At 27.8% G+C, this 72,089-nt stretch overlaps 2 protein-coding genes across 2 annotated transcripts; both read left to right on the forward strand.

Annotated features, from left to right (window-relative positions):
• Nucleotides 1-1,731: 1,731 nt before the first annotated feature.
• LOC129975885 (myosin regulatory light polypeptide 9-like) lies at nucleotides 1,732-19,887 on the forward strand. Its single transcript, XM_056089156.1, has 7 exons — nucleotides 1,732-1,888; nucleotides 8,241-8,342; nucleotides 8,594-8,669; nucleotides 9,319-9,420; nucleotides 13,629-13,707; nucleotides 18,259-18,307; nucleotides 19,420-19,887. Exons 1-7 carry the CDS (start codon nucleotides 1,886-1,888, stop codon nucleotides 19,519-19,521), a joined length of 513 nt encoding a protein of 170 aa, XP_055945131.1. The 5' UTR covers nucleotides 1,732-1,885; the 3' UTR covers nucleotides 19,522-19,887.
• Nucleotides 19,888-27,896: 8,009 nt separating this feature from the next.
• Nucleotides 27,897-51,662, forward strand: LOC129972853 (TBC1 domain family member 14-like). Its single transcript, XM_056087153.1, has 12 exons — nucleotides 27,897-28,181; nucleotides 29,965-30,827; nucleotides 32,961-33,110; nucleotides 34,393-34,475; nucleotides 34,569-34,686; nucleotides 36,845-37,032; nucleotides 37,700-37,785; nucleotides 37,885-37,956; nucleotides 39,145-39,273; nucleotides 44,858-44,967; nucleotides 48,220-48,323; nucleotides 49,630-51,662. Exons 2-12 carry the CDS (start codon nucleotides 29,995-29,997, stop codon nucleotides 49,821-49,823), a joined length of 2,067 nt encoding a protein of 688 aa, XP_055943128.1. The 5' UTR covers nucleotides 27,897-28,181; nucleotides 29,965-29,994; the 3' UTR covers nucleotides 49,824-51,662.
• Nucleotides 51,663-72,089: the final 20,427 nt, after the last annotated feature.

Below are 72,089 nucleotides of genomic sequence, written 5' to 3' on the forward strand. Positions count from 1 at the left end.
TAATGGCAGAAAAGAAGAGTTATAATGTTGTTTACTTATAAATGATTAGCAGCTTTAGACGACCAACTGGTGCTCCAAATATTTATGATATTTTCAATTAAATCTTTTATTCATAGCTTAATGTCCATGATTCCTCCAAGAAAATAAAAGCAATAAATTTGAGCATCAAATTGTGACAGACATGGAACAAAGTTATTTCAATAGACTTACATCCGTTCTGTTCCTTATACGCATGAACCATCCTCATAAAGTCAAATCCCAAGACATCATAATATTATTAATAACGTAACATTCAGAATAATCTATCTTCTAACCTTCACGGTACTGTAACTTCACTTTCTTGCTTTTCAAGTGAACTAACAACACTCATATTAAACAGAATCTATTTTTCTCAGGCTTACAACAATAGATGAAAATCATGAGATTAAGCAGCTTTGAAAGAACAATGGAAATGACTTCAACACCAGTTCAACAAAGAAATCTATTGTTAAAAATTATACAAAAAATATTTTTTTTAAGTATCATTCAGAGAAATTTTGCATAAAAGTTAAACTGGAGACAATTTTTTTTTAATTCTTAAAAAGTGGGAAATATAGTTTCATGCAATAATGCCCTCTGTAGTTATCGTCAAAAAAATTAATTAATACATTTTCTAATTAAAACTACAAAAAAAGCTCCAAGTCATAAGTTTTCATAGTCTAAAGTTTACTTGTGCCAAATTTGGCAGCGCTACGTCAAATGATCATTCCTGATTGAAACGCACACATCTTCATCTTTATTATTATTAGCCATAGAAATATAATTCTGCAAAAAGTTGAACAAAACATAGTTCAAAACAAAAATCAAAAAACATCTAGGAGACTGTAAAAATTGCAAAATATATTTCTAACGATAAGTAAAAAATACTTTATATTTTTATAATATTGTGAATGGAAGCTAATAGGGTTACATAAGTTAATATCTGTCTACAATTCCTATTAATATACTACACGTTTATTAATATTATGAAAGTATTACAAATATGAATTATTTAATTTAGAGCATTCGATAAATCAAAGGGAATAATACAATGTACTTCAAGGAATTTACTTAAAAGTAGTTTAATGTTAATGTAAATATTTAAAAGCATCCTATCTGGGCTGTTTTAGTAACCATAGCACTAAATCTAAATCATAAAATTTTCTCAATAATCAATAAAGCATATTAAATTTGTAAGTTTAAGACGATAAATAAAAGAATAATTTATAAAATCTTTGAAATCTTTTAAAAGGATTAGAATGGACTTAGATATGTTGAGTCTAAAATAGAATTCATTATTGCATTTGGTAGAATCAATTTTTTTTCTTTTAACTTTCAGCATTGAATAAAATGTATAATGTTAAGACATTGGCAATGATTAAGAACAAGAATATAACATTTTACCAAACCATATAGTAGATTCTTCAGAACATCGGGAGAGAGTTGCCTTCTTGCAGTCTTGAATTCCCTTAACCACATCAACAAGTGTGTTTCTTTCAGTAGTTCCAGAAAAATTCAACTAGTTCAGTTCTCACCTTCCACCAGAATGTTTACAGGAAGGAACTAAGCGACTGAGAATGCATGAAGGATGACCAAGAAAGTTTGGTTTTTCTTTCGGACTCCATATTTGGCCGCTGCAGCATCCATACCCAGACGAATGTTTTCTTTGCATTTTATTTTGGTATGCCTGAAGGCGAGGGAGAGAGAAATATGGTCATGAGAAATGAAGAAACGATGACGGCTGGCACAGAATTGCGAAAGGTTGAGTCCGGGGCGAGCATCCACTCGGTGAAGAGGTTTTTTCCTGGGTGGTGGTGAACTATCGAACGTTTTGGTGAGAACTCCCTGATCCAAGTCTTCATTCAAAATGGTAAGTTAGAAGTTGAATTGCTGTCCTCTTAGTACATCTGAATTCAATTTGTGAGTTGCAGTTAAAAGATAGTTTTGTTCAAAGAAAGGAATACTTCTTTTAAAAAATAGCCAAAATTTTATGGTTCATCTGGAAAAAGTCAAACTTTTTTTAAATTCGTTATGAATAAGGGTGATGATAATATGATTATTAATAAAATGCTCCAAAAAAGGATGCAGAACTGAATGGATATTTATTAAAAAGGATAATAATAAAAATCTACATTTTTACTGAAAAAATTATGAAAAGCTTTATACAATATTCAATGTCAAGATCTAGTATAAAAATTTAGAATAGATTCAAAACTATTATTAAACATTATTATTAATCGTATTTTTACAATTAATTGACTTTAAATTGAAAATTTATTTCTGTGTTTAAATTACATTTTAATTAATTTAATTTAGAATTTTTGTTTGAAAGATTGATTATTGATTGAAGTACATTTTTGAATTATAATTTTAAAAAAATAATTTATTAATAGCTGAAAATATTAAGGACATGTATTAACAATCTTTGAAGAAAAGGAATAGCTAACAGGAAAGGAATAAGTTCTTGATATGTTAAACAATTCTAAAAATTACCTAGATATTAAATAAATCATACCTATAATCTTTACCAAAAGAATATTCTGAGGATTTTTTTACCCAATTTTTTTTCTTTATTTGGAATAAACAATATTTCACTGTCTGCATAGCATCCAAATTCTAAATATTCAAATGTTCTATATCACCCACAAATTAATATATGGAATAGATTAGATAATTAATAAAATTAGATAGTGTCCATATTAGCAAAAGTAAAAAATTACGAAATATATGCAATATCTGCCATTATTCCATTGATTTCGGCAGGATATCGATTCTACTTATTTAATATTATATCATTATCAATTACTTTTAACCTATATTTAGACTACTTTTAACCTCGTTTAGCTAGATAGGAACATAAGTAGTAAATAACTGACTTCCCTAAGAATTCAAACATATCGTTAATAAAACCCATTTATGGACTAAAATGACAATTTATAGTGACCTTTTATCAATTAGACACTGTAATAAAATCGATAGGGGCGTTTGTTCTGATATCTTTTGTTTCGCCAAAAGATAATATTTAAATTTCGCTATATTTATCAGAAAAAAAGAATTGTGACTGAAGAAAGAAATAAAAGATACATAAAGATAATTTGAAGTGCTTAAAACAAATATTTAATTTTAGCTATTCATTTCAATCGAACTTTTCAGGTAAACTAGAACTTCAATCTTATCAAGAAAGTTTAACAAAGGTACAGAACACGCCTCTCATTGTTACTTGACTCAAAATATTTACTTTTCTATCAGCCGAGTACACACGAGTGGGATTCACTGCTACATTTTTTTTAACTACGCTGAATCAAATCTTTGTTATCTGCTTCCCCGTGTTTTCTCACGTGATCCAGTGCGTTTATGTTTCATGAACTTGTGTCGGTTGGTTATACATAACATCCTTCAGCTGCGTTTATTGTTGAGTTCGCGTGAAAATCGATACGTTATTTATTTCAATTAAAAACCAACGTGTAAAAAGCAATCGTGACAAATAAGATAAGCATTTAAGGTTTATAAAAAAGTATCGATTTAAGAATTTAATAGTATTATTGTTTCTTATAATTCACAGTAAAGCTATTTTGAGAGAAAGGTCTCATAATTTTTAATCGATCGAGTGACCAAGGTTATGTAATTATATCTCAAAATGTATACATCTCACCAGTGGTCGGACATTTTATCTCCTGCGGGTGCTCTGATTCACTGTAGATCTGCTTATCTTCCGTAGAATAGGTCTGGAGCACGCAATTTTGCCACGAGGCACCGGAGTCAACTGTTAAAAAATTGTAGCTGTCAATGGAATTATTAATTTATTTGTGGCTTTTCAATGATATTTACAATGGAATTGTGAATGTACGATCATACTTTAAGACTGCGTTTCAATTTACCCTGGCATCAATTCTGGCATCAATGTGAATTACTTTTACCGCTGAAAATATTGTTTTTCTCTGTTCTTATGAATAATTTTTTTTCACTTCAAAATGTATTTATATTTAATATACAATTTTTTTTTTACTATTTTAAATATATTTTGTCTGTATAGTTAAATAATATACACAAAATTTTATATAAAAATAAAGTTTATATTTTAGTACATTTATATTTTGTACTTAAAAAAAGACATATCTGCTTCATTTTTACATTTGTATTAAATTTAGTATTCCTCCTTCAACTGCAAGTCGGCGGTTACTAAGTTTCGCCACTGAAATCAATATCACCTAACCTGAAGGTCGGAACGGTTTCCTAACTATACAAAAATAGAATTTCGCCTTCAAACAGTGTTCCATTTAATGCAAATTTTGCAACGACTTTGGCAACACAAAAGGCAATGATTAATTGACTTGTTAGTCGCTTATCGTTGAAACATCGTTAGTCGCTTATCGCCGGTGTTAGTCGTTAGCAAGTTGAAAGTTTTTCTTCATATTTTCAGGGTAAATGAAAAAAAAAAATTCATACAGTTCATACAGTTTCTCAAAAAAAAATTTCTATACAGTCAGCCAAATTTCTGCTTAACAATTTTCTTTAAAATATGTATTTAATCTAAAAGCTTACCAATGACCCTAAATAACTTCACAACTTGACAATAATATCCGAGTTTTAACTGCCGGGTAAAAAACGATATAATCGGTATTTTTTTTTTTTCATTACATTGGTATAAAAGGGAAACATATAAATCCGCCTTAAATTAACTTTTTATTGTTATTAATTGGCTCTAAGAAATAACAATCTAGATAAATAATTTATTAATTCATGCATTTGATGTTGTTTATTGAAAATAATAATTGTATTTCAGTAGAAAAAAAAAATCAATTTTATGTATGATCCATTAAAAAAGACAACTGTGGTCTAGCGCCTAGTGTCCGGTTTCAGAACCGGAAAGTATCCATGTCGAGAACAGTTTGGTAGAAGATTCGCCATGTAAAGGGTATTAATTAGTTCAGGTTAAATCAGCCGAAGATTAAATGTCACTCACACTCCTACTGGTATGGCGTAGAATGTTTGAAGTAGGGAGTGTCGGCTCATGTGTCGTTCTCTTCATCATAATTCAGATGTACGAGAGTCTTCTTAAAGTAGCTCTTATTTATTTTCTAAAACAAAGCTAACAAAACCATTATTTTGTCTGCTTTATAATACTATCGTTTTAAAATTCATTTTAAAAAATTTAATAATTAATTAGAAAAATAAATTACGTATTACATTTTTGACTTTATTTAGCATTAGAAGTATTTTAATAAAGAAATTTTAAATAAATGTCTAAGGACTTTTTTATTTTAAGAAAAAAAAATTCTGAATTAATCTTAAAAATTTCTTTCCCAAATTTCTCATTTTTAGAAATAATACCTAGAAAAAATATTAAAAATAACGTGTAATGTAGAGCTAAATTGTTCTAATTTCTGATTTTATTATCCAATAATTGATAGCAAGAAATGAATTTTCAGGTAAAGAAAATATTGGAGTAATTCACGTGCCATTTTAATGTTTTTTTAATTCATATTCTATGAAATTTTCTGTACATTATAAGAAATTATTAAGTCCTGCTATTTTCCAAATAACTTTCATTTGATAACATGGATCCATTACGTTGTGCTCTAAATATGTCATCCAAAATTGTGGCTTCAACGGTAATCGAAATTGATACGGATGAACTGAATGCCACCTGTTCCTGTTCCTATCGAAACATGATCATCAAAAACTATCAAAACTGGAACAAAAAAAAAGTTGTCTAGAGAAGAAATTTATATTTGGCAATTTAAGACTCAAGCCTTCTTATTGATGCACACTCTCTGAGCATGCATGATTTAAAATATATGGGGGCTTATCTTTTAAAATAAAACAATAAATAAATGTAACTTTACCTTAAGTATTACTGAAATATCTTTGAATTCCGCAATGATAAAGAAACAATAAACCAAATTGTTTCGTCCTAGCAACAGTGGAGAAAGCAAAAATTATCAAAAAAAAATCTAATGGAAGAAGACTACTTTCTTAAGTGCATCATTTCATGAAAATTTTATAAAACACATAAAGCTACGCTTATCTTTGAGATCTCTAATAAAGTTTTCATAGTTTAAGAAAAAAATTTAAAATTTCTTACAAAAAAAATATTTTGGTTTAAAAAATGTTTTGGTCAATAATGAAAGATCCACTACGAATGATCAATAAGTTTAAATATATAAAGATAATGAACTTTTTTAAAACATGTATAATATATTATATACATACAAGAACAAAATTCTCTGAATGAATCATAGTTGCGATATTGTAATGTACATACGCAAAATGTAAATGCCTTGATGATTTTTAGGCATTTCAAATAATAAAAATGCTCATAAAATCAAAAATTTATAAATGAAAATATGGAAAACTTTTGAAATTCAAATTTAACTAGCGAAACTTATTTTGTATGTTTCTTATTTATGATCCCTTTGCAATTTTGGAACTTATCCAAAATCTCTACTAATGAACTTCTTTATGGTTTTTCATTTCACACTATTAATATGCATATATTAATACCCCGTTCTCATAGAAAAAATATTCTAATAATTTCCGGCTGTGTTTAAGTATAAATGCTCCTCTGACATTGTAATTCTTCATCATCGTCACATTCTTCTCAGCTTAAATTCGGTTTTTTTTGGTCTAACTACCTTTTATGTCATTGATGTAAACGGACAGTTTCAGTTAATATTCAATGATTTTTACAAAAAAATGGCAAGTTCTTTTCTATTACTAGTTTCATACCTCTGATTTTCATCTACTTTGCGCTCAAGTACATTTCATTACATCTTATTTTGCTTTGTTTATATCTTAAAATATATCTATCCACATGCTATATTCGCATTATCACAAAATAATGTCATTGTTTTTTTTTAATTCATAATAATAGAAAATAAATTATCATTTCTTACATGGCTTATAATATTGCTCAGTATTGCTTAATACTGCTCAAAATTGTATCAACTAAACATGCGATCCCAAAACAAGCAGAAATAGACACGCAATAGACCACAGCTCGAAACCAAGCAGCGAATGTTAAGTAAAAACATGTCGATAAATACTCAAATATTCTAATTTAAATATTGAATTAGTATTTGGATGTGAATTTTTAGATTTGTAGAAGAAAAGTTGCATTTATATTATACTAGTCGCATCAGGTGACCAACTGTTCCGTCAACATTTTTGGTTGAATTCTACTTCAGACAAATCACTTTTTATAACTCTATGTACATGATTCCGTCACATTGTCTGATATCCAAGCCGTGTTATTTCAACTATATAAGTTAAGTTCTGTATAACATGTACATGAACTTTTCTAATAGAGAGAGTTCTATTAAAAACGTGAATTTCCGGTCCATCTATCTTCTAAATTTTATGACAGTGAGACTTCAATTTTTTATTTGTCTTGTAAACTATTCATATATTAAACAGAATCTTTTTTTCTTTAACTTTTAACAATAAAAAAAATCGCGTGATTAAGTATTTAATGAAGAATGAAAATGATTTGAATTTATGGCCAACAATATAATATATGCAAAATTATACAAAAAAAAATATTTTTAAAAAATTGCTAAAATTTAGGAAAAATTCGCATGATTATTGAAATGTATAATTAAAAAGACTATCTTTTAAATTTTGTAACGGTATAAAATTTATTTTTGAGCAATAATATTTTTGGAAAAACGTCAAATTCAGCTTAATTTTTAATTTAATAAAATTCAAATTAAAAGTTAAAAAATCGTTCTGAAACGCAGATTCTCATTCTCTAAGGTAAACATTGCTAAATTAGGCAATTGTAAGTCAAACGGTCTGGCCTGAAGAGAGCCTACGTACACATTCATATTTATGACTAGCTTATATAGTTTGAATTGTCTGACCAGTAAATTACAATCCTATGTTCTGATACGATATACTATCGAAACAGAAATTATTCGCTGCATACGTAATATAAATATATTAAATATAATAATATTAAATATATTAAATATAATAATATTAAATATTAAAAAAATTATATTAAACAAACTTGAAAATTGGCGAAATAATTTAATTCATTCCTTTTTTTGAACGCATAAATTCTTTTAATTCAAAAATATTTCTAATAAGAATTTTATTCTTAAAGCTGAAATGGAAGCCAATAGAAGCTTAATTATCTCTCATGTATACAGTCTTCTTTATTTTGATTTGAATTAGATATAAAAACATTTATTATTTTGCCTGGTTTCTTATAATTTTAGTCGAAGAAGACAAAGAGCGACTCCCAGAAGAAGACTGCCCGACGCGCGACGTCCAATGTCTTCGCTATGTTTGAACAAAATCAAATAGCGGAGTTCAAAGAGGTGAGTTCATTTTGTTGAGATGCAAAAATAAAGGTGAAATCTTATATTCACAAACTGCAGTGTTTATATCATTTGTTTCCTAGAAAAGCGTATAATCTCACTAATGAGGCTAATTGAGATTTGCTATTTTCCCATTTCGAGATCTTAATGATGCTTTATTATTTTTTATCTTTTAACGATCATACGATAGTTGATAATTTTATGTCTGTATTTTTTTCATATCGTTGATGTTTTTATTATTTATTTGAAAGGCTTTTCAACTCATCGACTCCAATAAAGATGGCCTAATAGACAAGAACGATTTAAGAGCAACGTTCGATTCACTAGGTAAGAAAATTATATTTTGTCTTGTGATAAAACCTATAGTAATTATCTCTACTGCACAGAAAAAAACTATCCATCTGCGCATTACAGGAAATTTCTGTTTCAAAAACCGAATATCCATCTTGTGTAAAATAAAATAATAAATTTTTTGGTTCCTTAGTTTGACCATTAATTGAAAACATTTAATCCTTTAATTTTACTTGGAAATATTTAATGCATTCGTTATAAGTTACTTTTACTTTGAACATTTATAATTTCATAAAATAATTGAGTTTTCTATATTAAAATTTGACTTCAAAGTCATTATTTTAAAAATATCACTTTTGACTGATTTATCAGCATATAAAATTTAGAGATGTTTTTATTATTTTTACTCTCCTGTCTATAAAGTGATAATTCATTTTAATAATGTGATTGTATAAAAATAATGGACATTTTCATCATTTTTAAAACTAAAATACTGATACAAGTTTCTTTAATATCGATATTTCTTATTTTGTTTTCCAGTTGAAAGTCAAAAAATACCTTACTTCCAAGAAAACAATTCTTTAAATTATATGATCTCTACAGATTTTATCTGTTGGACTTGATTTTTTTTAAAAATATTTATCTATTTTTATTTTAATATTTATATTTTTCTTTCATCTCACAGGAAAAATCGTGAGCGAAAATGATCTGAACAGCATGCTTTCTGAAGCCCCTGGTCCAATTAATTTCACCATGTTTCTCACCATCTTCGGTGAAAGGATAGCAGGTAAATTAATGATGAAATTATTTAAGTTTTATTCTTTCTAAATATCTGTATAACATCTAAGTGACTAATTAATTTTGTGCTAGTAATCTAATCAGTCTTAACAATGTTCTTTTGGACGTAACATGAAAATTTGCAGGGGATTGAAGAAAATCTTGAACTAAAAATTTCTTCACCTGCAGTTATTGTCGGGAAAAATAGCATTGCAAAAATAATTACAAAGAATGCCATTATATGCAACGGCGAATTGAAGTATTTTATTGACAATTTAATATTATTAAGAATTTAAGTATTAATTTGACAACTTAGTTTCATATTTAAACTCATTTTTTTAATTTAACAACATATGATTGATTTATTTTAGGTAAATTATTTATTTTAATAATTTTGTGAAAAATTAAAGGTTTTATTTTTTATGAGTTACTGACTACATGCCATCCATGTTTGTACGCACCATTATTTGAACATACACTCGATGTTTATAAATACAGCAATAGTTAAACAAACGTAACGAATCAGATAAGATTATGCTGTCGAGCATATTTGAGCAGGTTTCTAATAATTTATAATTCATAGAATCTATACTTTTTTTAAATTTATTAATTTTGCAATTAATTTAATAAAAATTTTCATTGACTTGCTTGCAACCCACTTCGGCCTAGTGGTTCTAAACAGGTGTGAATCTATAAACTATAATTAAGTTCAAGATTTAACCCTTCTTGTGTGTGTGATTTCAATTTCAGTATTTATAGATAAAGAGAGCATTTGAAGCTGTCTTGTAATACCACTACCGCCCTGCTGCAAGGCATAAAACTAAATAGGGAGATTTCAAATGTTTCTAAAATAAAATTCCAATTCTGATGTACCGAATAGTATATCAACTGAATTTCTAATTCAGAAAAAAAAAAGAAAAAGAAAAGATCAGTTAAAATTATTTATGAATCAAAATTTAACAGCATTTTAAAATATCTAATTTTCATACCAGAATTACGTAAAATTAATTTTAAATAATTAATATAGTTTTTGATAATTATTAGAGTTACAATATAAAAAAGCTCGAGACCCAAAATTTATAACTAATATTCATCGGTGTTCTCATAACCACACCATTAGAATACGTAAATGAAATTCAAAACAAATGCGTTATTTTTAATTAAACAGCACAAAAAAAAATCAAGATATAAACGGCATAAATTGTTTCATTCTGACAATAAGAAAATTAGTATATATTATCTGATTCTATGTTTAAAATTTCATTTATTTATTCTGGAGTTAAAACTTTCTTAAGCAACTACGTTTCAAAAATTGATACGTTTAAAAAAGAAAGGAATTTTTATTCATATCAAAAATACATAGTTTGCGTACAAAAGGGAAATTATTGAATGCCTACACATCAGCTGACGCAGAAGAAATATCTATTGTATAATAGAGTGCAAGATCTTTGCTGTCATTTCCGCCTCACCGCTTCCTTCCTAACAGGTGCACATGTCCGTAGTGGCTAATTTTACTACGCCCGTGTATAGCAAAGGAAACTAACGGCAGTGGTCTCCCTTAAACTTTCTCTTATACTTTTTAATAAACTTATCATGCTAGAGAACGCCTTACATGGCATTGGCATTCAATAATTACGAAATATTAACTTTTGGCTTGAATTTAGCATTTTTACTGAATCTATAACATCATACTTGGCGAGATATTTGGCGATTAATCACTGGCATGCGCTAATAGCATCCAAAAAGCGAATTTGTGTTTTAGACCCATTTTGTTTTCCTCAACCGATTGAAACAGAAATTTGATTTTTAAAAAAACTTCACTTGTAGTCACAAAATGCCATACAAAATTTGATATATTTATGTCCTTGCGTTTTTGAATTATCGCGTTTTTGCATGCTTCTGAAAGTACAGACTGGCAGTATCAGATTTGGCTCAAAATTTGTTATGTGTCTAAGCTATAAATGCTGTGTACCTTGTCTTGGCTGGTTCGTGAGTGCTTTGAATAAATAGGCAAATAGAAAACTTAACAACAAATTTATTGCAGATTCGTTCTAGTTACTCTGCTCAGTAACTCCTTCTTCAAGAGCCAACATTCGAATGACATCACTCTTTTAATGACACTCGCGCTAGTTGTCTAGCGCCATCTATGAACGTTTATTTCCTAACGCTTCAAAATCCAATCACTACATACCTAATTTTATCTATCTAATTGTCTTTATTTTGTGGTTATCGTGTTAACTTATATTCAAACAGACGGACTTCCTCTGAACAGATTTTACACAAAATTTGACAGAAATCTACAAATTAATGTGAAGATCGTGTTCTGAATTTCAACAGTCTAGCTCAAAGCGTTTTTGAGTTATCTTTGTCACAGACATTTTCCAAAAATAGGTTTTTCGAACTGTCTGAAGCGTGAGGATTTATCAAAATTTGGAGATCGGATTTTTTTATGGTTACTATACTTTCTCTATACAACATATACGAGAAAGTTAAAAAAAATTATTTTGCAGACCGTTTATTAGAATGGAAATTTATTGTTTAAGTAAATTCGAACCTCTAGTCCGAAATATCGCAGGTTCAAACTGTCTTAGGCTTGATTCGTCTCTTCCCTCCCCTCCCTCTCTCTTTCTCTTCCATTTTGAAAATTTTAATTGAAATTTTATCACAAAAGAATCTACCTTTATAAATTTTTAAAATTTACTTAGAGATAATATAACAAAAAAAAGTATTTAAATTTGCAGCAATGCACATGCGTTACTAAAATAAAAAAAAAATGCATTATTGCAAAATATTTCTAAAAATAAGCCTAAAATTTTATCCATATTAGAGAAAAATTTGTACTGAAAATAAAATTAGTTATTTCCGAAAAGCAAATTTTGGTATTTTCAAAAGGTATAACAATGATTCTTTGAATAATTCTAGTTTTGAACTTTGTTATTCCAGAGTTTCTGAAGAAAAAGGCAAATCTTTCAACTGATTTTTTAATTAAAACATATAATAATTTTTTTTTTGAAATCATCTCATTCTTTTTTGGAGAGCATCTATTATCAAAGAAGTCATTCCGCTTTAGTTTGGTAGCTCTATATCACTTGACATCCCTCAATTGTTCAATTTCGATTTAATTTTAAAATCACGAACGGGAGGAAAAGGGATATGACGACACAACAGAGTATAATAGAAAGAGCAGTTAGGTTTGCCATGTGACAGAAAAGTCACATGAATAGTTTCTATTAAGGTAGGTGTCTACGTTAAATTTTTTTTTTTTTTTTGCAAAATAATGATTTTTTTAAAGCTTAATATTAATGTTTGAAAATATTTCTTTATAAAACCATTAGAATTTTGTTTCTAAGTCTATTTGGGGGGGGGGACTTTATTCTCATTTTTATAATCGCATTTACATACGCTTTAGTGCTATTTCTTTTGAAATTACAATCTTTGACAAAATTTTCTTATGAAAAATCTCACAAATTAAAATCTAATACATATTTTTTCTTCAAATTTTGTATAATAATTTTTCAATAAGTTACGCAGTACCTAAACCACGGAACAAGCAAATTTTTCATTTCAAAATATTTTATAGTTGTTTTAGCGCTTCACAATTTGAAAAAAAAATTGAAAGTTGCATGTTTTTATCAGTCAATCTTCAATATTTAAAGAATGGATAGAAATACGGCTTATTTTTTTAAGTTTAAGAACTAGATAATATATTTCTGCAAAATTTTAAATTGCAACTATCTGCAAAACTTAATTTTAAACTGCTAATTATCTGCACGATTTTCAACAAATCATTTAAAAAAACCTCTAAACTAGACGATTTTTGCATTATATCTCTTTTTAGCTAAAAAATGTCCTTTTACCGATTTTTAAATAACTTTTCCCGTTTAACAGGTATAATTTCGTTTCATAGATGTTTTTCCAACCTTTTTAATGGAAATATTTAAAAATATAATTATTTTCGAACGATTTTTTCAAAATATTCATCCCGAACGTAGTCAAATACCTTAATGCCCTTTCCCCCTTTTTCTTTTACCAAAATGATACCATGAAAAAGTATATTTTTGTTTTAAAATGTTACATAAAAACAACTATTGATTACTTTTTAAAATTAAAAAAACATTACCAATTCAGCCTGAATTTATATTTTGTGGGTATATGATTACTCTAAATATTGTAAATAACAATGAATTCTTATTCTTTTTTTTTCTTTGCATGTTATAGGCACTGACCAAGAAGAAGTCATCAAGAAAGCATTCGACACATTCGACCCTGATGGCGCCGGCAAAATTAATGAAAAGAAGTACGTATTGAATAGCCCGAGTCGCGATGGTAATCTCTGAGTCACGGGAAGTGAATCATTCCTTTTATCAGAATTTCAAAAGAACGCAGAAAAACTTTCAATAACAATCTGTACGGAGAATTCTGGCTCGAAAGCAGCTGCGACGACATCGGATGTCTTGCGTTCGCGAAATGTATTTGTCGCTTATAAACTAGAAGTTTTACATTGATACTTCATCTTGTAAATGATTCATCTGAGTTTATTTACCTTTCACACCAATGACTTCAACCTGATACTTCGATGTGTCATTTGCAATAATTGTTTGTTTAAACTCGATTACACAGCTTGAAAATGCATTTGTTAAAACGGTTCCCTCACCCTTGCACGGTTCGTTTATTTTTGACAATCGAAATGTGAACTCAGCACTGTTTAACGAATGCAGAAATCCTAGCAACATCTCAGTGACTGAGCTAAACAATCAAACTGAATGAGATAGTCATTAAATTAAAACTCGATTGTGCAGAGAAGCTATGTATTGTCTGCGCAGCATCTTATGTGAAAGTATAGCTACAAGAAGGCAGTAAAATGTTAAATGTTCAAAGTCCAACATTAAGTGTATGACAAGGAGACCAGTGTCCTCGAAAAAGAAACTAGTGTTATTATAACGAAAAGTGTTATCTCCTTTCTTACACATAAAATTGTGGATTTTATATAAGGCCGTAAACATCAGGAGTACTCAGATTTTTATTTTAAGATTCTCGCAAGTAAGTATTCTGTTACGTGATATAATGAAAAAATAACCATGTAAACATTTTAAATGCCTTATTTTCGATCAATTGAAGCTAAAATTTGTCACAGGATTACAATTACAAAATCACGTACCAGATTTCATTTATCTAAATCATTGCGTTTTTACCAACTGATTATCTCCTTATTACCAAATTTTATTCGTTTAGCTATAAACGTTTTGTAATTGTACAGTCAGGCAGACAAACATTCTCTAAATACAATACGTTCAAAATTTGATAAAAATCTACAATTTTGATATAAAGACAACAGACCAAATTTTATCTGTCTAGCTCAAAGCATTTTTTGAGTTACCGTGCTCACAAATGCGCAGACATAATAAAAAAATATATATGTTTTTCGGGCTCGAGGAGTACTGAAAAGTGGACATACATCAAAATCTCGAGTTCGAATTTTGTGACGATTACAATACTTTCTCTTTGTATACTGTGTACATAAGAAAAAAAAGAAGAAAATACTTTTTAAAAAAATTAGAGAAAATATATTTTTATGTCCAAACATGCAAGCTTAATTTGGTTTACCATTTCTTCAAACCCTTAAGCTGCCATAAGCCGTTTATTCTGAATTATTAGAGGGGAATAGTAACTTACACGGATTAATGTTCGATTCAGAAGCTATATGAGGGCTATTTCGGTACGGTCAGATGACGCAAATGATATTTGATGAGCCGACAATTCTCCTCTCTCCCTCTTCCGAATTCGACGCAATTGTAAGGGATAGAATAGATCTCATGCAATTGTCTTATCTAATTTTGGATCTCTGAACTTCTGATAATACTGTCGTCTGCAATATTCTTCAACATTAATGATGAAACAATAATTAATATAGCTAATATAATTTACATTTTATGAAAACTTATCAATTTGCATTAAATTAAATTTATTATGGTTAAGATAATATTTACAGTTTTTTTCCTCCAACATAAATATGTTTTAAAGATACATTCATATCTGTATGAACATTTTTTCTTGCATTTTTGCAATAAATTTAAGTTTATTTTAAAAGATTTTCGTCAAAAATGATTTGGTAGGTGAAAATAATTAGCAACTGTGAAATGAAATTAGAAATGTTATTTAGATAAACATAGCTTTAAGCTATCTTATCTTCGTAAATATAACTTTGAAAGATAAATTGTAATCTAAAATTATTTTTTACTTTCTGGTATACGTTGTATAGAGAAAATATAGTAATCGTCAAAAAAATTCGAACTCGAGATTTTGACGAATCTCCATGTTTAGACCTCCCTGAGTTCAAAAAAAAAAAAAAAAAAAAAAAAAAAAACCAACTATTGGAGCTAGATAGTTGAAATTTGGTGTACAGTCTTCACATCAAATTTGCATATTTCTACCAAATTTTGAGTAAAATCTGTTCAGAGGTATCCCGGCTGTTCGAATATAAGTTAGCACGACAAATTAAAACGAAGAGAGCTAGATAGATAAGATTCGGTGCACAGATTTAGCATCCGCAGAGCAGACACCTGTCAAATTTTAAGCCAAATACAACCAAGGGTTGACTGCCTGTACTTTCAAGGTACTGCCTGTACTGCCTGTACTTGAAATAGGTAAACGCGGTAATTCTAAAGGCAATGACTTAAACATATAAAATTTGGTATGATAATTTATAACTACAAGTGCAGTTTTGTGTCAAATTTTTATTTCAATCGATTGAGGAAAACAAAATCAGTCTAAAACACAAATTCGATTTTTGAATACAATTAATGCATGTCAGGAATTAATCGACTAAAATTCGTCATGAACCACATGGGAAATAATGTAAAAATGTTAAATTCTCGCCAAAAGTTGATATTTAAAACTATTGTACGTCAGTACCATGCAAGGCGTTCTCAGGCACGATAAACTTATTAGAGAGTATGAGAGAAAGTTTTGGGAAGACCATTCATGCTGGTTTAAAAACTGAAATAACGATATATTATAACTTACATACGTATAGTCCTAAGGAAAATTCCAAGTGGAAAAGGACGAAAACTCATCCGTCTTTTCATTTACAGTAATAAGAATCATTTCTATTAAGATCTCTTGTATTACATTGTACTAGAAATTACCTAACACAATTTATTCCTCAAAAAAAAGTCTTAAACACATGGTTCTCTTAATAAATCTCTGAAATGAAGTTTAAAAGATGAAACTCTATTTTTTAATCTTTCTTAGTATACCAGAATTCTAAAGTATTTGCCAAACTTTTTATGCTCTATAACTTATTACATCGTTTTTATAGCGAGTATCTCTCATCATTTGTCTTCATAATACGAGTTTCCGTTCGATATTAAGGCGCCAAATTCATTATCATAGTCGCTGACACTGCAATTTCTGGTATTTCTTAATGAGATCACTGGAAAAACCGCATTCAGTGAATATAGCGGGTATGATTCATTCGTGATGATGAGGCATATAAAAATTCGATGCTTTCATGCTGCTTCTATTTCAAGAAGCACGAAATAAAATGCGAATAAATAAACACGGAAGCAATAACACGAATCCAATAACGCCGTTATCTTTTCTTGAGATGTCACAAGTATACAGATAAAAACGCTGTATTTTTATAACCAATATCAATAAACTGTGACATTTGTTTTTAAATACTGATTGCTATATTATATTTCAGTTATTTTATCATGGAATCAGTTATTTTTGGTACTGGATGCAATATTTAATATTAGCAAAAACATATTTATTTGTTATTGTAAGAATATGCAGTTGATTATCGCATTGCAACTTGCATTGCTCATCTAAAAATTATAAAAGTTGCTATAATAAAATATTGATGTTTTCTGTATACTTTTGAATAGAATACTAACACTGGATTATGATGCAATGCTCAGCTTTTAAGTCATATTCATTTTAAATAATAATAATAATAAAAGATGGCATAAAATAGCTTCAATCTCTTTCTCTCTTTACATATAAAATGTGCATGTTATAAAATTATGTCTTTAATTTTTAATAAATTATTGAAGTAAAGCTAAGTAATCGTATTTCATTGAATTTAATTATCTATATTAAACCAATATCTGTTCAGTGATTTTAATAAAATGTTAAAAATTAAAATCGATAATAATTTACACTGCATTAACAATATAGATTTTCAATCATACATATGTACCGAATGTCATGTTTCAAGAATTATTCCATTTCTTAATTATTATTAAAAACATAAGAAACATTCTATTTAAATGAACAAATGGTCAATTCATATTTATATGAGTGCTGAAATTTGAAGATGCAAGAATTTCTCATAATTTGTAAGTTATCAAAAAAAAATTATACTTTAAAAAAAAGAGATGAACTTTCAGTATCTACAAATCTATGACGATCAATCAAATCGGCAATCAGCTATCAAAATTTCTATGGCGATTTCGTTTTATCTCATCACGATGATTTTTTTAAACATTTTTGAGCACTTGAATGATTTTGAGTGTATCTTATTTTTAATATTACCTCTAATATAGATTTTATACGCCAACAGTATGTACCAGTAAAAAATTGGAACTTGCGCCAAAAAATTCAAGCAGGCTCAAACTCAAAGGCAAATTAAAAGTTGTAATTGACAGAATTGATTTCCGAAGCAAATTAGTGTTGAAATCACATATTATATAACTCAACTCATTATAATTAGTTTTAAGAAATTTAAATTTTCTTAAAACGATAAGTTCATGTCTTAAGCTGTCATATTTTTATTTTTACTTTCTGTTCTTTATATAAAATGCTGTGATTTTTATTTTCATATTTAAATATAATTTTTTTTTAGATTAAGGAAAGCACTCATCACGTGGGGTGAAAAACTTACAAATTCTGAGGTAATAAGCTTTTCCTCATAGCTTAAATAAACACCATCTTTTCTTGTAATAACTCTGTTTTCTCATATCGGGGGCGACTTTGTTTTCAATACTCATTTTTTTAATGCTTCGTTTCAGTAAAAAATGTGTTTATATTAATGGCAGTTTAATCATTTCCATTTTAATCTAAAGCTGAAATTCTACAGGAGCGGACAAAATTTAGAGAATAATACGATGAATAGAACTGTTTAAGGCCTCCATATTAGTAGGAGTGAATTATGCATCTGTCAAAATTTGAAACTTACTTTGCCAAATAAGCTATTAAGTTACATAAAATATTTAATTAAAAGTTTTAGCGTTCATTAATACTAACTAACCGGTTGGTCGTCAAATGCGTCTAGTATAATAATAATAATACAGCCGCAAATATGAACTCAAAATTTTCATTTGACGATTGATATAACTTCATCTTTTTAAAAACTAATTTTATCGGTTACATACTTTATCTGAATGATATTCTACGAAAAGATATTCCGCTAGGAAAACAGAAACAAGAAAATAAAGACAACAGAAAGAGAAAATAAAGAAAATGCAACATTCAAAAGATGAATATTCAAGACTTCAATGAATCGTGATTAGAATTTCCTATCAAGTAACATAACGGTCTGATTGAATAATACCGCTTTTAATCTGCTGTGTATCTGTTAAATGATAAATTAGCGCAGATCCACTGATATGTAGTTTGTCTCGTCGTTTTTTTTCCCCCTTCTAAAATTCGTTGTAGAATTACTGTGTTTGACATAAATCAATTTCCAAATTTTAATTCAAAATTTGCCCAATTAACCATAAATGTCCAACTTTTAATTAAAAAATTCAAAATTCAAAAATTGTGAAAATTTTGTTGAATATTAAATATTTGATTTAAAATTAAAAGTTTATGCTATTAGCATAAATTAACATACAAATAATAAACTTAAATTAAAATCCGTTAAAATTACCCGTTACATTTGATAGCTTAGTGATAATTTTTATATTTAAAATTTGATTTTCTTCTAACTTCTTTTTGGGTATAAATTGCAGCTAAATATTTATTAATTTATTAAATAATAATTGCTGTCTTATTATTTATATAGGTAGATGAAGCATTTAAAGAAGCACCTATTGATAGAGAGGGTATGATAGACATAAACTCATATGTCAAGGTCATCTGTGGTACAGCTACTGAAGAGGAATAAGGTCCATCCCTCGCAGAAATATTTAGAATTCTGTAAAGAAGAAAATCAAGTTATTTTATTCATTCTTTAATTAGTACAAAAGGTTATGTTCACAATAAGAACTTTCTATCGAGCTTCGACAGTTTTGTTATTTTTCTTCGTGAGATTCAAAGAAAACGATTGGTTTTAAAGAATTCTCATTTTTCAGAAGTTTATTTTTAACAACTACTTATATAATTATAATTTCCGTCCTCTTATGAAAACTGTTATTTTATATATCTGCTTAAAGCACTTATTATTTATTATTATAACAACAGTGGTAAATTTAAGGCATTATTTTTGTTTAGACCCATTTACCCTAAATTAAAAATCAGTGGTCTTGAAAATGATGAATATTATGTAATAAAGTTTATTGGAAAAAATTTGTATTTTATTTATTATGCACCGAATTATGTTAATATACTTACACTTTCTCAAAGTAAATTTTAAAATACATAATAAAAAATATTTCCTTTAAAACTAATTGACAATATTTGCCATCTACATGAAGTAATTTGGCTAAGAAATAGGTGATAAATATTTTGAGAAAATATTAAATTCAGATTTACTCGAATTTTAGTGAAATTGATTCTTTTTAGTGGATTCATTTTTTTCCTCTTCATTCTCTACTTAAATAAAATTTTCTATGTTACTTTTTTTTTCAAATTTAGTCTACATTTAATCCCCCATATCCCCCTTTAATATTTCATAAAACGACATAAACATTCAATATAACAAAACCTGCGCATCAAGAATTCGAACAAAAACGGTTAATATAGCGCGAATTCCATCTTCTATCTATTAATATTTTTACTCAATTGCGGGGATAAAAGGATACAACTTGATTTCAACGGCGACTGCGATAAACCGCCAAATAATGCCAAATAAACAGCCAAAAGTAGCCAAACTAAGAACAACCGTACAAACTTTCATAAACTATTCCTACTAAATGCGAGTAATTCTAGGTTGGCCTTATTCTTGGCGTCGCTTTAATAGCGGCTGTGGTAAGGATAAAGTTTTTCTACTTTTAGCACTTCAGCATTATTTTAATTTCTGATCTACTCCTCTGTTGGCCAACTATTCTTCAACAAAATTTATAGCATTTAGTTACGGTTCGTCCAAATTGGTAAAGAAATGATCATAAATATACAAAAGAATTTAAAATGGTGCCAATAACTTCTACGCTTCGATTTACTCATTATCAGAGAGAAATTTGTATTCTTAGCTCAAGATAAAAGAAAGCGAAATACAGTAGACACCCGATTATCCGCGGATCGGATTATCCACGCCTGCCGCACAAAGTTTTTTTTTTTTTTTTTTTTGCTTCCAAGCAAAGAGAAAAGGCTTCCAAAGCAAGAAGCAAACACAAATGACTGATTTCTTCAAAAAGGTGTAGTTTTACAGTTATGCTTTTGTAATTACATAATACATTACACTATTAAAACAGTACATATGTATTAATTTTTCTGTGTATCCTTGACGCCTCTTGTAAGAACAAAGCACTTTCCTGTTTTCATTAACAAAATGCATTTTGGGTTAGTTTTGAGTGATATACTAAAATATTAAGCTTAGTTAAACATTTCCTGCTGTTTATTTTACATTTTATTGTACATAAAACGATTTTTCAAAGTTGGAATGACTGTTTTCTCTTTTTCTATACCAGTTTTTAGCTTTTTTCGGATTATCCGCGATTTTTGTTATCCGCGGCGGCCGCGCCACCCAATTCCGCGGATAATCGGGAGTGTACAGTATATATATATATATTTTCCGACACAATATACAGTCAATTTTAATCTATTTTGTGTTTTTATTATGGTTTTACCAATAGACTTTTTGAATTTTGATTTTTTTCACTTTTTTCTACTGAATAATTCGTCCATTTTAAATGTTAATTAAGAATTATTTTTCGATTGCACTAATGAAAAAAGTAATTAATAACAGCTTAACACATTCAGAAATATGAGGCAGAATTTTCTAAATAGATTTTAATACACATATACAGGACTTGAGATTTTTTTCTGAAAATTGATACTTAAAACTAATACTTATGAATAGCACTTATTACTTATTAATACTTATTATAAAAGTAGCTAATACTTATTTTATTAATACTACTTATCTGCTGTTGTTATTCGAAATATTTTCCTACATTTTTTTATAAGTGTTTTTGTTTCACTTGGATTCCGTAAAATTATAAGCTTACCTTTTCCTTTATCTTCTCAATTAGTTTCATTTAGATTCATTATAATAGCAATAAATAACTTTCTATTTGAATATCCTTGAAATTAATGTAATTTCAATCAAACAGTTGCTTGTCACTGAATTTTACAAGAATTAATAAATAGATTTGTGCCTCTAATAAAAGAGAATGTATGTATATCTATGTGTATATATGACATTTGGATTCTACAGGCCAGACCTATTGGTACACAGCAGCAAACTTTAGCACAAATGAGCTTCCGATGGTTAAAATATGCATCTCAAAGCCAAATTTTGGAATTTTAATAAATTAAAAATTAAGCAAAATGCTGGCGTCTTTCAATGATATTCCTTAAATTATTATTTCACAAAAACGAGTTTTACATCATTTCGAAATTTAAAGTACACAGCTGCAAAATTTGGCACAAATAAACTTTCGATGGTTAAAATGTGCATCTCAAAGTAAAATTTTGGAATTTTAATTAATGAAAATTAAGCAAGATATTGGCCTCTTTCGATGATTATTCTTTAAATTATTATTACATAAAAACTTATTTTTAGATCATTTCGAAATTCAAGAATTTATCATTTTGACAGTAGCAGTTTCATAGTAATTCAAATTTTCAATGAATTTTACCATTTTTTATTTTCTTTGTACTAAGTATAAAGAAAATATAATAATCGTCAAAAAATTCTAACTCGAGATTTTGTTGGAGACTCGAGAGAAGTCTTCACGTTTTAGACTTCTCTGAGTTCAAAAAACACATTTAAAAAATGTTCTGTCTATGACAAAAATAACTCAAAAATGCTTTGAGCTACACTGATGAAATTTGGTATAGGCCTTTCTACCAAATCTGAAGGTTTTTATCAAATTTTGTTCAAAATCCGTTCAGAGGAAGTTTGTCTGCCCTTTTGTTCGAATATAGGTTAATATGATAATTACAAAACGAAGAGATAAAATTCGGTACACAAATTTAACATTTATAGTGTAAATACTAGTCAAAATTTGAGCCAAATTCTACAAGTGGTTAATCGTCTGTCATTCTGTTCTTTCAGAAACAACTAAACGCGATAAATCCAAAACGCAGTGACATAAATATATCAAATTTGATGTGGGATTTTGAAACTACAGATGTAGTTTTGAGTCAAATTTTTGTTAAGGAAAAAAATTGCGACTATGTTATAAATATATTTTTTAATATTAAAATTACTTTTACAATACGACTAAAAAGAAAATTTAAAAATAAATAAATAAATAGGCTCATAAATTGACTTAAAAGTTTATCAATGTATGGGAGTTTCGAACCAGAGATTCAAATTTCAACGATTCCAGGGATGAGGAAATTATCTTCAAAAACACATAAAAACGAATTTTACAATAATTCTTTCAAGCTCTTGATGTTATAAGGATATTTTATAATATATATATTGTTACAAAAATTTTTCTACTACAAATACCGTTAATCAATCCCAATAACGTAACGCATTTAATCGCTATAATTCAGCAGCTTTCTTGCTGTCTGATCCTCCAGTTTCTCTATGTGTCGACGACTCCGACTACTCTCACACACCACTTCTGCCGATACACACAACTTCTCTGCAGCTTCAGAGTGCCCGTCTTTTTTTGTTCCGGGAGGCGGGGCTAGAATCTTCTGACCAATCAGGGCGTCTCTGGATGTATCTCCGTTCCTACTGGATGGATCGTGAAACTTCTCGAACTTTCCAGTATGATCCATTTTGTCGCCAAATGGCCGCCAAGCTCTCAGGTCATTGACGCACAGGACAGATCTTACAATGGGTTTTAACGGTTTTTCCCAGGATGACGCTATTCGTACCGGGTAGCAAAATTACAGATTTGTAACAATAGCGTAATATCCACAATACTATATAATAAAATGTAATCGTCATAATAATATTGTACAATACTTACTTGCGTTACAAGGGCTTTCGATCTTTTTAGTACTCTTATTAGCACAAGATGATCTAATATTTCTATTATATTTTCATAGCCCATGTTATGCTAATAGGGTTAAAGCTTGATGTGAATTCTTCCGCAGTTTTCATTTTTAAACAGTACATGTGGAGTTTGATAGTTTTTGAGTGTCAGTTCCTTATCTTATAAGCATAAAATTCCCAACAGCATTACTATGGTAGTTTTGTGATATTTTTCGGCACAAAATTTATTTTGGAGATATCATATAATATTTTATGGTAACAAGGAAGAAAAATAGCAAAGCATCATCAGTTGTTATTCTCGAAGTATTTACTTTTAACTCCATTATTTACAGCCAACCCCCAACCTTTCAGAAAAGTAGAAATGTCGGGGGTTGGCTGTAAATATATTTATTATATTAATAAATAATAATAATAATATAATTTATTATAATTAATTATATTAATATTTATTATTATTATTTTTTAACAATGACTGAAAATGTTTTGACAATAACAATACCAAAATATTGAATGAATTTGCTATATGTAGGAACGAGGCGAGCGCGTCATATCTAAAAGGGAGAGGCGAAATACTTAAAATTGCGAATCTGTAAATGAGTTTTGCTATCTAAGAAAAATAATACTTTTTAACGTGTTTAATATATATAAGTACTGTATCGTTATGGATAGTATTCAAACCGAAATAATACTTTCGATTTTCCTCAGAAAATTTAAGAAAAAAAAAATCTTTCATTTTACCATGATTTTATCGTTATTTATGTTAGCATATATTTGCAAAATTTTCTATTTGAAACAAATTATGTTTTTATAAGCAAATAATTAATTCAATTGTATAGTATCGCAAAGTAATGAAAAGCAAGGGAAGTTGACTAATTCGAAAGTGATGGGATCAAATTCACAATTCGATTTATCAAATGTATTAAGTTAAAAAAAATTACTGGAAAATTGCTGCTCTGCTTGAAAACATCGTGCAGCAATTGAATTTTCGAAAGTTTTCTTAAATATCTTAAGGTATGTTTATTTACAATTTCTAAAAACACGAATTACATAGGTATTTAATTACTGAAAACAATAGGAAATTCAAGAAACTAAGTAAAGAATCGAATCACCGACGAATTCGAATAAAAATTATTCAAATTAGCAAGATCCATTGTAATAATAATCATTCAATTCACTTCAATTGAATCAGATTTAATATAGATTGTGGTTCAATTTTATTAAAAGTTCAGTTTATATTCCCAATCAGAACTTATATGCCTTTATGATGTTAGAAATAACTCATTTTTCTGTCAGTAAACTCTTAAGATCAGTTTCAAGATATTTAACTTGCAAAAGTTTTTTAGGTTAGTGTAGAAAAAAAGAAAAAACTTTATGTCGTTTTTCACTAGTTAAGTTTCAGTATTTCCGCACATAAAGATTTTATAAGAGAAATTCTTGCATTTTACATAAAAGGAAGAAAGTTCATAAAAGTGACAGCAAGATATATTTTCTTTTTATTAATATAAATTTTTTAAAAAAACCTAAAAAAGGTGACAGAGGAAAATAGAAAACTTTATGTAATTTTTTAAATATGTTTAATCGTTCTTACTTTAATGCTTTTTTTTTTATGAAAATTTCTTTTGAATTCTTAATGCATATGAAATCCAAGGAATTCTAATTTTTATGGAGAAGAATGAATACAGAGTTTTTAAGTTTTTCATGGAAAGATTATTGTACACGTTTACAACATTTATAGTTACAATTTTTAAAATTCCTTAAACATTTTGTGAATTTGAATAAAGTAATTATTAGCAATTAATAATTATATTTTAAAGATTGATACTTTAAAATCTCATGAATGAAGCTGTTTTAATGATAAAATATACATTGAATCCACTGAACTTAAATGCCAATAAAATTCTTTCTAAATCGTAAACTAAGTAAATAAATAAAATTCGTTTACAGATGTAAATTTTTGCAAAAAAAAAAGGAAGATAATGTTTTAAAAAAGTTTAAAAATGAGAAGCTTTTTAAGTCTTATGTAATAATAAAGAGAAATGTGTGTTGGGAGTGCTGAATAGGCCAGATTGTTCAGCATACAGTAACCAAATTTGATCCATATTTATCTTGAAGAACGGAAATACGCACGTATGAGCATTCTTTAAAATTTTAATTAATTAAAAATTGGGGTAAATTTTGGTTATTATCCACGATAACTTCCTAAAATATTATTACACAAAAGTGAATTTTACTCAGTTTCAAAATTTCAAACATTTTTCAAACATTTAACAAAAGTAATAATGTCAATTTAAAAGCGCGATTTTTTCCTGAATTTTGCCTTATATATATATATATATATATATATATATATATATATATATATATATATATATATATATATATATATATATATATATATATATATATATATATATATATATATATATATATATATATATATATATATATATATATATATTCCAAAACGAACCAGTTGTTCGGCAATGGTGCTAGTTACTATATAATTGTTATTATACTTCTTGGATGTTCAATATTAAATTTCTTAAATTAAAATTTTGATAGATGAAATAAAAACATAGATTTTGAAACATTTTATTTAAATCATATGAGAGAAAAATAAGAATGTCTTATGTTAACTGAGAATAATTGCCTTCTTCATATACACAAAATTATATTTGTGGATCTCTATTGAATTATTGTTGTCATTTATTCGAATCTCAGAAATTGGTTGTCTTCAAAATAGTCAAAAATTGCCAATATCTTTCAAGAATCAAAAAGTTGTTGGTGTTATACCTCCTTTCTTGTTTCTTGTGTTCAAAGCATGCAAAGAAAAAAATTAATTAAAAAGTGGGGTGCGTATTTCAAAAAAAAAAAAAAAAAAAAAAAAAGCGGACTTTAAGATTTTGAGGAATTTCTGACATTTCAGATTTTTTAATAAGAAAAACGTATTTTTGGAAACGTATCTAAAAATCACTCTATGAAAACTCGGTAATTATAAACCGCTTTGCGTTTACATTGAATTTTGAAGTGTGCGGTCTTTACACCAGATATGCATATTACTTTACTGCTAAAACTTTTTATGAAATTCATTTAAATTAAATTTACAGTCTATCTATGTAATTATAAGCGAACAATTACTTGAAAAATTAAGTATAAGGCTGGGAAGTGATTGTCAGTAATATGTTCTTATTCTCTTCCGCTTGTAAAGGTGGCTTTGGGACTTAATGCATCTATGCATCTTATCTGCTGCTGCAGTTCTTATTTATTTATTTCCGCAGATTCTGAGTCTACATGATTATAATTTCTTAAAATTTTGATTTCTGAGACAAATAATAAACTTAAAAACAAAAATCAAAGAAACATCATTGATTTGCAAGAACATTTAAAAACTGACTTAGAAAATAGAAATAGCAGTTATTTTTTTTTAACATCACAATTATATTTTTCCAGGTGTCTTCTCTGCCTTTATTAAATTATTTATCTATTAGTTTTTCAAAAAATCTGTTAAATTGTGATCAAAATATTTAAATTTTGTAAAACTTGGGAAAATCGTCTCCCACTTTTCGCCACGTCCCTTACTATGTATGAAAGAAGTATGAATATATAAAAAGAATCTGAATTTATGTCCTAGAATATTAAATAAAATCTGCCAGCATATCTTCCAACACTTCAGATACAGTAAAGATAAATTTTACAACACATAAGATAACATAAGTTACGAAGGCCAGGTGATAAAGAAATATGGGAGGAAAACATGTCACAGGATAATTAGTTAATTTATATACTTTTATTAATAGGTTATTTTCTGTAGATTTTAAGTCTTATTTTCTTTCTGCATCTAACATACTATATTTTCAAAGTCCATTTAGTAATTTAAATCTATTTCTTATATTTTAGATTTACATTGAAAAGTGCTATCGGAGAAATTTAGCTTGTTTTTCATTTAATTATCTTCTTGCGCCATCTATAAAACAGAGACGCTTGAAAATTTATTTAAAAACTAAATTTGAAATAACAAGTTAAATTTAGCTTAATATTTATTTATAAAAGTTGAATAACAGAAATAATAAATGCTTGGAAAACTAAATAAATGTATAAATAAATATATCTTTCCCCCTCAGATAACAAAATGACGTCATTTAGAACGTGAAGTTGTTCCTCTACTTTTGAATCATTAAACCTACTTGAGTCTCTGTATTCACCACGGGAAACAGCTTGCAGTCGATCAGAGGACCGAGTTGAGATTAATAAATAGATTGGCTTTCAGCGTCGCTGTGTGAGCAATTGTTATCGTATGGGTGTTTCCTGATTGAATACGTGAGGATTTAGTAGGTTGGAAAATGGAATATTAGTGTTCAATATACACTGTTAAAAATCAGTAGAGTAGAGTAGATAGAAATAGTTTTTCCTGTTTATTTCATCGCTATTATCGGAAATTGTAGCATTTTGTTTTTTATACATATATGTGTACGGATATACTTCTTGGGGTAAGTAACCCTTTTATGTTTGTTTATAGTATTCTAAAATCCATCTGGTTGTTTTTAACGATAAAAATGACATGAAATAAATTATTACCCTGAAAAATTAGAAAATATATATGTATACGATTTTTTTTTTTTGTCTTTCGTAAATTTATTTGATAAGTATATTTATTACCTTTATATGCGTCATCTCTATGACAGCTGATTTATCAAAACACTACTTATAATAATATGCAACGAGACGGTATGCTTTAATTTTGTATTCTTTTCTTTCGAATTAATTTCTAAATTCTTAGACTGAAAAATGTGGTGTGCAGGAATTATCTGATGTATAATTGTGCCCATTTTTGCCATTGACCTCAAAATACTTCTTTAATTTTGTATTTTGTTATGTGGTGTTTTTCATGACCTCTATTACTGATTCTCGTTATTTGAAAAATTCCATAATGATCCATTCTCGATTTTAGAGGGGGGGGGCAAGGTATTTTGGATGAATGATTTATAAAAATCGCAGTATTACTTGTAAAACTTTTAGATTTATATGAGAGATTAATTTGTTTTGTAATCGTGTATGATTACTATAGTTTTCCATCTCTATTCACATTTTTTTTTCCCTTTTAGCTGATGTGATAAAATATATAAACACTGCTTTATAACTTGTATATGTAAAATAAGCATCAGTGCCTAGTTTTAGGATTACTCTCTCTCTTTTTTTTCTTATGAGTAAGTTTGCTAGATCCTATCGAAAATTAATTTAAATCTATAGTAACATGAAATGATAATTAATATCAATGTGGTCTAATGAATTTTCATGGACTAAATTTCATTCTTAATTAACTTATTGACTACATCATTATGTAATAGTTAAAAATAAACAATCCTTAAATTATTTACTTAATATTTAAATCATTTTATAAAATGTTATCTTTAATTTTTATTTAAGTACTTTGTCGTTTATAATGGTACTTGTCTTGCTTGATGTTATGGATCACCATACATTACATGAATTAAAAAAAAAATTATTTTGCATGTTTTTTTTATTTTTATGAAAGTCATTTGTCCTGATATTTAAAACTCCCAACAAGGCTACTTCATAAATTAAGCAAATATTGAAAAATTATTATGCAGTTATGAAAATTATTTGCATCGGCTATATATGATTTTAATAATTTTTTTGAATATTTACTTTAAAAGAATAACGAATTACAATGCATAAAACTTTTTTTGATTCTTTTTTTTTTACCTATTCAAATATCATTGCTTTTTTTAAACGTCTGTATTACTATTATGCAAAGAAAGTATTATGTTTAAAAAAGGAATTTTTTCATTTTAAATAATGTTTAAAGTTGCTTTCAAAAAAATATCAAGTATGAAAGCTTTTTATAATACTTTATTTCATAATATTTGGAAACATCTTTATTCATCTATAGTATATGTATTGCAGGCAACCTTTTTATGCTAATAGTTTGATCAACTGCTTATTGAAAAAACTTTTTCTATTATTATAGATTTTTATATCAATTTTATGTTAAGTTTATTAGTTCTCAACTGAACAGCTTCAATAGAATATATTCTTCATTCATTTGAACTTTTATTTATGTATTCAAAATTAATTCCAAATTATTTTTAAGCAAATGTTTGTTGGGATTTTAATTTAATGGCAGTATTAATATTTATTTCAATAATTTGAAAAATGAGTGCTTTTTACTCAAAGCTGATTTTATCATAATTATTCATTGTGAAAAAAAATTACATTGCCTTCTAAAATTATTATTTTTTTAAATTTTAGTCTCACCTTTGTTATTACTCGTAATGGTAGATGCCTTCTTCTGGAACTGAAGTTCATTCCATCAATGAGGTGTGGACAAAGAAGCATTTGACTTTACCAGTAAAATCACTTTCAAAACCAGATCTTGAAATTGAAAATAAAGAAGATTTTGATGATTTACTACATTTAAAATGCAGGCTTATAAATACCGCAGGAAATGAAAGGAGTGAAGTAGATGTGAAGTTGCCATATGAGCGTCCTTTGATCAACAGAAAAGGATCACCCATTTACAGTGTTGGTAAAAAAGATAAGCCTACATTAGATGAAGTTTTAGGGAGCATTCCATTAGTTTATAATCCTTTTACGAAGCAACTTGAACTTGAATCTCGTTCAGATACTCTAATAAAAAACACAAAGTGTTTTCCCTCTAGAATCGGAAATGGAACCTGTTTTCCAATGGATCGTGATGGCTCCCTTGTACAGAGGGACCGCTGCAAAGCAGACAGACCCTTTAACGAGGACACATCTGAAAACCGATGTAAAACCAAGTTTTCTCACCGAGAAAAGACTGAAACGATGGGTAGGGAAATGGAAGAAACGGAAAAAGCCGACGTGATGAATGGTAGCGGTGATGATGCATGTGCTGCATCTGTGGAAAATAATGTTCCACACTCACCCACCGCAACATCTTTGCAGCACACAGACACTTCATCGTTTACAAGTATGTCCTCCGTTGGTACAGAACATTCTTTTGGTATTGGGGATTTGAAAACTAAGTCGAATCCTTCTCTTTGTTATTCCTGTGATAATTTACAAAGTTTGCCAGATGATTTGCACAAAGGAGCTAAACCAAAGAAATGGGGTCTTTCAAATTTATTTCTGAAGTAAGAGAAGCTTACTTATTATATTTATGCATCAATCTAATAATTGATATTTTTGTTAAAATATTGGTACAAATTCATTTTAATGGTGACCAAAAATTGGCAAGAAAAAAATGTCTCCAAATTATAAAAATATACTCGCGTTCTATATAGTTTGATGAATAAAATTGCGAAATTGGCAAAAATTTTTCTTGCCACTTTTTGGTTGCCATTACAGTTGACAATGTTTTATCAAAATTCTATTATCTAAATTTCATCCCAAACTTTCAAAATTATCTAAATAGGGATTGTGCTTTTACTGTTGGAAGTTAAATGAGCATTAACAGATTATGAATTAATGATAAGAAAATTATATTCACCTAGTTAATTCTTTGATTTTATGTAATATAAATGCAAAATAAAATATTTTGATTATTTATTATTAATCTATTAAATAAACTTATTTACTGTTACTTAAGATATTTATATATAATTTTTGTTTTCTCGGATGTTTATTAGGGTTTCAGTTTTTTTATGAAAATTGAAGTTCAATAAAATGTTTACATTTTTTTTTATGTATATATATTTTATGACTTGGATATAGTAAGTTCAATAAAATATTTACACTTTCTTCTTTTTTTTTTTTATGTATATATATTTTATGACTTGGATATAGTATTGAACTATTAGTGAATGAGCATATTTTAGAAAGTATGATTGAAATGCATTTTTAATATTGAAATTGCAACATGTTGAATTGGAGCATATGGTTTGTTTATTTACTTGCAGAAATCTCATTAAATTCCATAAAGTTCCGATTCTGGGTAATGAGACTGGTTAAAAAAATTGATTTAATTTTATCTTGTCATGAGTTTGGATTACTTTCACCAAAATTTTGTTTATTTGTTTTCCTTTTTTTTTTTTTCTTCTTTTTTCTTTTATAAATATTTGTTTGTAAAAAGCTAAACAGATAATGATGGTGAAATACAATTAAAGTATAAATCTGATGTTTTTTAAAAATTTAAAACAATATTTTTTTATGTTATTCCTTTACAGTGCAAGAAATTAGCAAAAACAGAATTTTCTTGGGTTTTAAAGCAGTTATTATCTTAGATTTGAATGTAAAAACTGTTTTGTTTCCCTAACCATTGTATAAGTAAATATCTCGTTTGTTGCATTGGTTTGCTGCTAATTATATATTCCTTAAAGATCCTTAAAAATTGGATGCAAATAATCAGCCTTCATTTTCAAATTGTTTTATCTGTAATAGTTGCAGTTTAACTATTTGTACTTATTGGGTGATTACAAAAATGAAATTTTATTAGAAATGTTAAATTTTATCTAAAATTTCATTTCTCAGTTATAAGACTTTAAACATAATACTTAAAAAAAAAAAAAAATACTACTTTTGATTTTTTTTATTTATTTTTTTTTTTTAATCTGCCTAATAGTCAATTTTTTTCTTCAAAAATTTACTTCATTTGTTTTATGTTTATTTATTGTAAATATTACTTCCAAGTTAAGGCCAAAATTATAAATTTAATTGTTTTGAAAAGTGAGAATTTGAGTAAAATATATCTTTGAAGGATGTATCAAATGAAAACCTTAAGTACAAATTTACTTAAAAAAGAGGTTGAATCTATATACTTGAAAGTATTTTCTCTAGATTTAAAAAACAACAACAACAAAAAAAAATACTCCTTGGGATGTTTTGGATGTTTTTCAATATTATAAAGATATTTCAGAAGATGGTTATAATAGTATAAATTAATAAGGAAGTTTTATTCCTTAAATTTTTTTTGTAGTATTTATTTTGTATTTATATTATTATGAATAAATTATATACTTCATTTTATATAAAGGATGAATGAATGGGAAAAGTGAGCCTTATATACAGATTATAAATTTGGATAACTGATCGCTTCAATTTAAATATATTGTATAAGTGCATAGTTAAATCTTTTAATTAAATTAATAAAATATTGATTTAGACTTTAATCTGACTGGTAAGAAAACTTTTTGTCTTACTGAGTTTTAAAATGTATAGTATTGCTGATTTTTTTTAAAAAAAGGAAGAAAAAAAAATAGTCGAATTTTAATTGATATATTTAAAAATGTTTTTTTTTTATTATTAATTGTAAACTCTTATTTTACTAGGTTGCCATGGAAATCAAAATCACCCATAGAAGATGAAGAAGAACAAGATCAAACTCAGCGTTGTCCATCTGCTTGCTCTTCTAGTAGTCGTAGAAGTGATGAATGCATTGCAACTTCTACAACAGCTCTCATTTTAGAAAATCGGCCACCGTAAGTTCTATTATTAAATAAATTCTTGTATAGTTCTGTTAATATATTGATTTTTGGCAAATTTCATTTCTTGTATCAATGTAAATAAATGTACTGTTATATAGGCATAAATACTTATTTTGGGTATTAATGAAGATAAATCTGATATAGAGCTTAGAAAGTGTGATTTGTATGCTAGCCTGACTTAGTCCATTTTAGGAAATAAAAAGATGCAATAATCAAGACATATTTCATTGTATAACTTTTCAAAAAAAATAAAAATATATAAGATTTGTATGTTTATAATTGTTTAGTTTATTCTTTTTATTTACAAAAAACAAGCAAAAATTGAACTAAAAATAATTGACAACTATCTCATTACATTGCTTTCTGATTTTTTTTTTTAAAAAAGTATTCATAAATGCATGAATTCATGTATTCATTTTTAACTGTGTTATAATATCATGTTCTGAATTCAAAGGTAATTTATTTTATGTAATAAGAGGTTAATTCCAAAAAGTAATAAGAAGTTATTCCAAAGTGTTTAATAAATGAAAAATATTTAAAAATCTTACATCTTGCTAAAAATTACATAAAATTTGTCAATTTTTATTTTAAACTTTTTATATGGATTATGTATGTATGTATGTATGGATTATGTATGCAAAATAATTTGTAAATATCAAATAAGAATGTATTTTTATTAAGTTTTTCAAGCTTGTTATTGACTTGAAAATGGAATTAATTTTAGGTTTTTATTGTAATAATGATAAAAATTAATTGGTATATTCTGTAAATTTTGTTTTGTTTTATTCTACTAATATTATTTGTGACCAGAAAGTCATTCGGTGTTTTGATAAGAACTTTTTAGATTAGATAAGTAATGTAGGAGTGAAACTTCGCATTGTGCCGTTTACCTGTTTGGATTGCCTAGCTTCAGTCGATTACATAAGGGCGTTCATATGTTTTGTCCAAAATTCGCCTCAAATTGTTCCATTTTAATTGTTTTTGGCCATGTATGAAAACTTCTTCAGATAGTTTGATATTATTAAAACAGTTTTAGAAATGTTAACCAATTATCAATTTTTAAAGTAATTTATTGAACCTGAGTATTGGAATTTGAAATGTCAGATTATAAGTAATTTTATTTATCTTTCCTTTATCTGTTTGTTATTATATTCAAATATTTCATTAAGGCTAAGAAATGTTCATTAATTTGCTGTTGCCTACATGTTCTTTAATGATTTATTTGTATGTTAATGTTTTGTTTTATAAATTAACTGTAAGACATTTTTCACAAAAGGAATCTGCCTGCAAAATCTTTTGAGGAAGAAGCCAAGCATAAACAACAGTATGAAGAAATGATTCGTGGAGCTCGGAAAAAAGGTATAATATGCGATAGATTTTTGTAAATGCAAACATTTATATATGTTTGTATGTATAATAGTTAATACTTAATTTTTTTTACCTGTGTTTCAGAATTGCAAGATGCAAAATTTAGAAAAAAGCAAGCCTATCATCAACAAAAACTTGAAGAACAACTAATTAATGCTACTAAGACATGGAATGAAGAAATTTTGCCTAGTTGGAATTCTGTGTAATTATTTTACTAATATTTGATTTATTCTGATATGTAAAAATATTTTTATTTTTGACATATTTATATTTTTAGTAATCTCAATTTTGCAGTTACAGTATTCATTTCTATTTTAACATTGTATGGATTCTGTTTTCTCATTCGTATATTAATATAAGCTAAATTTTGTTAAAATTTAATGGGATATTTGTCCTGAAATATTAGTGACTAAATTTTACAATGTTTATATTTGGTGACATGTTTTTGAGTAATATAAATGTCCTTAGTAATTCAATGATGTTATTTATTTTTTCTCTATATTTAATATTTAATGTATTCCGTTATTGATGGGGGGGGGGGAAATAGTTTATAAACTCAAAATTTAATTGCATCATTGGTCAGTGAATAATATTTAAGATAAAGCATCCATCTCTGAGAAGTCTGGTTTGAAAAATTTTATTTTTTCTTAATTTGAATTTTCATATCTTCATAACATTGCAAGAAACTATTCTTAAATAATTTTTTAACCATTAATCATTTTATAATGATTAATCTAAGTATGAAAGTATTAGCTGCAAATTCTTTTAATATATCTCCATGTTTGAATTTTGATTACATTCTTTTAATTTTTTTTATTTATATATGATCTAATAAATGCAGTGTCTAACTTTAAACCTATAAAATTCATTTATTAAAAAATATTCTTTTATTTTTTAAAACCTTTTATTTCCCTTAGTAGTAATCTTTAATAGGTATGTAAGTCACTGTTTTTAGTGTGATGGCATAAGCTAGCATTGTTTTTAAGTGGATAAGGATTATGCCATGGAAGATTTCAACTTTATTATTGATTTACTCATTTAAATCTTCAATATTATTAGTACCTAGTTTCTTATGTTCTTTTATTATAAATTTTTTTCATTTGATTATAAACTCTTAAGTAAATATTTCATATATTGATATTAAAATTTTATACTTCATACTAGCCACTTATGATGATGAATTGTTTCACTAGGATTAATAGTTGTTAAAATTTTCAATTAAACATTTTATGTAGCTTGTTCTTGATTACTTCATCAGTAAAGTATTTTGAAACTTAAAATTACATAGACATGTAAAACATACTATTTTATAAGTCTTTTAATTTACATTCACTGTGCACTATATATCTCTAATTTTGTCATTTCTTCTAAAATATGAAATTTTATTTGAAAATGTTTAAACAAACTTTTTTTTGTTGAAATTAATTGTATTTTAAAAAATAAACATTAAAGACTGTAGACTCATTCAACATTGGAATTTAATGTATAATGCAAATTGTTTTTCATTGTGTAATAATCCAAGATTATTCTATAAACATTTTTCTGAATCAACATTAATATTGGAAAAAAAGCAAGAAAATAAAGCAATTTTTAAGTGATAAGAAGGATTTTTATATGTTAAATTATATTACATTAAAGAGTAGTTGTGTTTATATATGGATATACTTTAAAACATTACATCATTATTTATTTATGAAGTTAGACCTTAATTGTAAGAACAACAATTTTCAAAAAGAATAGTAAAAGAATACTTTAAATAGTTTTCAATGCTGTTCATTGTGGGAAAGAAATAAGTCTTAACACCATAATTTCATTATCAACAATAGGATCAGGGTAAAATAAGGAAGAGGACCAGGATAAAATATTAGTAACAGCATTGAAAACTATTTTAAATTTCACTTAAATAGATATTGTAAAATGTGTTTTAATCTTTTAAAAAATTGATAAAAAATAGAAAAAATAATGTAACAGAATTACGGTATCATTGAAAAGATAATTTTTTTTAAAACTTTGAGGTGATTTTTACGCTGCAATATTTTCAAGAATTATCATCGAACAACTTCAACATTTTGTTTAATTTTTAATTGAATTTTCTAAGAAAGCATAGTGAAGCGTGTATTCTTACCCTCCAAAGTATAAATGTCAATAGTTAAGTTGTGCTAGGACTTTACATGCCCAAGTGTTACACATACACACACACCTATTATTATTAATAGAAATTGTATATAAAAATTTCAGATTATTCCTCCATTGTCTGAATATTTGTGTATATAAATAAAATATTTGATTGAAAACCATTATATACCATTTTGTTTGTTTATTTGCTGTTCCTATTATATGTGCTTTGTATTAATTTTCAGGAAAGAAAATAGAAAAACAAGAGATTTATGGTGGAAGGGACTACCTCCAAGCATACGAGGTCGTGTTTGGAAATTAGCTATTGGCAATGATTTAAATATAACTCAAGAATTATTTGATATTTGTACAGCTAGATCAAAAGAGAAAATATGGGTTTCAACAGATGTGAAATCATGTGAAAGCAGTGAAGGTAAATAATAATTATTTGCAATCGCACTATTTCTTCAGTAGCAAGGATTTTTGAAACAAAACATATTTTAATGTTTTCTTGGATTTTTTAGACTTTTTCTGATAGTTTGCATTAAAAAAAATTAATTTTAGTTAAAATTTAGTTTTAAATAAAATTTTTGTATTTAATTGCAATTTGAATGATGATGTTCACCTTTCATTGGCTTAAATCTATATATTATTTTCACATGTATTTTGTAAAACTGTTATTAAAAATAAATTAATTTTCTTTGTTGTTGAGTTGACAAACAAAATAGTTTTTAAATTTTTCATGATAAAATTGTTACTCTTTCAATTTTGTATGTCTTAAGATCTGTGATGTTTTTAGGTTAAATCAGACTTCATTAAAATTAATTAATTTAATATATTTGTTAACATATTCTCTATTGGTATTCATTATTTTTTTTAACTTTATTCAACTTTTTATATTTGAAATACATAACAATTATTATTTACATCAAATGTATTGATTTAGGTGAACATTCCATATTTTTTAAGGTGATATGAGCTAATTTTTGTAAGAAAAGGACTTTCTTTGCATTGGAATGTTTTTTTTAATTGATCTTTTTTAGGTGAAATCTATTTAATTCAGTCAATTTAAATTATGAATTAATTATATATTTATATAGATACGGATGAACCAAATGAAAATGCTGCTGATTTCATTAAGTTAGATGTTTCTAGAACATTCCCTCAGCTTGGAATATTTCAAGAGGTAAGAAGAAAAAATTTCTGCCTTTCCATTTATTTTATGAGACATTTTCTATTTCACAAATTATAAAAATATTATAAAATTTAGCATATATTTTTGTAGGGTGGGCCATATCACAATACTCTGGAAGGCATTTTAGGTGCATATGTGATTTATAGACCAGATATTGGATATGTAAGTATTGCTGAAATGTCTTAATTATCATTCTTTGTATTTATATTTCAAACGACTAAAGAGAATAATAATGGTAAATTGTGTATATTAATAAATGAATATTGTTTCATCAGTTGTAATGTGAAACAAATTGCTTGGTGAAATTTCTATTAATTAACCAATCCTAATAATTTATTTTGTTAATTTTTTTTAATTTTATTTTAATAAACATTATTATTTGAAATGCAAAAAGTACTGACATTTGAAAAATACTTTTAACCCTTGTCATTTCTGTGTCTAGTCTTCACTACTACTTCACATGATGCATTGTTTCACATTCTTGTTGGATGCATCAAAAATTTTTATATTATAAAATATAAAAATCTTTCATATTAATTTGTAGGAATTATAAGAAACCTATAATTATTTCTGAAAATCCTTACGCTCACATATTTATGACATCATTAACTTTTGGAATGATAAAGGATAAATTTTGATTTTCACTGTTTATATTTTCTTCAGTAAATATACATAAATTTTGAAGTAAATAAGGACAAACTGCTTTTTAAAATTTATCCTGCAAGAAATTATTTAAGTGTGGGGGAGCATTAAGTAAAACTTTTGAAATATAATTTTCATTACAATATAGAAAAAATATTGGACTTAATTGTACATATCTGTTTTTTAATGAGCAAGCAGTTTATAGTTTGATTAATGATTGAAAATATCTTTAAAAATAAAATATCACCTAATTAAAGAGACCATGGCCATTTTTAAAAAAATAGTGATTGTCTTTTTAATAATTAAAAATTATTATTGTGCTAGATATGGTATAGAAATTATTAAAATTATTTTCAACCATTATGCAACTTTTCGTTGAATATGACATAAAATGGTTCTATTGTGAAATCCTCACTTAGCATAAATAATAGTTTCCCACCCCCTTCCATTCGTAAAAGTCTTTCACCTTTTTTTTTTTTTTTTAAGCAGTCTGGTTATAACCACACTTTGCTTGCTTAAATCTTAATAAAGGAAAATTGTTTTGCTACCAACTTACTTTCTACTGTCTCCTTCTTAGTATTAAATTATAATGATTATATTTATTGGTGTTTTCACTATGTAAAATAATAGAAATATTTAATTTTTTTTTTTTAAAGTGTATTTTAACCAGTTACTTCATAATGATTTTTCTGGTATATTTTTTTATAGGTACAGGGAATGTCCTTTTTAGCTGCCATGTTACTTCTGAATTTGGATGCTGTTGATTCCTTCATTTGCTTTTGTAACTTGCTTAATCGACAATGCCAGCTTGCCTTTTTTAGGATTGAACAGAAAATGGTAATTTTGTGTTTGATATTTATAGAGTTTTTTTTTTTTTTTTTCATCTATTAAACAAAACTAAATCTTATAACTTTCTGATCATTCATTTTTTTTTCTGAATAATAATAAATATATATAATATGGATTAATATATTGCATGATTTGTTTCGGATGATTGTACTTTTTAGTGATTTAATATTTTATATTTCTTTAAGGCTTCTGATTTCATGAACAAAAATGTTATAATTTGTTTTTCCATGAAAATTTTGCTGATTTAAAGACATTTGAGATTATTTTCTCACAATTAAATCCAATATCAATATACTATCTACAAATGTATGTAATATTAGCAATTTGCTGGTTTCATATTATTCTAATAGTAAATTTGCTTTTTTCATTAAATTTCTTATGATTATAAAAGTTCTGTTAAATTGAAATTTTAGTTGATGAATCTTTAAAATTCTAGCATACCATTGTGATTAAAAGTTAAGTATGCTTCATTTAATGATATATTTATCATAGGTATTGTTTGAAAACTGTCATCAAGCATTTTTATGATTTCTGTTAATTTCAGGCAATCTTTAGGAATTCATTTTATGTTATCAACTCAAAATAAATGTTTTTAATATTGATGAATGTTACTGGTGGTTATGGTTAAATGTTAATGAGCAAAGAATATTCATTGAATTCTGTTTTTGCAATTCTATTACTTCTATATAGGGATTGCAATACCGGACCAAAATTTCAATACCGGTATTCAGTATTTTTTAAATCTTAATACCGGGATACCGGTTTTAATACCGGTACTAGAAATTTTGGAAAAAGAAAGAAAACACAGGTGTTTCTTTTTTTTTATTTGCCAGTTTTGTTAAAGAGTGTAAATATCACAAAAAATAATTTGTAACTTATAAATTATAACAGTATATAATCACAAAAAAGTAAAGAAACATCTTATTTATTTAAACCACAAAAAAAGTGTAAATATCACTATTCAGTTTGTGGTACTATTACAAATTTTTGAAATGTGATCTAAAAAAACATAATGCATCCATTGTACTGTCATTAAGCCTGAAAAGTACTGTTAGCAATGCGCGATATACTTCTTCCAAGTATTTACCTCTAAATCCCTCATCTTCAAATAAATCGATTTCTCGTCGGATGGTTTTGGATATAGCTGATTTCTGTATTGTATTTTGGTTCGTTGAAATTTTTTTTTTTTTTTTTTATTTATCGCTAATTCTAATTTTTGTTCAAGGGACAATTCCTTTTCACTATCGACAGTAGTGACATCATAATCTTCGATAATTGAATCGAATTCTGAATGTGGATAGGTTTGTGGCTAAAAAATTTTAAGAAAATTTAGTCTAAACTTAATCAGATTTGAATTAGTTATTTTATTTTCTTCTTTTTCATTTTTAAAATCATAAGAATTATGTAAATACCATAAGACATTTTCTATTTCGGTATGCCTTTCTTCTGTGCGATTGTTCAATGTAATATATAATTCTTCAGATAGTAATGTGTGCTGTTCTTTCAGTGACTACAACATGAAATTTATTGTTGCATTAGCTGTTAATAAATTAGAATCTCTCCGACATAATGCCTCCATAGTCAGTTTTATTGGAAGTAGAGATGTTATAGTTCTGGATATTAAGTCGAATTCACTATCTGAAAAATTAATTTACAGGTTTAAGTCGGTGATTGCTTTTTGGATTGGATTTCTCAGTTTCAAAAATCGTTCCATCATTAGGAGTAACCTGTTACAACGTGTTTTAGAATCTAATATTAACATATATCCTGTTTTATTTTCAGTTAGTACATATTTTAGTAATATATCTTTTATAGGGGAACGTTTAAATATCTTAACAATTTTTCGAACTTTATAAATTATAGGAAGCAATTCTTGATATGTTACTATTTCATCCTCATTAGCAATATCTTCTTCAACAATTACGTTGTCATTATCTTCATTGTCAATATCACTCTCACTCTTACTGTTTTCAAAGTTGGAATCCGAAGTTTCTATATCCAGAGTATTTGGATTCTTCTGTTCTTAATATTTTTGGTATAATACATCTATTACTCCTAATTGAATTCCATGTGCATAGCACAACTGCTGATTTGCACCCATCAACTTTCCAACTTTTTCATAATTGTTGCTTTATTAGTCGTTATGGATACAATATTTTCTTTCAGGGATAAACCATGGATCGCTCATTTAGATTTAAGCAATTAATTAAGCCATTCATTTGCTAATTAATTTCGCCCGTTAGGAAGACATAAAAACCAAAACGTATACTATTTTGCTATGTTCGCGATCCCTGAACATATAGTGGAGACAATTTAAAAAATTTCTAGTAAATACCGAAAAACCGGTATTTAAACTTGTGAATACCGGTATTACAAAATTGTACAAATGGCTCAAAATACCGGTATTCGGTATCCCGGTATTGCAATCCCTACTTCTATAAAAACAATTGAAATGTTCAAAAAGCTTTTAAAGATGACTGTTATAAAAAACCCCAATGGTATTTAGTAATAAAAGATGGTAGAGAATGTGTCATAAATTATCTGCAATCTGGTAGACCATGGACTCTAGTTACAGATGAAGAATATTGATAAGACCAGAGAATTGTTTTTAATGATTAATGTTTGACAATAAGATTTCATTTAGTGTTGTGAGGTGTCTATTTTCAAGTTATTTGAAACAAAAATTTGAATTTGTTTCTATAAACAGCACTGCACTCAGAGTCTGATAGATGCTTACTAAATGTGATTCCTTTCTAAAAATGTATTATTACCAGTAAAAAAACTTAGATAAATGCTTTTGATATAGAAGCAGCTCAGTAATCAAATTAATCTTAAAAGCTGAAATGCAGCAAGTTGAAAGCTGAATCAAAATCAAATATCATCAAAATCATTAAAAAAATCAAAGTACTGTTGACTGTTTTCTTGATTTTTCTGGTATTCTGTACATTATAAATTATTGTACCATTTGCATGAAACAAGTTATCAAAAATGGTTTTAAGTCAAGAAAATGCATGGGTTTTGTACCATGATGTGTCTTTCATGGTGATATTATTTCTGGGTTTTTAATCAAACATTCAACAAATATGACTCCATAAACTTCATATTCATCTGAATGACACTTGAAATTTTTCTCATTTCCTTGGTTAATTGCCTTTTTGTGAGCTAAGAAGGAATATGCTCTATTTTGAATACACTCAATAGAAGAAATATTGTTATGAACACTGAATTAGTTTCATTAAAAGACTAAGGATGTTTTAATGTTTGGGAGGTGGTTGGGGAAATGTATTGTCAGAAATACATTGCAATCAGAGAAGATAGTTTGAGGAAGATATAGTAAATTTAGGCCAATAGGGCCTTTTGTTTTATGCCACCATTCCAGGTACTGTTTCATCCTAGTAGGAAGTTCAGCCGAATAAGTGTCTAAAAAATAGTGTAACTTTGACATTCATGATTTTTTTTATTGTTGTTGATCTTAAGCACATGAATGAAGTATACCATTATTGTAAGTTATAATGTTATAATAATTGGGAAGTGGGCAGGAAAGAGGTGAGTACCCTTATTATTGCAAGTCTAAAGTTTTATTTTTCATCAAAAAGTAATTAAAAATTTATTTAAATTCATTTTCATTCATTTAAAAAGTAATTATTTTTTTTAACCAGTGTGATTTTTTTCAAGCAATAATATTAAGTGGATGGGTACTTCAAGATAATAGAAATAGTTTAGATAGTTTCTTGAACCATAAGGAAAAACCTCAGAAAAGGATTCTCTCCCCTTACTATTTTATGTACCAGTTCAGTATTTTAGTCACCAGTGTTGTGGCTGGTTCGTGAATGCTTTGAATAAATATGCAAATAGAAAACTTAACAAATTTATTTCAGATTTGTTCGAGTTACTCTTCTCAGTAACTCCTTCTCCTCCAAGAGCAAACACTCGAATGACATCACTCTTTTAATTACACTCGCACTAGTTGTCCAGCGCCATCTATGAACATTTATTTCCTAACGCTTCAAAATCCAATCTCTACAACCAGTGTTTTACATAAATTACTCTTAAATGTTTTTTGTTTTTGCTTTATTAAACATGCATACATTTGGCAAAATTAGGAAAAGTGTAGCAAATATACATAGTAACACTAAGCTTGGAGGAAATGCAATAACGTGTAAAATAGTTGAGTACTTTATTACTGGTAGGTTTTTCCTAAATTCTATGCTTTAGGTTTGATGACAAACGTGTGAGTACTGAAATTGGTCTACATAGAATATACCTGATATGGACTTTTCTCTACAGTTTATTAAAAATATTGAACGAAGGAATGAAGGAAAAAAACCAGTTTGTTTCTCTGAGATAACTCGGTTATTAATCCTGATGGACTTTACTGCTCTGGATGGGGGGGGAGCGGCAAAGCCAATAGCTGACAACGTTTCTCTTAATGCAATGTTATCTCATTATATAATGAGTGATTTATTAGTATATTAGATTATATAACTTAATTTGCTAGTTTTTAGCTTGCAGTTGTTTGTTTTGACATAAGTTTTCCTTTAAATTCTCATTTACCTTTTATTTAGGTATGAAAGCACATAAAAATAGATAGGAGGTAATTTTAATTTAGATCAGATAATACCTCTTAACCAAGCAATGTCTTAATTTTCCCATTCTGAATGAGCATGAATAAATTTCTTATAGCAATATATATTTATATAATAATTATATTTACTGATGAATTCTTTAATCAATTAACTGTATTCTTTTGGCTTATTTATTCTACATTATTTTTCATTATCCTTTTTTAATAACAAATTTAAAATCTCTTTTGTTTGTGTTTTAAATATATTCATCTCTAAATACAGCTTCTCAGTGTTATTTCATAATTTTTATTTCACAGTCTGTGTAAATATTCTGCTGCTATTAAACAGTTTTCTTTAATTTTTAATCTAAATTTTTTAAGCTAATACATGTTAAAAATTGCTAACAACATGTTTGTTATGACTAATTGAATTTGGCACAGATTGACTAGCTACATCTGCGAGTTATAGGGTATAATATAAAGGCAAGAATACGATAACTTTTATTGATATAAGCAGTGTTTGAGTGCTTAGATATCATTTAAGGTAAAACCTGACTTTATATTGAGGGTAGCTATGTTCATGAACTTTCTAGACTAAGATTGACTAATGTTCATTTTTCATGGTGGAAAATCTCTTAAATAAACTGCAGCAATCTTGCATTCAATAAATTTTTGAATAATGTTAGTTAAGAAGACTGTCTGAGAATACAGCTTGCAACATTTCATTTCATTTTTTTTCACTGACTTCCCCCATTAGATGATTGATTTGGTAGCACCATGTTCACAATTAAAAAAAGAAATTAAATAGCTGATGGATTTTTGAAAATAAACACCAAACTTCTTAATCTGTCATTTAATTATTTTTCTGACTAAAAACTAATTTACAGATTTAAAAGGAATTATTATTACTAATTGGAATTATGATGTTCAAAAAATGTATTTAAACAAAATAACTTTTATTCATTGTTTAAGAATCTATTTTATTCAATGAAATTTTATTTATTTTAGATGACAGTGTATTACTCTGTGTATGAGGAATATTTCAAAGAGAACCTACCGAAACTTTTCAATGTTTTTGCAAAGCAAAATCTGAGTCCAGATCTTTATTTAGTTGATTGGTAAGTATTATAGTTTGCATTACTTGTTGTTTAGAAATAACAAAAGAAAAAATTTAAAATGGTGTGTATGTTTGATATGTTTTTAAATATATGAAAAATTGTGTATTGGAAGTTTCACTTCATGGCAATTATTATTTTTTTTCCCCTTGCACCTTGATTCCTTGGTGCATTTTTTAATTATATCTGTTTACTACTTTTGATAATATTAGTAACAGAGAATTTTGTAAAATATATTTAACATAATATAGTATTTGATTATTGTTAGAATTATATTTCAAATTTATTATTAAAAGAAATAATCTAGCATATTCTTTATTAGTAAGATTTTGTTAAATGCTGGAATAGGAATTTGTAGTTACCTGTTATTGAAAAATTACATTTAATATTTGTTCTGCTTTTTTATCAGTACTGTAATATTGAAATGTAATACTGATATTTTATATTTGATATTGTTTGCTGAACTTTTTTTGGCTGAGTAGTGAATAATAAGGATAACCATCGTTCCTGCTGTTTGACTTTTCCTTGATTTTCCTAAATTCCCTGACTTTTTTTAAATGCATCTAGTATCTTCAGAATTATGTTGCTTTCTTTCCTTTATTTATTGCACAATTTGCTTGTAATTATATTAGAAAAATTGTTCTACTGTTTTGGCTAAAATCAGTGTAAAATAAAATTCAATGCTCCACAAAACAAGTAAACATTTGTCTTTTCTTAAATTTCAAAGAAGCTTTACTTATTTAATCATTTCCCATATTTTTTGCAAATATATTAACCAACATTAGAAGATGCATTCGTATCTATATTCACTTTTAGTCAACCAGTCGAATCCCAGAATTACGTCAGATTTACTCTCGAAAAATATGCTACAAGACACATGCACATTGGTTGACAGAGTGCTTAAGAAGGAAATGATTTGTTTCTATCTGGACAAAATATTGTATTTCTATTAGTTGCCATTGGTGATCAGTTGGTTTTCCAGGATTAAGCCTACTTCAGCAAAATACTTCTAAACTTTAATTGTTGATAATCATATAAATCGTACTATTATAGAAGCCTTATGCTATTTGGTTCTTTTTTTCTCTCCATTTTTTTGTCAACTCTTGCAAAATTTGAACTTTGATTTGAAGGGAAGTGATTGTCATTTAGAAACAAACTTTATTTTTAAAAAAAATATTAATAGGGAAAAGAGTATCTTTTAGTATTGATGTTTTATGTCCACAATAGAATATTTTTTATAGTTTATTTCATATTTCAAAGCATTACTTAATAGAAATTTCTGATTCATCATAAAATTCAGTTTTTAGCTTTAATTTTAAAAGGATTTAAATGACATAAGTATCTTATTTTGTTTAAGTCATTAAATTTACTTTGAAGAAATTATGAAGTCTAATTTTATACAGTTTTTTTAATCCTAAAGAATTATATTCAATGAAATATTATAGATACCGTGTTTTAAACTCTGTTACTGTTTTAAAACAATCAGCAATTTCATAATTTTAGACTAATCTGCCTTGGGGAAACTCCTGGTACCGATTGAAATATTTTGTTTGAGAAAGTCAATGAAGTGATCTAAATTGCACATTTTCATAAGATATTCAAATTTTCACAACTTGCTCATTTGAATCACAAAAGAAGGAATTTCTTTTTAATATTTAAAATGGTGTCTGGAGAAAATTTCATGAAATGTAACTCAAAGAATTAAGGGTCTGCATAAAATTTCAAAATTTGTTATTCATTAGATGATATAACATTTATTGGCTCAAATTGTATAGAATAGCATTATTTACTTCATTTAGATCACTTTTTCCTATTAGATGTATATGCCTAATAGTAACTGATTAAAATAAGGTATTGGGATCTGATTAGAGTGGACAACTTCTATGTAGATATGCATGTGAATGTGTGTATAAATGTTTAATATAAATCATGTTTACCTTAATTACTGCTGAATTATTAAATTAAAAATTAAGATATTTTAAAAGTTTGCAAAGATCTTACACTTTCTAGAAAATATATTTCTTGTTTTTCATTTCCTGCTGATATGTGCTGGAAATTACTTGTCTAGATTAATTTGCAGTAAGAGTTAATTAAGCTTTTAATTTAAGCCTTTGTCAATATGATCATAACACGTTGATAAAACCTAATTTTCCCCCATGTAATGGGCTTCTGCAGTTTAAATTTTATTTCAACTTGCTTCAAATAAATTGTTGGAAAATATTTTTAAAATATTTGATTAAGTATAGAAATCTGATTTATATGTTAAAATATATTTACCATTGAAAAGATAATTATTTTTAAATTTTAAGGTGATGTAAAGGTCATTGTTGGGCTGTGTATTCTTGAATGTGAACATGGAAAAATGCCATAATTTTGTTTAATTTTTAATTAAACTTCTAATTAAAATTTCAAAAAAAAATCACTCTGAAATGCACATTTTCTCCTTTAAAATATGTATATAATCAAGTTTCGCAGTTCTAGGTCAAAACAGTTGGGCTCTAGAGCACCAACCCTTCACACACTAACACTCGTTCATCTTTATTATAAGTAAAGATAAAGATTTATATGCATGAAATTAGATTTTGTTTTTAAACTTCTTTTTCAAACATAGTTTCAAATGTTAATTTAACCAACTTTACTGCATTAAAATGGTTTTGTCCAATATCAAACTTAGCCTCAATTGTGGCTCGTTTTAAACTTATGGTTTACCGAATTACAGTGCCATCAGATCATCATTACAACACTATGATTAATGTAAGAGAACAGTTAAAAGAGCAAAATTTTTTAAGTAAACATATATGGGATATAAAATCATAGCAAATTACTGAAATGATTAATTGTTACTGAACAGCTAGTACAATTAGAAATAGAATAGATAAGCTAGGAATAAGAATTTGTTCTTCAGAATTAATGATCTTCATAAATACAGCATTGAATGATGCTACATGATTAGGATTTTAGTCCCTCAAAAATTTAAATGTCTCCTGGCACTTGTGTAGAAATATGACTAGTTTCCATTCTTTACTATCAGTAAATGATTCATTTTCATTCTATTTGTGAAAAAAAATATCAATGAGTTGTCAAGTGTTTTAAAAATTAAAATATTTATATTTAATTCATTATTAGTTAATGTATATGTGGTATAAGCTTGTATTAATCACTTAAACTTAATGATCAATTTATTATCTGGTCATCATTGCTAATTTATGTATGATAGAAATATAAACATCTCTTGATTTTTTTATATATTTTTAGGCTATATACATTGTACAGTAAATCGTTGCCATTAGATGTTGCTTGCAGAGTGTGGGATGTTTATCTCAGGGATGGTGAAGAATTTTTGGTTAAGACAGCATTAGGTAAAATTGCTTTACTGCAATTGTATTTGTTTAGAACTAATAAAAAAAGAATTTAACTGTGCTTAATTTAATATCTTGTAACTTAGCACATGATGTGGATTTGTAACATAATTATGTAGAAGTATACACATTTAAATATCTTAATTCAGCTTTTTTGCAAATAAATAAAATAAAAATTATGAACTCTGATAGTAGTAAATAAGTTACTTGTGATTGATTACTCTTTTATTGATTCAACTCATTAGTATTTGATTGTAATTGTTTCCTCAGTTAATAGATTAGGGTTTCTGAGAACTGGGTATTAAAAAATAAAATGGCAAATTTGTAAAACAAGAAGAGTTTTTGGATTATTCAGTCATGTAGCTTATAAACAATTTCCACTCATATGTGTCTTGGTTTTTCAAATTTTATTTTTAATGTTTGTCTAAATTTGTCATATTGTAGTCATTCAATATTTTGCAAGCTTTAATTAGAAATAGTTTACTTTTAATCTAAATACAAATCATATAATTAAAATTAAATTGAATTTGAACTACAAAGAGCTGTAATTCCCATGAGCAAAAAAGCTAAATAATTCAATATAAAAGTTTAAAATTCCATAAAAAAATCCTGAAGTAAATCACCATATATATATATTATCACGGAATATTTGAAATTTTTTGTTGATGTTTTGATCTCTAATTTCTTACTTAAAATAACAAATTGAATACATATTTTAAAATACTAATGCTCATAAAGATAATAAGCCTAAGCAGGAATTGACTTTTAAGAATCATATAAGTAATACAGAATACTATTCTTGTATCACACAAATTGTATGTAGAAAAAATACAGTAAACATCCAAAGAATTAAATGAATTATAGGTAAATGTTATGCCAGCTATAAAAGTTAGTAGATATGAACAAATTGTATCAATAGTGTCATTTTATCATATTTTATTAAATGAAATTTTCTAATGTAAATATTTGAATGAATACTTAAATAAATGAAATAAGCTTAAGAATGAGACTTTATTTTATCTGTCATTCCTTTAAGAAAGAGGAGAGACTGGAATATTTTTCTTACTTTCATATTCTTATTTTCATTCATAATTCCCTTGATTTTTTAAAAAAATGCAATCTCAGCAATTTTAGTTTGTGATCTTTGCATTAAATCAAAATATTATTACACTAAATCAATTGTATTTTACTTCATAATTTCAGAATAATTGCACTTCTTTTGTGTACAATTAATATTGTAATAAAAAATTTTACAAGCTTAAATAATATTACTTCATTGTAACTTAATTTATTTTTTCTATATTAGGTATCCTGAAAATGTATGAAGACATATTATTAGAAATGGATTTTATTCACCTTGCACAGTTTCTTACGAAGCTTCCTGAAGACATAGATGCTGAAAAACTTTTCCAATCTATTAGTGCCATCCGTATGACTGTAAATAAAAAATCTTTTTCTTTCGTTTTACAACAACACATTGACAGTTTGTCAAATAGATAGTAAAATCATGTGTCTATACTTCATCATTTAGGCATATGAATAAAATGACTACTGCTTGAAAATGTGAAGTGTAAGTGTTTGAATAGTGACATATTTAACTTTCAAGTTTTCAATTACAATATGTGAGTAACTTTGATTACAAGTGATTTTATAAATCTTCAGTTTCTGTTATGATTGAATGTAATAATTTTTCTTATGCATTTAGTTACTACTTAGAACAAGCATTTCATTCTTTATTGTATACTGGTTTCATTTAATGATTGATAGTGAGTGGATATATTTTTGTATTTGGCCTGCTGGAGAATTTTTTGATAGAATTTCTGTCATGTCTAGTAATAGAGAAATGTATTTCTTAATGTGAAATATTTCTTTTATTGACATATCTTGAATGTACTGTTTGCATGTTTGTATTTATTTTATAAAAACTAATGCTAAGAAGTGAGCAGGATTAATTGTATGAAGTATAATGATACATCTGTCTCAATTATGAATTGTAGAGTAAAACACTGTATGCTAATTAAGCATTTTTTGTATATATCTATATCTATTTCATTACTTGAAAATGTAATTTTATTTTTCAAAATTGTTTAAATTCCTTGTGCATGGATTTCCAAATTAATACTTAAAAATCTTGAAATAGCACATTATATTTAGAAATTAATATCTACAGTTTAAAACACCAACTTTTGAATAATTAAGATTATTTCTGCTGAAAAAATTGTATCTTGCAAAAATATTCAAAGCATTCAAATAATTTATACTATCCATAATTGCTTTTGATTCATCAGTGGTATGATTTTAAATATAGAATAATTTTCTATTGTTTTTAATCATGCAAATAAAATGTTGAAAACTAGAATGGAACACTTTAGTTTTTGTTATATTGAGTAACTGAATGTGACATCTCATTGTTGAAATGAAAAACATCTTCTGTTCAAGCCAGACTAGATCAAGAATTATAATTGCCTTATTCTAGAAAGCAACAGTTGGCAATAATATTTATAAAATATGAATGCTAATTAAATTAAGTGAAAATGTTGGCAGGTTTTATCATCTAATTAGGAGATGTTTTTGATTTTATTTCTTGAGTAACATTATAAAGTTAGGAAATTTACTGTTTGTAAGCATTAATGGTCAGGTTTATTTAAAATGCCAGTTTATGGTTGTATGAAAAAAAAAAAAAAATGCAATTTTAAATTGAAACTTTTTAGTAATAACTTATTCAATCTCTCATAATTAACTGCTTAAAAATTAAAACCTTGTAGATAGTTTGGAGCAGATAAATCAGTTCAAACTTAATTTTTTAAGAAATATTCTTCAAGGAAGAGAATATTTGCATTTTAATTTATATAATATTTGGAGACTTTTTTTTCATAAAATAAAGCAATTATTTTTATAACTAAAATTTTAAGTTTGAAAGACTTTTGAGCATTTTATCAAGGGATTCCTGTAGTGCATAAAAATTACTTAAAAGGAATGTAACTTTTATCATATCAAAGTAAAACCTGTCTTTTTTTTAAAAAAATTTCAAAACATGCAACATTAAAAAATTCTCTTGATATTGTCAGACTGTTGACTTACTCTTTGAAAAACGAAAAGCTATTTTTATTAACTGAATATCGCCTTCTTTAATTCTAAGAAAGGCTTGATATTTTGTTAATATTATATTTGCTTATATTGAATACATTTTTTTTTTAATCTTACACACAATTGTTGGGAAATATTTCTATTTCCAGGAAAATATAAAATAATTTAGCTATAACAGATTAAATTTAAAATAGAATGTATATTTAATTTGCAAAAAATGTGCATCAATTCATTTCTTAATTGTTTTTTGTGGCATTTAAATATTTCTGATTGATAAAGTTTAGTTCTTAAAGTAGTTTTAATATTACTAGATTCTGCTTGATAAATGCATTTCTTTGGAAATTGGTACTGTAACATATATATGAAAATGTATATAAATACAGCTTTTGTAATTTATTTAATTGCTTTTTTAAGTATTGTTTTATTTCATTATAAATTATCATAATTATTCTTGCTCTTAAATTTTTTAAAAAAAATTACTTTTATCAGTTTTGAATGCATGTAATAGCATGTCAATGTTATTTTAATTAGATTTTAAATCAATATATCATATGTATATTTTAACATTTTATTGTTGTATCTTTTTTTTTTTTTTTTTTTTTTTTTTTTTTTTGTTATGAAAGTAAAACAACATAGTGCATGTAAATATATATATTACAGATTTTTTAAAAAAAATCTTACTATAAGATATTGTTTTCAAGGTGTGTTCTGAAATGGCAATTCTTGCAAATCTAAATCTTCATAAATGATGGGAATTGGGTTTTTTTTCCTTTTGTTATTTTAGAACTTTTTAATATCTTTCTTGATCTTTCATTTTTCAGTAGATTACTTCCTCCTTCCTTCATTCTGAAACAGATTTAAAAATATTGACTGCGCATAATCATATAGTAGTAACTGAGAGCATTTGATGTCTTTTGAATGAATCTGAATTATCTAAGAAGGTGTAATATTAACTTGCTTGTTTCATTGATGTATATAATCATTCTTACTTTTTTTCTTCTGTTGCTAAAAATTTGTATGATGAATTCAGCGTGTTTTTTATATATATATATATATATATATATATGTATGTATAGATGTGATATGCTTTTTCTGATCTGTTATTTGTATGTATTATTATAAAACTATTAACTGTGCTTTTATTGTTTGAAATATTATAAATAAGTAGAATAATGATATTGAACAGGGAGAAATGTGATTATAAATTATATAGAAAAATATAATAAAAATTATTTAAGTGCAGAATTAATGTTGTTGATGAATGATATTGTTTCTTATTGGTTATTTTTTATTAAACATTTATCATTGTATAGAATCTAAAATATAAAAAAAATGTTTTGTAATTTTTTTTGCATGCAAATCAGATTTATAATTGACAGTTTTTATTATTATTAATATTTTTTCTTTAGCTGAGCTTATGCTTTTTAAAATGATTTGAATATTTCTTCCCTGTTCTAATAATTATATATATATCTGTACATACTCAACAAATTTTGTTTTATGTGAATTAGGTTTTAAAAAATATATACATTTGTTATGAAGTGTGAAAATATATGCCTTATTATATGATATTTTAAAATGAAATACATATCTTATTTATTGTACGTTTCTATTTTCATCAGTATTATAAAAACAGCTTTTCAATATCCTCCACCCCCTGAATTTAATAAAGTTTCTTTTTTTTTAAATTTGTGTTTTGGCAATTTTTGAAAATGCTTGGTAAAAAATAAGCGGTTGTAATTAGTCGCTTTAAATTAACGTTAAATTTTCAAAGCACTAGATGATATTACTCTTGGAAGTAGTAAATTGCCATGAGAATTCTGTGCACATATTTTTGCAAAATTAGCAAAATGCTAAATGACTAGTCTGAAATTTAATTTTAAAAAATTATAAAATGTTTCATCAATTGTTTTTTTAATTCTTCGGACATAAAGTACAACTTTTTCTTTGTACTTTCTATGTAATATCTATTTACTTTAACTAATTATGTTTCCATTATTAAAACTGTCTTATTGTAATTTCTGATTTTTTTAAAATCAGTATTATATGTATAATTAATTATACTCATTATTTAAAACTTTTTTCTTTTCGGTTTAAATCTTTCTTTTAATTGACACTTAGTTTGTGTATACTTTTACTGTTTATAAGCATGACTGGATACTTTTCAAATGATCTAATTTCATTTATCTAAGTTGTATAAATATCAAACTATTGCAGAGTTTTTTAAATCTTCATGTTTTCCTTATAATATGTCCTTCGTAATATTAAATTTTGGGTCAAAAATATTATGGGCAATTCCAAATACCTCCAGTGCATCGGAAAGTGGCAACTCTCGTATTTTTATTTTTTGAGCCAAAAATGAGGATTGCTTAGAATTATTCCCCCCCCCCCCCATATTATCACAATTAGATGTTTGGCTGATGGATAAGTTGATAGCTTCTTAAGATTAAATGAGACATTGGCATTATCAATGATAATTATTTGAAAGGTGTTTATACAATAGTAGGGCATCACATATAATTGCTCAATGTAATAAGTAATATGTTTGTGTAAAATGTAAGATATCTTGCTTGCTTTTGATATTAAACAAGATGTAGGTTAACTAATGCTATATGTTATAGAAGAATTTTTAGAAAAAATTCGATGTTGGTGTTTGTTTTTTTATTCAAAATGCACTCACTTGACTTGAAGCTTTCTTTTTAAAAACAATAAATATGCATTGCATCTTACTCAATGTATTGAATCCTTTATAAGAAAGAAATTTATTTGCTGATGTCGGGAGAGTTATGAATCAAAGCTGCCATCAACATTTCAATCAGCCAATTGAATACATTCTATCCTTGTTATATATACAAACTAATATCATTTTTTTGGATTGATTTATTTCTTATTCTTAGTGTAGTCAGTGCAAGAAAATGAGATCTGATTGTAATCTTTCAAACTGGTCCTCTCAATGTGCAGTGCTTAATATATAAACTCTGTGGTGTTTTGTTAAATGTTAATATAAATGTATAACTGCAATATTCTTACCAAGTAACAAATGGATGTTCAGATTCTTCTGAGCTTAATATTACTTAACTAACATTATTCCAGAGTTTGATATAGATAGAAAATTGTTTATCCATCTAACATGTTATTAAAGTTCTTTGTGTGGTTTACCATTTCCAGATGTTTATTATCTCTGTACAAAATGTGTACTCATTAATTTCTGTCATCAATTACTGTGTAGGTATTGATGTTATGTAGTTTAATATATATTTTTTTGATACAAAATAGTGCATTTTCAACATTTTTTAAAGAATTCTTTTACAAATCCTTGTCTATCATGTCATCATTACCATTTTTTTTTTTTTTTTAAATCAAGGATATGAAGTACTTTTGATTTTTCATTTTAAACGGAGTAATTTATTTGCTTTAGAGATTACTATAAAATGTATTCATTTAATATTTAGCAATAATGAATACATAGAAAATGAAAATAATAAATACAATTCTGTGAAAGCAAGTGAAATATAACCCTAAGTTTCAAGTGCATGCACAAATATATAAAATTTTACTATAAGAACTTGTATAATAACCTTAAATTTAATATAATTATTTAATCATTAACAAAGGTATTGAAAAATCTTTACAAATAAATCTACAATTCATCAATTTAGTATTTCATAATACCATAAACATAAAAGTAATAATGAAAAGTCAAAATAAAGGAAAATGACTAAAATGTAGTTTTTGAGAATTATTTTATGTTTAAGTAATAGAATTTTCAAAAACTACAAAATGCCTTCATGCTTGAGAATCACTTTGTAGATATTAATTTATATATGGTTTGATTATGTAAAAATTAATATAGTCTCAAACTAAATTTCTAATAAAAAAAAATCTTAGATTAAAGTAGATCTGTTTAAAAAGGAAAGTTTTGATCACAATCAATATGTGCATAAATATTCTAAGAATTTTGCTTTGAAGATATTTATTGTAATATTTATATAAGATATTTATTTAAATAATTGTTTTTTTTAAAACTAAATTTAGTACGTAATTACATTTTTCAGCAAAAATTCGTTTAAAAAAATCGATTTAGATGATGGCGAGTTAAATATTTTAAACGGAAACAGATTACTGTGAAACTAATTTATACCTTTTTTTTTTCTAATTTAAAAATAAAAATGTTCATTTTGTTATTTTGGATTACATTTTTAAAATATTTGCTGAGCACTTTTTGAAATTACTTAACTTTCACAATCTTATTGGATTATTCCACTTGAACAAAATTTTTAAACCTTTGACTATGGCTTTTTAAAAAAGTCTTCATCTTGTATGCAAATGAAAAAAATAGGTTCAAAATAATACAAATTTGTTCAAACGTATTTTTCTAATTGATTTTTAGCCATAAGCTGAAAAATGATAGTAAATACAGCCCCTCCCCCCAAAAAAGTAAACCTACTTTTACCAATAACTATTTAAATTAATTTTAAAGTTTAATAGGGTGCATACTCCTATTCTAATTGCTTGAATATTTGATAATGATTATAATAACTAAGAATGCAAGATAGAATGATTGATTTTTGTAATTAACAAGCGCTTTTAAAAATGTTCTGTCATATTTGCAGTGCATATTAATTTTTAGTCAAAAATTGTCTCTTGATTTTTTATTAGTTTCAAGAGAATTGATATATTTTTCTGCACATATTAATTCTAAAATTTGTATGGTAGCATATGATATATGGAATTCTAAATTTGTATTGTGCTACTTCATTCTTATCAAAAAGGTATTGTCTATGTAGAAACAAATAAAAAAAAAGCAAAACTTATTTGTTCTTTTCATTCATGTTGAATTATGAAAAGCTTTTACTTATTTTCCGTTTTTGAATGCTGTATAATAATTATTTTAGACAAATGGAACTGCTTAATTTTTTGACAATTTCCAAAACTTTTTAATAATTTAACAGTTTTAGTGAGCACATATGTTTTTCATTCGTCACATCCACCATTTTTAATACAATTTTAGCAAAATGTAGGTAGTTTTTCTTATATACTTCTTGTGATAAATAATGCCATTCATTTCTTTAACATTTTTTTTTTTATTTCACTTGTTTCATTTTAAGTTCTCTTTTGTGTCATAAAATGAAATTTTCTATGGCTCATGCTCATAATGTGATTAACTATGTTTACGTATATACTATGTATAGTATGACTATGTATTTGGGGGCCACTCAATCTGTGCATTATAATTATGGTAACTGTTTTATAATTTTTATTGACCTTTGAATATACTTTATGTATAGATGTAGCTCATAATATATATAAGCAAAAATGAAAGCCAGTGTTAGCAATAATTATTCAGTTAAAAATGTTTCCACTTTTAACATAGTCCATGATTCTAAATTTTGTCTATTGTTGTGTTTGAGTAGGGAATACAATACAATAATATATGTATCTATATGTGTAATGTTTCTCTTTGTTTGTGAAAATTATATACATCTAATCATTTTTATTAATCAGTTTGTTAACCTGAAGTATTATTTCTCTATTTAATTTGATCTCTGGTAAAATAAGCAGTAAATTAAAGGCTCACTTTTTCGTTAATAGAACCTAATTTGCTGCTAAAATGTAATGTTGATGCAGTTTCATACCATTAAGAAACGAACATTCATCAATAAGTAAGCTGTCGTTAAAAATTGATGATTCGAGGAAAACTTTTTTTTGAGGGTGTGTGTTAATTAATTAATGGGGAAAGTATCAAAATGCGATATGATACAAAACTGAACATTTTGATAAGAATTAGCAGAGTTTCAATTCATCTTCTAAAGGATAAAAAAAAAAAAAAAAATAGCAAACATCATAAAAAAAATTCAATTAATTCAAATTCAATTTATTTTCAGCTCTTAAGAGTGAAGTTGTTGTCAAAATGTGAAATGGCGCTGTTTGTAAACAATGACTCATTATTGATTTTGAAAGTGTGAGAAGTAAAAGCATGCAAAATTTAAAATTCAATCATTTCATTAAAACTGCATTAAATTTCTTATAACAAAGTCTTATCATTGAATGCGAAACTTTTGTAAAAAAGATAATTCTGCATCTTTGAATTCATAAGGGTATGTGTGTTGTGGGAGGGATTTCCCTAAATATTTCTTGCATACTCTCTAATAAATTTGTCATGCCAGAGAGCATCTTACATAGCACTGGTGTATAACAGTGACGAAATATTTTTTGGCATGAATTTAACATTTTTACAAATTCTATCGTGTGATATATAGATTAATCAACCTCTTCAGCATCACGTCCGGGTCACCACTGAAGGGGTTGCGTAATCCATAAATAGTATTTATCATAATCTAACTCTATGTAAAGGTTTTGAAGCACTCACTCTACATTTATTATCAGAAATATAACTAACAACGAAGAGCATCGCACCGTGTCACTAAGAGCTACTCTGCATATAGCCTTCCGCTCTCAGTGAGGCAGGAATGCTGAGTCATGCTGCGCCTTACTGCGATTGGATGATTAACGGTGATTAAACACACATCACACTTTGGCGCACTCTCTCCGAAAGAATTAAAACGATCGCTACAGATGCTTGGCGAGTTATTTGGCAATTAATCCCTTGCATTCGGTTAATAATATCCAAAAATCAAATTTTTGATTTAGAAATATTTTTCTCTACTATTTGAAACAGAAATTTGACATAGAACTGCACTCGTAATCTCAAATTCTTATGCCAAATTTGATGTATTTAAGTCAATGCGTTTTGAGTTGTCGCGTACATGTTTCTGAAAGTATAGACCGCTAAATTGCCAACCCTTCGGGGCCAAAATTTGACAGGTATGACAAAATTTAAATCTGTATATTGAATCTTATCTAATTTTCTTCGTTTTGTGTTTATCGTGTTAAGTTATATTCGATCAGACGGACTTCCTCTGAACAGATTTTACACAAATTTGATAGAATACAAATTTGGTGTGAAGACCAAATTTCAACCGTCTAATTCAAATCGTTTTTTAGTTATATTTGTTGCAGTCAAACAGAGGTGCATTTTCTAAAAATGTGTTTTCCGAACTCAAGGAGGCCTAAAACGTGGGGATTCGTCAAAATCTCGAGTTCGAATTTTTTGACGATTAATATACTTTTTTTAAACTACGTATATGAGAACGTAATAAACAAATTACATAATATATCTATACTACGGGGATGAAACAAATATATATTCTATAGATATCAAATGTGATAACAAATATTTAATAAATTTTGTGGACAGTTTGCCAATTAAATCTGAAAAACAAAGAATAAAAAAACAAAGAATAGTATTATTAAGTAGTACGATGTTTTGTTGTTTATTGAAAGGGATGAATAATACTGAATTATAAAAAAATAAAGTGATGTTATACAGATATTTATATATGAAAATATCTTTTAATAAAAATCAAGTCTTTTTTTTTTTTTTTTTTTTTTTTTTTTTTTCTTCTTTCGCCTGATCTTGATATTTGATATAGTTTTCAAGATGAGGAAGACCACCGTGAGTTAATCTTAAAAGATAGTTTTGGGTGTTTTTTCTATCTTTAGCTTCTGAAAATATCTGCAAAAAGTGATTTTTCTCTATCCTTTTTTTTTTTTCTTTCTCTAATTTTACCTTTTTAATGATACAAACTTCCATTTACATATAATTTCTAATTTTTATTAAATTTTAAACATTTAATTTGATATACAATTTTTTTTATTGGTATGAAATTCAAACGAATTTTACTGTTCTGTGAAACCTTTAAATTGCTTGCTTTGGCCAGTTTGAAAACTAGGCTTATATTTAAACACAAAACAAAACTAGCGCATTTTTCGGACAGCGATTCCGATTTCATTCCTGGTTTTATTATAATATATATACACTTTTTAATTTGCGCGCACAGTAATTTATAACAGAATGATTTCATTAAATTAATTTTCTAGTGTTATAAAAGACAGAGCGAAATTTTTAATGGATCCATTTTAATTAATAAATCCTCTCATTACTTACTTAACTGTACAAGTTTGGAATGTTTGTAGGCAAACGAGAAGGAAGAAGGCAAGCGCAGGATGTTCACCAAGGATGCTTTTAGGAGGGAAACGCCAACTATTCATAAACGATGATGAATTACTTTCCCTCTTTCATTAGTGTACTTTATTAGAAAGTGTACGATTCATTTTACCAAAATATTTATAACTTCCTTGTAACTACACTCAGGTTTTGGCCTGACTTAACAGAAAAATCAATGTTTATTTGGATGAAGAAGATGTTATTTTTTTAATGGACATTTAGAAATATTTTTTTTATGGTAGTCAATGAGATATAACTAGCTCTTCAGTATATTGTCATTCTATTTTAACTCGAAGTCGGTTGGTTAAGCACGAGAAAAATATTTGATGCTATCTTGTGTCTAAAATACCTCAAATTTTCATCCAATTATAAAATATTGGTGAAGGGAGTTACCTATTTTTTTTTAATCTCATTCTTTATGAAGCAAATATAAATTATTAATCCCATGAAGTTTTACATGCATAATACATACACTGGTGGACAAAATTAAAAGATGGAAGACATTTTCCCAAATATCTCAAAAAATACTGAATATAAATAAATGAAATTTGGTATGGATATAACTTATACCATGATAATAAAGTATGCAAAACAAAAATGAAAGTGCCATTCACTGGCAAAACCTATTGCCAATAAATCCAATGTAGTCTGAACTTAAGGATAAAAAATGACAATAAAAGTGAGGCTTGTACAGTGTGTGTTGCCTCTAGTATGGTGCATGGTCACCCCTGACAGACAGACAGCATGCACAACGAGTATGCATGCTGTTAATAAGGGAGTTAGGGAGGGGTTGTGGAAGACCCTCCCATTCTTCCACCAGAGCAATTTTTAACTCTAGAATGGTTCTGGGGGGAGGTTGGCGCATCGCAATAGCTCTCCCAAGAGCATCCCAAGCATGTTCAATAGGATTCAGGTCAGGGGATTTGGCTAGCCAATCCATTCGTTGAATGTCCTCGCTTTCCAGATACTCATCAACCATGAGAGCTCTATGTGGTCGCGCATTGTCGTCCATAAAAATGAACTCAGGGCCAACAGCGCCCCTGAAAAGACGCACATAGGGCTCTAGGATCTCCTGCCTGTACCTCTGGGCATTCACGGAACCATTGTCAAACACATGGAGCAGTGTGCGGGTATCTTGCATGATCCCTGCCCAAACCTTGAGTCCTCCACCAGCATAATGGTCCCTTTCGATAATGTTGCTGGGATGGTATCGGATTCCAGGTTCCCTCCATATCAATAACCGTCCAGAATCGCCGATGATTCTGGACTCATCGGTGAAGAGAACATTAGCCCATTGAAGCTGTGTCCAATTCTGATGTTGTCTGCACCATTCTGCACGCGCTCTTTTGTGGGAAGGAGTGAATGGGATGCAAATAGCTGGCTTCCTGGCATACAGCCCTCTTTCATGGAGTCTTCTGGAAACTGTCTTACTCGAAATTAATGTTCCTGTAGCAGCCGCGAGGTCCCTAGACAATTGAGTGGCTGTAGCCGTCCTCTGGCGCTTAGCTGAAACGAACAAATACCGGTCTTCATTGGCCGTTGTAGCCCTCGGGCGACCTTGTCCTGGTCGTCTGCATACTGTCCCACTAGTTTTAAATTGACTCCACAAATTGGAAATGACGCTTGGTGCTATATCCAATCCCCTAGCAACCTGAGCTTAGGACTGGCCTGCCTCAAGTATACCCACAATTCTCCACCTCATACCGTCGTCTAAACGATGATGTCCACTCATTTCACCTAAAAACCAGCAAGAAACAACACGATTATTCAAAAAATGCACTAAAATCTGCAACTGTGTCGAAGAGTGGAATGAGATGAACAGCTCGATGCGGACTTTTATACCTCCTGCTGGCTTAGCAACGCCCACAAGAATACTAAAACTTATCTCAGGGCCAATAGCGCTACAGTGACCATATATGGCAATCAACTGTCCAGGTTTTGTTCGGTATTTTTAGAGAAATGTGCGAAAATGCTTTCCATCTCTTAATTTCGTCCATCAGTGTATGCTAAATGATGTTCGTTGGTACTCTAAATCGAGTTTCTCACACTTGTCCTATTCTTATTAAGGAAAAAGGCTAATAGAACAACAGTCTCTCAATCGATAATAAAGTTGAAATTAAATAAAGTTCGATTCATAAGAATTGAAGATAAACTATGTCCATTGTTATCTATTTCTATTTCAAATGCTCAAATCCTATATATGGATTATTTCATATTAGGTGGGGAAGACTTTTTTTAGCACCAAAGTTTTCTTCTTAAATTAATTCGTCAAAGTGACAAGAATTTTTTTAAACATAGACGATCCATCTAATATTTTTTTAAAGACTTTTAATGGAAACCGAATATTGACATTTTTGTTTTATGTTATCCCAAAAAGCTTTTTAAAGGCATTTTGAAATTCTTTCTATATAACATCCATCACTGTAAGTTGTTTTAACTTTAAGGGTAGTTGGAGCACTTTAACTTATAGTCATATATTTTTTTTCTTCCGAATTTGCTTTTCACTAGTATTAAAAACCATTTTAAATTGAAGGCATGTCATTGACCATGAACATGAAACTTAGAATGCAATTAATTTGAAACGAAATAGGATGCGATTAAAATTCAGTTTTACTTTTAAATGTATTTTCCCCCCACTTCTATATTCACTGTAGTAATAAAGATAAACGTGAGCGTGTGTTGGCGTTCAATAGGTCAGACCATAAGCCCTAGAGCTATCAAACTTGGCACACACAGACTTTGGAGGATGGATATTTTATGCTTATAGAATTGCAAAGGAGCTGTAATTAGTAATTTCCTTCTGTATAGTCGTATAGCCAATAAAGAAGACTACATTGAAGTTGTGGTGAATAGCATATAAGCCAGTTAACAACTACGCCCGAATATGCACGTACGAGCGTACGCTTTTGTATCCTGGTTTAGTTACTGGACTGCGAACCACAAGATCCCAGTTTCTATCCTCGCGCATCTCGAATCCCTACAAAGTTTTAAACATTAGTATGATTTGGCGAAATGTAACCTATCAGATTTCTGGATGGTTAAATTATGTCCTATTAACACAAAATGCCGCACAATATCTCTCTGACATTGGTCAGCATTCAAAATATCGAATAACATCGTGAGAATATCGTACAATATCGTGTGCTAGTTGGGTGGTACCACATCATTAGAAAATATCAGTTCATGATCCTCCCGAGTCAAATTACCAGTTAAAATATTACATTTTTGTACTTCCCTTATTAGCACAAGATATTGTACGATATTTCCACTATGTTGTTCGACATTCTAAAAGCCGGCCAATATCGTAAAGATATCATAACAATGCTCTTCGACATTTTGTGCAAATAGGGTCTACAACAAGCTTATTCTCCTTATATCATGTGTTCTTTTTTCAGATGAAGAATTTTCTTATTAGTTTATGAATCTCATGTTCCAAAAAAGTACGACGAGGACCGATGATGACACTGAAGGATGTGACAAAAGACGGCTTGCAATCCTTATTTTCAATATTGTGTAATGTTGTTGCATAGTTTCAAGATTAATTACTTTTAAATAGTCACCAAATGAACAAGTTCCATAGGTACTCATTCTCCCTTATAAAATAAATTCAGAAGCCCTTTGAGCGTAGTAGTATAATCAGAGAAAAATCAAACCATGGAGTATCATTTCAACTAAATGCATTAAAATATGCATTGTTTTTCGTCTTTTTTCTTTCTTACATAATTTTAACTTAATGTTCACAAATTTCAGTTGTTTAAAACCTGATATTATTTTTTTTTTATTTCTCCATTCCTAAACTGCAAGAATAAACTAATATTGCACAGTTAAAAAATTACTCCTATTAATTTATTGTTATTTTTAAATTGCCTAATTTTTTTCTAATATATATTTGCCAGAATTCTGATGAATTATTGAAAATAACTGCTTTGAAATAACAATGATAGTGGTTTAAAATCCTGTTTTATTGTAGTCTCTTTATGAGAAGAATATAAGTCTGTAATAAAATGACGGGAATCTTTTATATTTTTATTTTACTCATGAGAATTTTGTTAAAGAAAAGCGAAATGAAAAAAAGTCCCCATTAATGGAATGTTCCTTCGTATTCTGCATTAATTTTGTACAGAAATTTATTAAGTAATCTAAATTTAATTAATTTTATGTCTTTCTTATGAGGCAAACTTTAATTATACTTCAGGGATTATTAAATTACATTATCCAAAATTAATGACATAATTATCAGTGTTTCATTGATAAAGTTTTGTTTGAAAAGATGAACTTAAACAACATTTCTTATAGTTTAATTATGTCTGCATATTCGGGAAAAGCAATAATTAGCTTTAAGGTCACATTAAAATATATAATGGATGTAGTCAATAAATAACGAGATGCAAGATATTGTAAAGTAATTATTTCAAGAATACTAAAAATATTGTCCAAAATTGTATCGACATTTGTTCTATTGTGACACTAGTCAAAGTATCGTACTTATAGAAATCTTTTGGTTGCTTTTGAAACAATTGTGTACACACTCCTCGATTTCATAGAGAAGTGTGATAGAGAAAACGTTGTCTCTTCAGTGTTTTTTTTAGCTTAACGAATATAATTTGGACATATCTAGACTGTGGGATAGCGTGGTTCAAAATTTGTCACTTGAAATTCCGCACTGGTTGCGTTTGTTTGAACCAACGATGTGCTTCGTGCACGGTGTTGGGGTGGAACGCCGTACTCAAATGGTTGCGTTTGTTATTTTTTTTTTTTTTTTTGATTACTTGTTTTCAATTTTTTCATTTGAATGCCTTTGTTTCATTATCGTTTCATAATATTTCTGAGCACTGACTGCAACTCCATGCTACAAGAAATTGTCTAAGAACGCTTGAAATTTCATTTATGAAGTATAATACAAACAAGAAGTATCGTAATCATCACCAACAACAATAACGAAAAGGTTGACTATAGGATTTTAAAGAAATTTTTCATTTTATACTTCCTTAAGCCTAAAAAAGTTCACTTTTGCAATTACATTTGATTACCTTGCAGTGAACATTATATTTCAAATAGATTTTCTAGTCAAATGAGATATGGTATGTAATGTTTACATCAAAATTGTATGTACTTAGCACAGGTAGTAAAAATCCTTTTAACTGTCCGTTTGTGGACAAATGAACAAGGCAACACGAAAAAAAACCAAACTTGATAAATGAAAGTTAACATATTCTAACTGCCAAAAATTTTCCCTTTCAGTGATTTTATTATGAGATTCTGATAAGAATTTCTTTTCCACATGTCCATTTAGGCAAGGAAATCTTAGATATCTTTGAAAGATATATGCAAAAAGAAAGAATAACGCAAAAATCTATATGGATACATGCTAATATATATCTATAAGAATTTATCTAATATTGGGCTCTTTATATGTTCTTGTTGATGGCATGGGCCGGCGTTATGTTTACCTCTTTATCTATCCGAGTATGTATCAGCGTGATACCTAGATGATTATCTAGATGGCATGGCTACACGCAAATAACACAATATGGAATTATACAAAATAGAATCTTTCAGCTAATAAACAAAACTACATCTAATTTGATAACAATTGTGAACATTTTTTAAAAATGCTATCTTTTAGCGATTAACTTATCCCGAACACTTATTTATTTCCTTTTAAAATGCATCATTTCAGTTTAATAGTATCTAATAAATCATTGGTATCTTATAGCTTTGCGATTATCATAATCCCTTAAAAATATAGACAACATTCTAGTTGCTTTAGAAAATGGTCTGATTTAATGCAAAACCAAAAACTGTTTTAAAAGAAATCAATTTGTAACTCTCAGACTTTCCCCTCTAAAACATATTATTTATTTTTCTTTTATTTTGGGAATCAAATTATATTAATAATATTCGACGTAAAAATTATTTCCGAAACATTCTCAATGGAAACTATTCTGTCTTTTTCTTTTTTCAAAATAATAGTTTTCTTTTTAAACTTCGAAATTGGGAGCCGCATTTTTACTTAAAACTAGTCCTATCTTATTTGAAAACGTATGTATCAAAATGTATATATATATATTTAAAAAATTTCAGTTTCTTTCAAAGTAAACCCCAGAATATGGAATCAGATCAAGACTACCCTTTAAAGTCCACTGAGAATATAGTTTTATTTCCATCCAATCAACATTTTGAAATCTATCGCCAGTGAATTTATATGAAAACTCATGGAACTGTAAATTAGAATAGAAAGGATTTTTAAGTAGATTTGGGTTCCCATTATTAATAACAAAATTGTTAATTTAAACCTATTTTCTTAGACGAGTTGTCTTCGTAGATTACCTGAAGTAATGTGACATCAATTTTAAACAACTATTCTGTTTATTTATTTAATAATTTATTTTATATTAATGTAGTATTTTATATCGATTGATTATTTGAATAAACCAATAATTTTCGCTTTGTTTTCAGAAACGATTAGATTTAGAGACCATTGTATACCGTTCTGGAATTTTAATAAAATATATTTCTTTCTTACATTTTTCTAAAACAAGTACACTATTAAAATCAAACAAAAATGCATAAAAAAGTTTTTTAAAAATTAGATGAACTTTTGGTATGGAATGAAACGAAATGAGTCAGATGTTATAGCTTCATTCATGCTAGGTTTAATTTAGTTATACTAACGAACCGTTTGAAAGCAACACAAGGGCTATTTTGGGACGAACCTCGTAATTTTGAATCGCCTTCAGATGACGAGAATAATACCTGAGCTGGCACCTCCCTCTCCAAACTTCTACACCTTACCAGCTGGAGAACGTTTGGCCTCGATGGATCTGACGCGCACCAGACCCGCCAACATGACGGTTTTTCGGTGAAACCGTGTGTCGAACCTGAAACCCTCCGATCCCGAAGCCGAGACTTTGCCACCAGGCCATCGCGGCCCTCCCTTCATGCTATGAGTTATCAGGAAGGAAAAAGAATAAAATGCAAAAAACATCTGTATAATTAAAAGATGACTTACAACTTGACATTTCATTTCAAACAACGCAGTCGATAATGCAAAAGTTTATTTAGATTTTTACTAATATATTGTAACTGAAATTTCGGGGTTCTTTCGTGATTTGTTGGTCGATGAAGAAACACAGTCAATAGGCTTCAGGCTTTAATAGCAAACAACGCCGACTTTTATTACTTAACACTTAACACCTCTCCATGCCCCTGCGACTATAATCTTAACGATTATTTAAACAGTTGGGTGGACATGGAGAGTGAGAGTTGCAGATGGCTAAGCTAATGATGTGGAGGTAATGGTGATTGGGCTGATGATGTGGAGCTGATGTTGGCTGAGTTGTAGTTGGCTGGGTTAAAGATTTTTAGGCTGCAGTGGGTTGCATTGGAGTAGGCGGAGCTGAATTCGGTTAGACTGGTAAGGAGCTGACTTGGCTGGGTTAGAGCAGGAATGGTTGGTTTTAGGTTGGGTTGGAGCAGGGATGTCATGGGCTATGCAGGACTGAATGGAGTTGTCTGAGCTTGAGGATGCGCTGCGTTGGCGGTTGGAGTTTCCGGGCCTGGGTGGAAGTCTTGTCGTGCAGGTGGTGAGATGGGTTTTCCGACGTTATAGGAGTGGTGGTCAGTATCTGAACAGCTGTGACTCTTCATGTAGGAATTGAGACTTTTATTACTACAAAAGACAAGAATTCACAGACAACAAATATTCAGCCGAGACGTACACTCACAATACATAACAGCACACTACAGCAAACAGTAGCCCACAAGTAGTAATCAGTAGTAATAACAACCACAGCACAGAAAGCGGCTAGACAGAATTCAGCAGGAGAAGGGAATACAATTCTCCACAGTCTCTTTTCTTTAGCTGTATCCGACTGCCGACTCACTACTAAATGACTGGCGACTTCACACACGACTCGATGCTGCTTCCATAATAAATACCTGAACTCGGCACACAGCTCAATTCAACCATCGTTTGAGCTCCACACAACGTTTGCTCTTCGCTGAACAGATCCAACTATTCGTCATTGACTCTTTCCATGATTACGACTCGTTTCACGACCGATTTCGACTTGAGACTGTCGGACTTTTATAGTTTCCAGTGGCGTACAGAGAAGGTTCTGAAACAATCAGGCATATCTCGGTTCCTATTCGCTCAATCTCTAAGATTCTGGAAGTTTTTAGTATTATCTATTTTGTCGCCAATTTCGTAGCCAAGCTCTGGGATCACTGACTCGGCACCTCATCAGCATCCAACAGAGCTGATCGTAAAACGGTCTTTCCGGTTATTGAAATAACCATGCTGGGAAGCAACATTACAGATTTGTAACAATATTTTAAGCATTTTCTTATCTTTTTTATGATACTCCCAAAAAATATTTACACCTACTACATAATAACAATGTATTTTACATATCAATACGATTCTTGTTATATATCTAACAGTATGCATTTCTAAATACTTAAGTAATCTGAGTGTATAAAACAATGGAAAATTAGGCGTTATTTGCTAAATTTAATCAAAGCTAAGTATTCTATTTATAAATTATCTTCTGTACAATTCACTTCTTCATCAACCCATTATAAAGCTTCACAATTTTTTTGAATACTTTGTAACAGATTAAACTGCTAGCAGTGCAAAAGTATTCAAGTTTCACTTTTATCATTTCACGTTATCTGAAAGACTTTTGCTGTACTTCCGATGAAAAAAATGTTCAAAATCGATTTAGATGCTTTCCCCCCTTTTCATCTGTGCCTGAAGGAATAAAAACAGACTAAATCGTTTTAGAAAGGATGCTAGAAGTTCACTGTTATATTTTAGGTTGATATGTGGTCCAATGTTGCGAGTTACATTTTTTTTTTATTTGTTGATTTTATGGATCGTCTAGAAAAAGTCTAGTCAGAGTTTTATGTTCCTTGGAATTTTCTGACTATCTTTTTTATATCATTCATATTTTTAGATATATACTACACATATACGCACACACTAAAAGTAAAGATAAATGTGTGCGCAATGTGTTTTTTGCGCTCTATAGGCCAGAATATGATTTACAACTACCACATTCGGCATTATATACATTTTGGAGGTTGGGATTGCGCAACTGCGAGAGATGTTCGGAGAAAGAGAGAGAAAATATCATTGCACAAAAAGGAATTTTACGTCATGTAAAATAAAAAAAAAGTCTACTTAAGGATATTAATTTAATCAGCATCAGCGTGCAAAGTTTTTTGAATTTTTGCTTCTTTTTTACTTTATTGCATACGTAGTATAGAGAAGCTTAGTAATCGTCAAAATAAGCTTAATAATCGTCAAAATAAGCTTAATAATCGTCAAACATCGTCAAAAAAAGTATAGAGAAGCTTAGTAATCGTCAAAATAAGCTTAATAATCGTCAAAAATCGTCAAAATAAGCTTAGTAATCGTCATAAAATTCAAGCTTAGTAATCGTCAAAATAAGCTTAATAATCCCAATCGTCAAAATAAGCTTAGTAATCGTGAAAATGAGCTTAATAATCGTCAAAAATCGTCAAACTCGAGATTTTGAAGAATGTCCCCGTTTTAGACCTTTCTGAGTTCAAAAACACCATTTTGGGGAAATGTCCGTCAATCTTGCTTATTGTGAAAAAGATTACTGAAAAACGATTTTTGCTAGGCAGTTCAAATTTCGTAAACTGTCTTTACTCCAAATCTGCAGATTTGTATCAAATTTTGTGTAAAATCTGGTCAGAGGAAGTCCTGCTGTTCGAATATAAGTTAACTCGTTAATTACAAAATGAAGAGAGCTAAATCGAAAAAAATTCGATATGCAGATTTAACATCTGTAGTATTGACACCTGTCAAATTTTGAGCCAAATTCAACAAGGGATTGATCGACTGTCGCCCTGTACTTTTAGAAACTTTTAAAAAGCGATAACTCAAAAACGCAGTGATTTAAATATATTAAATTTGGTTATGTGATTTTTTTGACTATAATTGTAGTAATTGACTATAATTTGACTATAACTGTGAAATTTTTTTGTTTCAATCGGCTGGGAAAAACGCAAATAAAACACAAATTCGATTTTCAAATATTATTAATTGTATTCCAGAGATTAATCTCGAAGTTTCTTACCTAGGATGGCAAGATAGATTAAATAAAAATGTTAAATCCACGTCAAAGGTTAATATTTCGTAACTATTGCATGCCAATGATATGCAAGGCATTTGCTGGGAAAACACCATTATAACAAAGTATACGAGAAAGGTTCCGGGAGATCACTTCCATTGGTCTGTTTAATTTTCAAAATTGTTTTGTTGTCCTGACATTCAATTCATTTTTATTGTTTCATCAAATGTTTAATCGCGTGATTTTCTTCTATTATTGAAAGTTAAAAAAAAAAAAAAAGATTCTGTATAATACCCATATAGTTTACTAGATGCATGAAAGAAAAAGTGCATAAAGTAATGGCATGCGAAAGTTAAAAGATGGTTGAAGCGACTTATTCCGTCTTAAATAGTAATATAAGCTTAGGTGTGATCTCCATAAGGAAAGTTCATGTACAAAAAGAACAAAACATATTGGCATGTACAAAAGAAACATTAAATAACAAAGATTTAATGCCTAACGCTTAAAAATAGTTTGTTGATGAAATCAGGTGCATGAATTTCTGACAAAGAGATTTAAGGAAATTGAATAGAACTGATAATCCAGATGAATCATCTGGTGACTAGACTGCTAGAATTGAAATGTTCAAGTGCATTTATACTAGTAATAAAGATGAATGAGTGTGTTTCTGGTTCTCTGCTGGCCAGATTTAAGCTACTAATTTTGACACATATATACTTTAGATGGAGAAAATGTGCGTATTTCCATTTTTTTTTGAAATTCTGATCTAATGTTAATTAATTAAAAATAAGCTCATTTTTTTTAAATTTTTCCTCAATAGTTTCCGAAAATAACATAGTCCAAAAAGATTTTTTACATCATTTAAAAAAATGATAAATTATCTTTTGAATGATTCCGATTTAGTTGTCATTCAAACTTTTCTTGATTCTTGGCAATTTTTAAAATTTTTTTTTATGCAATTTTCGGCAATAAATCTCATTGTACTGCAAACTGTTTTCAATATTCTGTCAAATATTTAATTGCATGATTTTCTTCTATTGTTGAAAGCTGAGGAAGCAGGATTCTATTTGATACTGTGTGAGTAACGCTTTTATCGTCCAGCTGGTTCGCAGGGATTATTGGTTTAATTTCAGATAAATCATTTAGAAATAATTTCAAATCCATGATTCTGCCAAACTGTCTGACATTAACAACACCTTATTTTTATTCTCTTACTTTAAGTTTAATTTTTGTGTATATAAACTTTTGTAATCTTCCTTTCTTTCAGATCCATAACATTATGGTGCTATTAAAAGTCTAAATATTTGATTCCTCTTTCTAAATTTCGCTATATTGCAATTACATTCTTTTTCTCCATCTTTTAAGCTGCATAGATATTAAGCGGAATCCTTCTTCTTTAGCTTTCATCTATGGAAGAAAATCAATAAAAGCGGTGTGGATTTTAGGGCAACAAAATAATCTCTTGTTGAAAATTATTTTAAAAAAAAATTCCCAAAAAGCAAGAAAAATTCGTAAATATTAAATTAGTATCATTATAAAGACAATTTTTAAAATGTCGAAACGATATAAAATTCATTTTTCTGCAAAAAACCTTTTTAGAAGTTGTTGAGGGGAAAACGTCAACATTTCGCTTAATTTTTAATTAATTAAAATCTTAAAATAATCGCTTCGAGATGTACATTCCCACTTTTCAGTGTAGGTTCATGTCAACTTTGGTAGCTCTAAGTCTCTAGGCACTAATGCACACTCATGATATGATAGATAAAAGTTTACTTAAGAAAGCTAATTACCTCGGCAGAACATTAGTCAATCTTTTCACAGCCGCACCTTCACTGAAGGTAAATTTGCAAATGCAGTTTGCCAGAAAGTCATTAAAAATTAGTTATACGTATTATGATATTTTACTGCTCTGTCTTCCACAAATGTTAAAATTTTAATTTTAATGATTGTTTTCATTATCGTTTAGCAATGTACTTGTTTTATTTTTAAAAATCTTTAAAATCGTTATTTTAAAATAAATTTGCAAAAGCATCAATATATTTGAAATTAGCACAGTTGTTTATTAAAATTGGAAATCTATGCCATTTTGTTTATCAATGCATTTTAGTCAGTCACTGAAAGTCGTATAATCAGTGCCTTAAGTGTAATTTTAAAAAGAGATCAGGATATAAAAGAACTAATAATTTAACCTGTGTATTTATAATAGTAATCAAAAATCCTATTCTGTCTTTATAGACAGTGTTTAAAAATAATTGGTAATTTTTGAGGCAAACGTCGATTTCTTTTGAACTTTAGGATTAAAATAACGCTATCATAAATAATCAGTGTTTTAAATAATTTTTTTAAAGTAATAACATTTTTATTTCTGTACCAAAAATGTGCTAAACAAAAAAATTGACTCGGCAATTCGCATTAAAAATAAGAGCACGCATCTACTTGTGGCTTAATAAATATGGAAAGAGGATTTTCTATTTTGTCCGAGATTACAGAGAAAGAGTTTCAACT

This window comes from Argiope bruennichi, chromosome 1, assembly GCF_947563725.1.
Source record: "Argiope bruennichi chromosome 1, qqArgBrue1.1, whole genome shotgun sequence".
Lineage (NCBI taxonomy): Eukaryota > Metazoa > Arthropoda > Arachnida > Araneae > Araneidae > Argiope > Argiope bruennichi.

Bases quoted from the DNA above. Each gene is read 5' to 3' on its own strand.
- LOC129975885 (XM_056089156.1), top strand. The intron at 8,343-8,593 runs GTGAGTTCATTT...TTTATTTGAAAG, and splicing joins AAATAGCGGAGTTCAAAGAG to GCTTTTCAACTCATCGACTC. The intron at 18,308-19,419 runs GTAATAAGCTTT...TTATTTATATAG, and splicing joins AAAAACTTACAAATTCTGAG to GTAGATGAAGCATTTAAAGA.
- LOC129972853 (XM_056087153.1), top strand. From the start codon at position 29,995: ATGCCTTCTTCTGGAACTGAAGTTCATTCCATCAATGAGGTGTGGACA. The intron at 30,828-32,960 runs GTAAGAGAAGCT...TTATTTTACTAG, and splicing joins CTTTCAAATTTATTTCTGAA to GTTGCCATGGAAATCAAAAT. The intron at 37,786-37,884 runs GTAAGAAGAAAA...ATATTTTTGTAG, and splicing joins AGCTTGGAATATTTCAAGAG to GGTGGGCCATATCACAATAC.